General features: G+C 36.3%; 1 protein-coding gene across 1 annotated transcript; it reads right to left on the bottom strand.

The window, feature by feature from the left end:
- Positions 1 to 36,312: 36,312 nt before the first annotated feature.
- LOC145683759 (uncharacterized) lies at positions 36,313 to 63,074 on the bottom strand. The gene is made up of 2 exons (XM_081755316.1): positions 62,926 to 63,074; positions 36,313 to 40,893 (listed from the first exon to the last, which is right to left on the bottom strand). The coding sequence occupies exon 2, from the start codon at positions 40,864 to 40,866 to the stop codon at positions 38,869 to 38,871; it is 1,998 nt and encodes a 665-aa protein (XP_081611442.1). The 5' UTR covers positions 40,867 to 40,893; positions 62,926 to 63,074; the 3' UTR covers positions 36,313 to 38,868.
- Positions 63,075 to 72,089: the final 9,015 nt, after the last annotated feature.

The following is a 72,089-nucleotide window of genomic DNA, read 5'->3' as shown; positions in this document are numbered from 1 at the left end:
TAGAAGCAGTTGTCGTAGGGAAAGTCTCTATACTGTCCTGGTGAGTGCTGCCATCTAGGTACGTTCTACGTGTTTTGATAACCAATGAGCTCATCAACAGAAACAGTAGATAGGAGTATTTATTTGCACGAATAGTTTAATTAAACAGCATGGAGAATGTTTAGTTATATGAAGATTTTATTAAATATATGTTATATGTCAAAAATATTTTCTATACTGTGTTACAGTAATTTTGCTTGTGTGAAATTTGATAATTTTCGAAGTATACAGTTTAACAAGTTTAATATAAATTAACAGTGAATCCTATGTTTTATATATATAAAATTTTGGCTATCAAAATCAGAATATTTAATTTCTGTGGAACGGAATAAAAGTGGTGAAGGAAAAACGTTATAGTGAATTGTGCTCAGAGGCGGATCCAGGGGGGCGATCTGGGTGATCTCCCCCCCCCAGAAGAGGAAACTTCTTACAACCCATCCCAAAGTTTGGAGCCCTTAAAAGTAGCAGCATGACAACCAACCCCCCCCCCAGAAGTCGGTCCTGGATCCGTCCCTGATTGTGCTTATATACAAAAATTATGGTGTTGAATTGACTAACAGTAAAAAGTGAAATTGGTTCGTTATCTTCATGCTTACTACATTTAGTTATTTGACACTCGTTTATAGTTTAGTAGCTATATTTTGAATGAAATATTGGTATTTTGTGGTTTCAGAAACTTAAATTCGATTATCAAATTATAATTATGTAATATTATCTTGAATCACAACTTTGATCAGGCGGATTTCATTTAAGTTTTTTTTTTTCTTCTTCTTTAAGAAGGTTATTAAATACATTCAGTTATTTCTTTAGTTTTGCATTCTTAAAACTAAAAAGTAATTGGTTAACTTCCATAAATGACAACGAGAATAACAAAACATCAATACCCTTGGACTTTCCCAATACTGTTAAGTAGGCAGGTATGCAACTTTAAAAATATCTGCTGGTTCCATATCGGTGATTGTCAAGTTGGCCAGGAACTGAACTTACAAGGAACTTACATGAACCTGTCATCCTGATAGAATAAGTATGAGGGGAAAAAGTGTATTGGTATACAAGAGTTTCCCTCATATCTATTTCGTCTATCAATACGAAACTTGGCACATATATTTCTTATACAATATAGTATTTTCCGAGATATATTTGGATTATGTGCTTTTACCCGTGGCCACTCCAAGGAGGTTTAAAGTTGATGGGAGGGATTTCTGAAGGTAATTTTTCCGACATTCTATCAATTTTCCCTGTTCAAGTACGTTATAAGTCTTATGGTACATAGCACCTCTGGAAAGCTTGTTTCATGCTGAAGAGAATAAACTATCAGCTATGAGTTTCCAATCAACAGTGTTGATGCAATAGCTACTTCACTGCGAGTCTACGATTTTCTTTATACTAACAGAGTTAATGGGCTCCAGAGACTTACTCCGTTGTTCATGGTACCTTTTTGTGAATGAACATATCCTTTTTATGTTTATCGAATGGACTAGGTTTGATTTGGATGTCCTGATGACAGGATTCGTGTCCGTTTCTTGTTAGTTCATAATAGAAATTGTCATTTTGGTCTTATAAACCTTTTAGTAGAAGCTTAACTTGTCCAAATTTAACCTACTTGAAATTTATATTGGGTGAAATAGAAGCAGAAGAACCTAACGGCTATTAATATATATTCTTAAAATGTCAGCTGATAATAGTAATCAGAATAGGAGGATTATTAATCCTAACCACTTAATATTTTCAGGTGAGATTTCCAGGTGTGGAAGCACCATCCTGTCAAACCATGATAAGCTTGAAGCAACGATTCGAGGCTACAAGTTCTGTTTGTGATCTAACGCGAAGCCAACGACCATGAAGTATACGTAATGAACAAAACATTGGACATGTTGCTTAGAGTTGTGCATATAGCCCGCTGCCCGAATTCGAGCACAAGGCGTTCATGTGGCACGGAAATTACACATATCTCTTTAAGATGCGCGTTCAAGGATTTCAAGATGGAAACTTACCGGTCAAAGCTTCTGCACATGTTGCGCGAATCTCATCCGTACCGGCATTTTGAGTTCTCTGAGTGGTTTCTCATTCGAAACGAAGCTGATAGCGATTCCTGGAAACGAATTTTGTGGACAGATGAGGTCTTATTCAAAGTGAACTGTCACGTAAACAGACCGAACTGTTTATTGAACTGATTCAAATTCGGTTTGGGTACAAAACTCCGCGGACCAAAACCTCGCCTGGCCAGAATCTCGCTGCCCGAAACCTCGGGCACAAAATCTCGTGGGGCGAAAACCTCACCTGGCCAAAACCTTGCCCCCCAAAATCTCGAAAGCCGAACTCTTACCGGGCCAATATCTCGCCTGACAAAATAAACATTTCCGCCGGAAAACTCGCGTTCAAAAATCTCGCCTTGCCAAAACCTCACCGTCCAAAATCTCGTGTCCAAAAATCTACCTTATCTAAAATCTCACCTGGCCAAAACCTCACGGTCCTAACTTTCCCGACCTGAAGCAACCTCACCTAAATAAGCCTCACCTCGCCTAAATAAGCCTTTTCGACCAAAGCCAAAGATAATTGTTTTTCTTGTATTGAGGTCCTGAACACTTATGTGAAGTTTAACGGTTGTTTGGTTTAATGTACGTACCCTATGACCAACTTCACTAATTACCTTTTATTAATCTTATGATCATAATTAAGCGTTTCCAATCAAAGTCAAAGATAAATTTTGCTCTTGTATTGAGGTCCTGAACACGTATCTGAAGTTTGTGGGTTGTTTTATTCAGTGTAGTTAGCCAGTACCCAGTATAGTTAACCATCAAATTCAAGTATTCGAGATCATGGGTTTATTTTACATGTATATATGTCCATTCATTTTAAACCCTTCTATATTTTTACCCTTCTAACCTCTAAAGTAAACATGTTACTTAAGTTTCTTCTGTTCTCCTTCTTCTTCTTCTTCTTCTTCTTCTTCTTCTTATTATTATTATTATTATTATTATTATTATTATTATTATTATTATTATTATTATTATTATTATTATTATTATTATTATTGAATTAAATATTAAGAAACATATTGGGTAAATTTTATGGAGAGATTTCATCCTGCAAGGTTTCGGCCAAGCGAGATTTTGGTCCGGGAGGTTTTGGGCAGAGAGCGTTTGAACACAGAAAGTTTTGGACGGTAAGGTTTTGGGTCAGGATCTTTCGACCTGGCAAGAGTTTGGCCCATGAGGTTTTGGCCAGGCGAGATTTTGTCCTTACCCGATACAAATCCACAAGGAGTTAAACTGGATCACTGTTCCTGGTGACACTGTTTAGGGTGGTATTTGGAGTGGTGATGGTGACATAGGATCATGTTTTTTTTTTTTTTTTTTTTTTTTTTTTTTTAGAAGAAACTGTTAGTAGTGATGCATACCTTGAGATGTTGCAGAAACTTATCATTTCTAAATTTGAAAATAACTCTTGTTACGAAATCATTCAGTTCATGCGGGAACACTTTAGTCTTGTTGGCAGGGTTTTCCTGGATCAACATTGTGATGAATGGATTGGTCATCGTGGTACAAATTAGCAACCCCCGTACATGTGTCCTTGTAGTGCCCTTAGTAATTGTGTTATTTTATAATGGTAATATTTTTAAGTAGTATTGTTAACTCTCTTTTGTAAGATCTGGCAACATTGATACTTCCGCTTCTGTGGAGGGAAGACGAGGGGGTGACTTCCGCTGTACTAGGAAGAAAGAGATTGTGTACCGCATGGCTTCTCGATATCTGTAAAAATGAAGCCTAAAATTATAGTTAATCTAGGCCTCTCGTAGCCATCCTCCTTTTATTAGTAAGCAACAGTTTTGACAGAGCAACATTGAGTGTAAGTGAAGCTTTACGGTTACTTTTTCATCATAATTTTGGTGTGCAATTTCCAAGAGGAATTTATAAAGAAGAGAAAGTGGTCTCCCACGTGTTTTGTTAGTTACAAGTTTTTGTCTGTCAGTGTGTGCCTCTCCATTAATTATATTTCAAGTTTCTGTGTTCGTCCTAGTGACATTCTCCATTTAATACGATAATGGCAATTTTCGTGAAGTTTTTCTTAGTTGTGATAATGTATGAAATCATAATGAAGCACTAAAAACTTCTGTGGGAACCCGCCCCATGCACGCTCTGGCTGGTATCATATCAGTGAAGGAAGCAATGTATTCAACCTCTAGCACAGAATCATCAAGAGTCCAGATCTTTACAAGGATTGTAACGAATCAGCAATGTACCTTCCCAGGAAGTAACTTGGTTTTCACGTACAAACGACTTAAATGATGATTCCCATTCATATATTTGCTACAACACTACTTCCTTGAACTTAAACATGTACTTCAACAAAATGTGTCTTCTTTACATTCTAGTGTACTTGTTACTGTACCAAGTATTGGATTCTATAGCTACTTATGGCATTTTAGTAGCAAGTAGCATGTTTATTCCAAATCAATATCCTTTCATATGTGTTGTTGTGAACCAGTGCAGTTTCTTAAGTGAGCAGTATTAGTCTATTAACAAGCAGCTTGTAGAGTGGTGCAGGATTTATGTCAAACGCATATTCAGTTGGAATAATTTAGAGGCATTTTAGTGGCCCATAGCCCAGGTGAATGAGCAGCATGAAGAATCCGCCCGTTATTTTCGCCGCCGCTCGCTCAGTGTTTAGTCGAGCGACAATGCAGTTCTGGGACATGTTATTTTACACCACAATACATTTCTCTGGAGTTTTTCATACTTTTTTCCATTATTAAGGAGTTACCTTGGAGCCCCCTTTGGTTTAGCTCCACCCCAGCCTTGGCTCAGGATCAACGGGTAGTGAGATGAGATGCTGTTGTGTTAGTGTTTCTTATATGAAGATGGGCAGTTTAAAGGTGTTTTCCTGATAAAGGTTGCCTTCGTAGCAACCATATTCGTCATTTTTGATGAGTATGTTGTTTTAGTTATGTTCAATTATGTTGGAGCATGTTTGTGCGTATTAAAGCTCATCTTTGATATAGCCTGTTAATTGATCAGGCCCAGTTAAGCTCTTCGAAAGCTTACTTTTTCTAAGCCCTCTTTAGTGTTTATAATGTTCAGTGCTCTCTGAGTTGAGTGAAAGTGGCATATTAGCCAGTGCTTTCTCATAATAATAGTGAATCCTCCAGCTATCTCTCCAAGCTCATTTCAATGGTGTTCTTTGAAGAACTGTGTTTACAAGTGTGGTGCACTACTTAATTATCTTGTTTTTTATGTTGCTTCATAGCTGCAGTAAGCTGTATCCTCTCCTATTTGTCAGTGCTACTTCACGAACAGCTGTTTTCTGTTCTCACCGGTGCTAGGTGTCCCTTATAATCTCCATATAATGTTGGCCACTCGCATTTTAGTGCATTTGTGTTGTTTACACAAAAGTGTCTTTATCTTATTTTATTTTATTGAGCATCAATCCGGAATACATGCATCATTCATTAGTAAGTATGCTTTGTGCATATTCTCAGGTAAGAATCACAATTTTGAATAAACAAGCTTAACGCTACATGTGTTCATGGCAGCTTCACTCTCACCGGGGTGGAGCATAATGTTGCCAGTTCAATCAAGAAAAGGGCACAGAATGCCCATATGTGGAATGTAAATCTCATAGTAACAGGTAATCAGTCTCAATGGGTTATTAGATGAATGTGTATAATTTTATTGCATACCTTTTCTTAGTGGTAACAATTTTAATACTGAGTTTTGCACTTATGTTTGGATGGTGCACATGTAGGCGCGCACCCGATGGTGGGTATACGCTGGCTAGTACCTTATAGCTATATTATTATCCTTGAAGTCTAGTTGCAGTGTACAACAATTAACAATTTCGATACGATATTATCTTTTGCATAATAAATTTAAACTATTTCTTTCATTATCTTCAGAAGTGACAATTCTTCTGGAATTTGGTAAGAATCTAACTTGCATATTATTATGAAGTGTGTTAATGTTTCAATCATTATACAAGGGAGGTGAAGATGGTTGTCCCTCCTCAATTGTTTATAGCTGCAAGAATTTTGATGTAATCATGCATCAGTAACTGAATGCTTTCACGCATGACTTTTTTTTATTGTTTTTTATAAATATACGAATATATGTTCTCGTGCATGATAGTATATGTACCTGTTATAAAGTACCTGTTCTATATCAAGCTTCCATGGCCCTAATACCGACTTTTGATCAAATAATAAATAATCTTTTCCATTTTAAGTGTTGTTGTTCAAGTGCAAGTCCCTAGTAGCTGGATAAGTTTAATTTAAGGTTAGCTATTTCTAAATTATGGTATACGCAGGAGCAAGAAGAGGAAGGGGGGTTTGTTCATGCCTTCTCGTAGAGCTGGTGTGGGCAAGCCTCGTGTTGTCGGACGTTGTCTGTGCGCCCTATACTTCATTGCCATATCATCTTTCACAGACTGGCGACCCCTTGATACTCAGTTTTCTGGATTTTCTTTAGTCTGCGTTCTAGGTACGTTAGACGCCTGCCGCTCTGTAGCACTCAGAAGTTCCGGGCCATCCTCTGGGGCGCTACATCCTCATATCATGCAACTTCTCCATTGGATTGGATTGGATTAGGCTTGGATCAGAGCCTAACGAGACGAGAAATGAGTTTTTTCTTTTTTTTAATCTGGGTTCTCAGAGAATTCTTTTTCTTCTCGTCTCAGCTCTCGAAGCACTTTTCTTCTCTCGGCTTGTTTTGTAAATTTATGTACAGAAATTATACCATTTCATCTTTAAGTAATCAGAATCCTTCCTCGTGACAAGAGATCGACAAAAGAAGTGAATGATATAGCAATGCTTAAACCATTGTGTAATGACTCCCGTATCTTTCAACTAGAGATGCAAAAAAGCCGGTTTTTTGCACATAAAAAGCCGGCTTTTTGGAAAAAAACGAGAATTTTGGAAATTTTGTTTTTTTTTCATTTCGACGATTTTTCTGTTTAAATAGCTTTCTTATAGTATACTCTAAAGTTAAGTAAGATTCCATGACCTGAATGCCACATTTCGCTCTGGAATTCACCATCATGATGGATGGAGCACATGGTTTATGAATTAAAGTAAAAATAAAATACGTACTATTTGAGGGCAATTTTAAGAAGCTATTTAACTTGATTTTAACTTCTGAATTATCGACATTTTTTTCTTCTCTAGATCATTTCTTTTTAGTCATCCGTGTTTCACTTCTTAGAGCTTAGTACTCTAGCTTCTAGCACATAATTAAATTTATGTTTCTTAATATATCCATCAGAGCGAACGTTTTTCAATATATTCGTAAAGGCGTACTTCCACATTTCCGTTATACTGTAGCTGTGCAAAGATTTAACAATAATCTTCCTGACACAAGCTTTAATACCATTTGATAGAAATAATCAGTATCGGATTTAGAAAAATATTTGGGAGGGTTTTTTCTAAAAATTGTTTGGTTTTTCTAAAAATTCCTTTTATTTAAGAGGAGCTTAAGTTTATGAGTACAGGCATAACAAATATTTCGTTTCGTTTGTATATTCAGCTATAATCTTCCAGATGCAACCTTGAAGACCATTTTATACTGATAATCAGTGGCGGATTTAGAAAAGTATTTTGGGAGGGGCTTTTCTTATTAATGCTAAGTTTTTCTAAAAATTCCTAATTTTTTATTAGGAAGCGCGAAAGCTAACTACTCACTCATGTTTGTTGTGCAGTTGTGCTTAACTTAAATGTATTCTCTCTCTCTCTCTCTGTCTCTCTCTCTCTCTCTCTCTCTCTCTAGGACAAAAGCTCTCCATTGACTTCTGTCCTTATCCAGGTTTGGGTACAAAACCTCGCGGTCCAAAATCTTGCCGGCCAAAACCTCGCGTCCCAAAGTCTTGTCATACCCAAAATCTCGCCTGGCCAAAACCTCGCGGTCCTGATCTCGGGACACAGAATCTCGCCTGGTCTAAACTACGCAGGACGTAATCTCGCCTGGAGAAAACGCCATCAGTATAAAACGTCGTCACGACGATTTCTTTGATGTTGAATGCTCTATTGCTGTTTGTATGTATATATTTTGCAATAACACATAATTGCATTTTAAATAATGAGAAGGAAAATTCTAACGCGTGCTTTGAAAATCTATCCTATATAAAAATGAAAATGACTTTTTTGACATCATATCTCTTGAGCCACTCGACCGATCTCGATGAAATTTTCAACATAGATGAGGTTTGTGCCTGGGATGTATTTTAGAATTTCATTTTGGCTGCACAACGAAGATGAGGGGGATATATTTAAATATAAATAAAACTTAATAACTCTTGAACCACGAGACCAATCTCGATCTAATTTGCCACACAGATCAGGTTTGAGCTTGGGATGGTTTTTATCATTTCACTTTAACGGTAAGAGGGAGGGGAAAGTGGAGACATATAGAAATACATAAAAATGAAAGTGGCTGCGTTTGTGACATAATAACTCTTGAACCACTCGATTGGTCTCGATCAAACTTGCAACATATATAGGGTTTGAACCTGGGATGGTTTTTACTTCACTTTGACGCTGACCTTAGGAAATTCTAACAAAATCTAATAATATTTATGAAAGTATGAAATAATATCTGAATTTTTGCATCCCTCGATTATGTTTTGTAGGTAAAAGGAGAGGTAGATGATCAGGATGAAGGAAATGATCAAACGAAGAAAGTAGGATGAAACGGGTACTCAGATTTCAGATCAGAGTTGTACGTTAAATAAATTGTAAGCAACAAGTTCAAAATCTTGGGGGGGGGAAGGTTGAAAAATAATTTTAAAAAACTTGAAGAAGTAAAGACAGAGAGAGATATAGAGAAGAAGGAAGACGAAGAATAGGGGCGCCAAAGACTTAAGTGAGAAATAACTAACGCTACAAAGATGGAAGTCGAATTTCTCTCTCAACAAATCCATAGCCAAAATATTCTTAACATGCCAAAAGGGTGGTCTACTCAAATACGTAGACTCAAGGGGCGCCCTGCTGCCAAGGATGCAAGTCTGTGTCCATCAGATCCCAATTCCACAAGAGTTTGGTTGTAAGATTGAAATCCGAGCCCCGTATCCGGCCCAAACCAGCAGGATAAAAGGAGAGGGGGAAGGGACCAGGTAACTGCGTCCCCAATTTTGAAATCTCTAAGTAAAAAAAAATATTCGACCCCTTAGAAGAACGAAAAAGGTTCAAGGACAGTAATGAAACTAGAGTAAAGTATTAGCTAAGATATCCCTAACTAATGATTTGCCAAAATAATAAAAAAATTAAATAAACTGAATTTTGGATCGGTGATTTCTATTGCCAAACTTCATCGATAGCTCCCCTTCGCAGAATGCACTAAATTCTGAGGCATCGATTAATTTCCATCACTATCTAGTTTGGAAACTGAGGAAAGAAAACGAAAATATTAAAGGTGGGAGGGGTCGATGCCCGGGTACGGAACAATAAATTTCAATAACTAATTGTTTTGATTCTGTAACCCTGTCAGAGCTGTCGCCTCCATGAACATTGTAATCTAGCCCGAGTAGGTAACGTGAAGAAAAAAAATCTCATGGAGCAGGATATTCTATTTTTAAAACCGACCAGAAAATATAATTCACTACAGCCCTGTTGTATAACTACTACTGTCTTTTCATAATTTATTATTCAATATGTATAGTCAGCGATTATATGATGCTACCCATTCTATCAGATGGTATTACTATGGTTGATTATTACTATAACCCATTAAACTACAAGGTATTACCATAGTCCGACTACATCTTGCCCTCCGGTCCGCGTGATGCTATGGTGCAGGGGTCAGAACCTGAGATGTTTGTAGCTACACGTATCTATTCAATATCTATATATCAACACGTGGCGAAGTACTCACTGGGCTACTATATATTTAACTATATGGGTGTTCTATCTTCTATATTCATTTACTACAATATTCATACACTTTCATATTCATATTCGTATTAATATTCATATTATATTCATATCATCATTCTTTTCATTCACTACGACGCTAAATTTTACAAACACCCTGTCTCCTCTATCTACGCCCAGCCTATATACACATTTCATCATAACACTTCAAAATCTATAATCACTACAAACATTTCCCATTCCGATCACCGCACGACAACCTCACTCGAACTCAAGACTCTTTCACCACACACACAATACTATGTAATACCTGGTAGCTTTATTAAGAACGAAAAAAAAATCCTACGTATGTTCACTGAAAATAGAATTATCTGCGATAATATTTAATGTTTATGAAATTCTGCAACAACAATGAAATTATTCTGCAGCCACAAAGAAAGAAATGAACATTTAATATAATTTCAAAGCGAAGAACTAGCATCATATCGCCCGACTTCTGTTAAAAAATTACGTACTGTTTATTTACTTAAATATTTCGATTTCTAGTCTAAGCAGAATGTTGAAATTTTTAGGATATATTAATTTTGGGTCACTTGACCTAACTGTACATCCATATAGGCTGTGAATTATACCTTCTAGGTTTTATTTCGAAAAGAAAGGTCAATTTCACGGAAACTATTTGGTCTAGGAATTAATTCGTGCGGGTGGACAAGAGATGGCGCAACGAACGAAGCGTCCCACAGTTCCGTGTATCCACACATGTGTTGCAAACCCCTGTCATCGCGTATCGTTCGTAGTATAGGGCAGTGGATTAAAGCGTCAACAACACCAGTTTGTAGTTAAGTGAACATGGCGCAATTTGTGCCTGATAAAGTGTTTTTGCGGGGTGTCCTGCTGCATTACTTTAACATGCAGAAAAGTGCGACTGAAAGTCATCGTATTTTGGTGGAAGTGTATGGTGACCATGCTCTAGCTGAGCGAACGTGTCAGAAGTGGTTTGCACGGTTTAGAAGTGGTGATTTCGGTTTGGCAGACCAAGAGCGAGCTGGACAGCCAAAAAAATTTCAAGACGAAGAATTGACAGCATTGCTCGAGCAGGATTCGTGTCAAACGCAGGAACAACTTGCAGCAGCATTAGGCGTTGATCAAACAACAGTCTCCAAACGCTTGAAAGCCATGGGAATGATTCAAAAGATGTCACATTGGGTTCCACATGAATTGAAAGACAGAGACGTTGAAAGACGAAAAACCATTTGCGAATTGCTGCTTCAACGACAGAGCAGAAAGGGGTTTCTGCATCGAATTATTACGGGTGATGTGAAGTGGATCCATTACGAGAACCCTAAACGAAAAAAGGCCTGGGTGAAACCAGGTGAACCAGGTCCATCACAACCAAAACGAGATATTCACTGTGCAAAGGTTATGCTGTGCATATGGTGAGATATGAAAGGTGTGGTGTACTATGAGCTGCTGCAACCGGGTGAAACTATGAATGGAGAACGTTATCGACGACAATTAATGCGTTTGAAGCAAGCTCTGGCCAGAACACGACCAGAATGGGAGAACAGACATGATAAACTTATTGTTCAACATGATAACGCTCGCCCACATGTCGCAAAACCGGTGAAAACCTATTTAGAAAATGTCGGATGGGAAGTTTTACCCCACCCGCCGTATTCATCAGACGTTGCTCCTTCGGACTACTACTTGTTCGATTGCATGAACAACGATTTGATTGGACAGCGGTTTACTTCTTCAGAAGATATCGAAACATGGGTCTCTGACTGATCGCTTCCAAGGATGAGGACCTTTCGCCACGGAATCCGTACATTGCCTGACAGATGGGCGAAAGTGGTGGCTAGCGATGGACAATATTTTTCTTAAGGTATTTATGTATTTTGTGTTTGTACTACAGCTTCAATGTGTGCGTACCAACCGCACGAATTAATTCCTAGACCAAATAAATCACTAAGAACATCGACATGCGAATGGCGGTTAGTACTGACTTTTGACACTAGGGGCTAGCGACGATATAATCAACCCTTGAACAACTGAATGTGACCTTGTACACGGAATTATTGTACTACATTACGTTCACTTTTAAATATTGTGTATGAGTTCACTTAATGACGGAATAATAAACAATTTATCGCATAGTAAATACTACACTGTCCACATTTAATTATCTCACACACTCTTTCATCGCTTAACTACCACTACCACTGATACTACATTACAAATATACACATACTACTCAAACTACAAGACACATCATGCCAATACACACCAATCATCACTATCATTAATACATGTTATACTAATAAATATACACAGAAAACATTCATATTTTACCATTTTAAATCGGCTCGAAAGGAAAAGGAAAGAAAGGGATAGGGCCAACTGGCCCTTGTATTCACTAAATCACATTCTTAAGAGTTTGATCAATGCCCCGAGGGGACGTATCGAAGTATTAGCTAACAATAGGACCCCTGCCCTGAAGGGGCAGGAACCCAGAACAAACTACATGTTCAACTCATCTCGCTGGAAGCCGTACTCCCAATTTGGGAGTCAGATAGGAGCCCTTACTGTAAATTTACACGTGCATTGTGATTACTATACTAACTACAACAAAATTAAATGCCGCCATGTATGTTAAAAAAAAGAAAGAAATCACTCGCTACCTACATAAACAAATCTATAATGGACAGGTCTTGTAACCCTCAATTAGCAGGAAAATTGGAAGGTGAAAAATATCAGGGGAAAACACTGATCTTCAGAACCGGTTTTAGGAAAAGGAAAACGGAATTCACACTACTTCGGAATCCTGTCCATAGCGATCGGTGGATGCAATCATGGCGTCACTATATTGCACTTACTATTTCAGTTTTTTTAGTCCAGTTTTACTATGAAATTTAATAGTTCATGGCTCCTCAAGACTTCCAGTGATTGTACATGTTAATAAAATCCCAAATATTACCTTGTTTGCAGCTTTTCTAGCTCCTTTTCGACTTTTTAAGCTAGACGATCAAAATCTAGTGTCTTCAGTAACACTTCCCGGCATGGAAATGGAAATAATTGCGCCCTAATATCATAGCGTGGGTTTATCATCCAATCAAAACAAAGCATTTTTGGCGGTGGGGCTTTGAAACAAATAAAATTTGGTAAAATCTGGATTAAACTAGTTTTTAGAGGGACCTAGGTATCTAAAGAGAGGTGAAGGGTGGTCCTGAAAATTCTGTCGAATTTTAGATTGGTTATTTAATCTGAAGAGTTCCGTCCAATAGTGGATCTATATTTTCAGATAGCACTGACACCGTAAGAATTGTAATAATCCATTTACATATCCATATACAAGACTTATAACTAATTTAATATATAAGTAAAGATATTGATTCCCAAAACTATAGCTCCCGCCAAGTGAACTTTGTGGTGGACAAACACCGTGTGCGTGGGTTTTCTCGGGGTTCTCCCGTTTCCTCCCACTTTCTTCATTCCACCATTTCATTCATTACTCATCATCACCGTCTCCTTTAGCCTAACCGGCATAACCGTGGGACATAAAACTCAAAAATTTCATTTCATTTTTTTTCCCAAAACTATAATCCGTAATGAATTTTTTTTACAGTTTTCCATGTTAATTTGAAATAGAATAACGAACAATATTATGAATTATATGAACAGCCAGAAATTTTTTGTTGAACGTCAAGTACAGTCGGTGCAAAAAATTTCGGGCACCCTCCTATTAAAAACATAATCTCATTAGACTTAGAACCCCAAGAAAGCCCACGCTCACGATATTTTATATCTTCTTCTTCTTTTTATTATTATTATTATTATTATTATTATTATTATTATTATTATTAGTAGTAGTAGTAGTAGTAGTAGTAGTAGTAGTAGTAGTAGTAGTAGTAGTAGTAATAACAATAATAATAATAATAACAATAATAATAACAATAATAATAATAATAATAATAATAATAATAATAATAATATTAATAATAATAATATAGAATTCCATATTAACAAACTCATTGGGTAAATTTTAAGGAAAGGTTTCATTCCGCAAAGTTTTGGCCACGCGAGATTTTGGCCCACGAGATTTTGGGCGGCGAGTGTTTGGCCCACGAGGTTTTGGGCGGCGAGGTTTCGGCTGCGAGATTTTGTCCGTATCCCCCTTATCCAACTCAATCCAGTTTCTACTCTATATTCCTATTTCTGCTAGATCCATCTTAATATTGTCCTCCCATCTGGACCTAGGTTTTCCTAATGGACGTTTCCCGATTGGATTTCCAGTTAAAACTTTGAAAGCGTTTCTACTTTCTTCCATTCTGGCTACATGACCTGCCCACCTGAGCCTTCTAGACTTGATGACTCTAACGATGTTTGTTAAGCTGTATAAATTATGTATTTGTTCCTAATGAAGTTTCCGCCATTCCCCATTCCCGTTCCTCTTGGGTCCAAATATTCGTCCCAGAATTTTATTGTCAAATAATTTCAGTCTGCGTTCCTCCCTCAGCGTAAGCGACCATGTTTCACAACCATAAAGCATAACAGGCATGATTATCATTTTATATATTTCAAGCTTTAAATTCCTTGACAGAATTCGCGACGAAAAAATATTTGGAACTGAATAATAACATTGAATTTCCTGATTTCAGTCGACATGTGATTTCTTTGTGGGTATGATTTGGTCTGGTAATACTGATCCAAGATAATTGAAAGTATCCACTGTGTCGAAAGTATTAATTGATATTTTAACGCATTCATAATTTGTCGTATTACGATCCTTGTGAACTTCATTGTATTTAGACTTCTCTGCATTTACTCATGTCCCTGCAAGCGTTTGATAAGGCCTCTGCATTTCTTTCGATTGTTCTTCTATCAGATTTACATCATCAGCATACACCATAACCTGGTGAATACCAGTCAACTCTAGGCCCTGGTTCCTATCTTTTATTTTTCTTATAGCGCACTCCGGAACAAAGCTGAATAATAACTGCGATAACGCATATAATTGTTTCAGGCCAATCTCGACGTGGAAGCTCGTATTTTTCTACTCGGACTTTATTCTGGGATTCATTTAAACACTTAATAAATCTAGCTTTTTCGGTATTCCAAATTCTGTAAGAATATTGTACAATGTTTCCCTCCTAACTGAGTTGTAAGCGTTTCTAAAATCAATAAACAGTTGATGTACTGGGTTATATTCCCATTTCTTTTCGAGTATTTGTCGAATGGTAAATATCTGGTCGATTTCGACTAAATCTACACTCACAATCTCCAATAATTTCATCTGCGTATGGGGTCAATCTTATTAATAGAATGTTAAGAGAAATACCTCGAAAATTATTACAATCATTTTTTCTTCTTTCTTGTGAACTGGAACAGTGACTGATTCTAGTGACTGATTCTTCCACTCTTTTTAAATATATTCCATAGTTTTTCTTTTCTGTAAAAATAAAATAAAATAAAATAAATAAATAATAAATAAAAGTTTCGTAACGATATGTTGAATTTTCTTGTTAAAAATTCGGAAACCTTCAGGACTGGGTGAACCGTGATGGTGGTTATATATTCTACAGCCTAGGAAACCATAAGCTCAGATGAACTGTCTATTACGTATATGATTCATGAACATAAAATTCGATACTTTCCCGATTCTGAACAAGCTTAAGGAGCAGTCAGTGCATTCCAGAATTTGGAGCTTTACCGATTTTGCAGATCCAAAGCAATAGGTGGTAACAGATTATTACGTATGTAATCAATCAGTGAAAAATTTGTTCGAATTATCCATACAATGTATATGAAAGTTAAAACTTAACTGAAAAATTTCAAGAATATAGGGAACCACCCGAAACGAAGCTCTTGATGTGCAGATTTCTCTCATGTTTTTCTTTATTTTGCTTCAAAAAGAGGGTGTGTGATATTTTTAAGTAAAAATACTACATAAAATTTTGGTAGTTGTTTGTGTATCATTTTTTAAAGTACTTATTGCATATAAGAGGTTAAAATAGTATTGGTTAATCCTTTGGAATTCAATAATGTAAATATGTTAAGAATTAAAAAAAATCTTTTTGTAATTCATGGTTTATTTTCGAGGTTTCATATTATTATTTGCATCAACCACTAATTAAACTAGTTTTTTTTGTTGTTGTTGTTGTTGTAGAGAAGCGAAACAAAGTCTGCTTTATCAGTTTAAAGCAAAATTTTCAAAAAAACCAAAAATTTCCCAAGCAAAAAAGCGAAGCAGAAAAAACCGAGTTTTTTTCCAAAAAGCCGGGTTTTTTTTCGAGCCCTTGCATCTCTACTTTCAACGTAGATAAATATTTCCCATTGTATTCGTAATCACTTCAGAGCTCCTTCGTGGCTAAGCGGTTAGCGTACGTGTCCTTGGCATGGGAGACCCGGGCTCGATTCCCAGTGGGAGATCATGTGGTTTCAATTCTATGCCAATCAGTAGGTCCCGTCTCATATAGCCTCGCTAGTAGTAGAAAATGGATCGATCTGGGCCAGCGTTTAACAACTCACGAGCCCCTGGGAAAATGACCACCGTGCACCGTGAGCCCACGGTCTTTTACGACCTCCATTTTAGGGGTGAATTCGTTCTCTTTTATGACCACTTTTTAGGGGTGAACTCGTTCTCTTTTACGAGCACATTTTAGGGGGTGAACTCATTCCCTTTTATGAGCATATTTTTCAACCCCTACGAACACAGAGAAGAGAAGATAACACATAACACTACGTAACACACAGCAGAACAGATAACACATAAGAGTACGTAACATAACAAGGGTGTATTCGTTTACAACCCCTATTTTAACACATAACATAGCAGGGGTGAATTCGTTCCCTTTTATGATTACTTTTTCAACCTGGGTTCTATAGTTTATGTGGCATACGCCCTTTCTATGACACTTAAAACCCAATAACTCAAAAACGAAGCAACGTATTGAGATGGTATTTCCACATTTAGCAATAGGTCATCAGGTACTACAAGTTCCAAAATTAGTGGTCATCGAGGTCAAAGGTCAAAATACTTAAAACCCAATAACTTGAAAACGAAACCACATATTGAGATGTTGTTTCCAAATCTAGTAATTGGTCATCAGGTACTACAAGTTCTAAAATACTGGTCATCGAGGTCAAAGGTTAAAGTACTTAAAACCTAATAACACGAAAGCTGAGCCACATATTGAGGTGCTGAGATTCGGATATTATATTAAATCGCTCCATTTTGCTGTTTATCTAACTTTTAGAATATTGTAAAATCGTTAATGCTGGCTTCCAACTATAGAACACCAATTAGTTTTTTTTTACAATAACGTATTCTTTCTAAACCTGAAAATAGAAAAAAGCAAATTATTACATTTCTTACATTACAAAATCGCATATTAGGCGTATCCCACATAACTGGCTCAGCATTGGCCAACTCAGGAGCCCCTGGGAAATTGAGCACCTTACGACCTCCATTTTAGGGGTGTATTCGTTTTTCAACCCCTATTTGAACTTAGCAGAGAATACTTAAAACTACTCCAACCCCTATTTTAACATCTTACATAGCAAAGACTACTAAGACAATAATGAGGGTGTACTCGTTTGTATTCGTTCCACCCCTATTTTAACATAGCACTGATTTCGTTTCCCAACCCTTAATTGAACATAGCGCATCAGACAGAGACTACGAAACAGTGAACTCGTTTCCAACCCCTATTTGAACATAACGAACATAGCAGAGAATAGGGGTGGTGAACACACAGCAGAGCGGAGAATACATAAGATTCATTCCCTTTTCCAACCCCTATTTTAATTACGAAACATAGCAAGGGTGTGTTCGTTTTCAACCCCTTAGCATAAGACTATGTAACATAGCAGAACTAGTAGAAGAGTATGGCTCATTTTTCAACCCTTATTTGAACATAACAGATAATACAATCGAACTCTATATCAAAGATTCTTTTAAGGAGTGAACTTGTTTTAACCTATATTTGAACATAGCAGAGATGATTATTTAAAGATTGTACAGGAATGCGAAACTTCCGTGTTTTGTTATCAGTTTCATAATAACTTCCGCCATATGTAGATAATTCTCATTACGTCATTCATCCGGATTTTAAAAAACATTGACCTAGTTTTCTCTTTAACAGACAATAACTTGTCATTCAACGATAGGAATCCCTGAACGTAATGTAATCAATCACAAAGGTATAAAAAAGAGGGGAATTCCCGAGGATGACTCATACTATTGCGCAATATGACGTAATGCGGTCAGACAGGTATAAAAGACTGACCGACATGTTTTTTGTAATCACTTCATGTTTACCGTGTGAAGCGTAAAGTTCAGATATTTTTTGTGTGTGTGTGCGTTTATATTATTAGTGTGGTTGATTAATAGTGTGGTTTTGTTTTCTTTTGTAAGTAAGACATTTTATAATAATAATAATAATAATATTATATTATAAAAACTCAGTTCAGAATTATTATAGTAACTTTGAAGAGTTAGTTTTTTTAAAAAAATGGCAACAAAAAAGGTAAAATCAAATATTATCAATTCTGATACTCTATTTAATAATAATTTAAAAAATTTTATTTTAAAATGTGATACTGATTTAAATGAGGATAGTGGATGTTTTTAAAGAATAAAAGAAAAGACTGTTTAGATATATTAAAACAGGAACAAGATAATTCAGCATTTAAAGTAAATTTTTCTTTGGCTACAACTTTTGTAAAACCAGTAGATTTAGAAACATGTCGATTCTTTGTAAATAGTGGTAACGAAATTATTTTACCGAGTACAGATGTGAATTCTGTAATAGAAAAACTATTTAATAAAATTTTAGTTGAACAAGAAAATAGTGCAATTAAGAAATCAGGGTGGTCTTTATGTTCTGAACCAAACCATCACTTAGAAATTAAAATCAGTAAATATGATCCTCTTTCCGCTTCTTCTTTTATAAAATTACCTCAATGGATTTTATCCAAAAAGAATTGTGTTTTAAATATTCAAAATAACGATAATAGATGTTTTATGTACTGCATTCTAGCTGCGTTGCATCCCGCAAAAGATAATCCATATCGTGTAAATAATTACATACAATATATTAATACTTTATTACCATTATTTGAAAAAACCAATATAAAGTTTCCCGTTGAAATAGAACACATAAGCAAATTTGAACATATGTATAATTCTGTATTTCCTAAGGAACAAATTTCCATTAATATATATGGCATTAATTATGATCATGAAACTATTTTCCCGTTACGTATAAGCGAAAACACAGCTGTAGATAAACGTATAGATTTACTGTATTGTGAAGAAAAGTGCAACAGTCATTATTGTCTTATAAAAAATCTCAATGCGTTATTGAAGAGTCATAAAGAGAAAACTTATGTAAAATTGCCTCAATGGATTTTATCCACAAAATGTGTTTTAAATATTGAAAATAACGATAATAGATGTTTTATGTACTGCATTCTAGCTGCGTTGCATCCCACAAAAGAACATCCACATCGTGTTAATAATTACATACAATATATTAATACTTTATTACCATTATTTGAAAAAACCAATATAAAGTTTCCCGTTGAAATAGAACACATAAGCAAATTTGAACATATGTATAATTCCGTATTTCCTAAGGAACAAATTTCCATTAATATATATGGCATTAATTATGATCATGAAACTATTTTCCCGTTACGTATAAGCGAAAACACAGCTGTAGGTAAACATATTGATTTATTATATTTAAACTCTCATTATTGTTTAATTACAAATTTAAATGGTTTAGTTAGACATCAGTTAGGTAGTCATCAAACATTTATTTGTAGACGATGTTTAATATCTTTTTATAACAAATTAAAATTAGATGAACATGACAAATTATGTAAAGAACACACTCCGCCCAAAATTAACATGCCGAAACAAGGAGAAGTTTTAAAATTTCGAAAATTGAAATTGTTATTACAGAATGATGTAATAATAATTGCAGATATGGAAAGTTTATTAAAACCTATAAATAAACAAAGTGGATCTCATACAATACAAATTCACCAACATATACCATGCAGTTTTGGTTATATTGTATGTTGGAGTAACAACTATATGAAATCAGATTTAGTTATTTATCGGGGAGAAAATGTATCGATGAAGTTTATGTCTGCTATGGAGAATGAATTAAGAAAAATCATAAACATATTAGATCAAGAAAAACCATTAATACCATTAAATAGTTCTCAGTTACAGGAGTTTAACCTATCCACTGAATGCTCAGTTTGTGATAATAAATATACGAGTAACAATAGAAAAGTTAAACATCATAAGCATTTAACTGGTCAATTTATTGCCACGGTGTGCAACAAGTGTAATTTACAAATTAAACGTCAAAGTAATTTTATCCCTGTCTTCTTCCATAATTTGTCTGGGTATGATGCACATTTATTTGTGAAAGAATTAGGTTGCACCCCTAGAAATATTTTTGTAATTGCTGAAAGCACTGAGAAATACATAACATTCTCTAAGCACTTTAATTTTAATGGTAGAGCTATCGAGTTACGTTTTGTAGACTTATTTAAATTCCTACCGTATAGTCTCGAAAATTTGGTGTCAAAATTAAAACCTGAGCAATTTGTCTATACAAAGCAATATTTTTCTGATGAAAAGTTTCCTTTAATTCTCCGTAAGGGAATTTATTTTTATGAATACATAACAAATTTAGATACATTTAAAGAAACTGAATTTCCTGGAAGAGAGGCGTTTAGTAGCAAATTGAATGGAACACAAATTTCCGAGACTGATTATCAATATGCAAAACTGATTTGGCGTGTGTTTAAATGTGAAAATTTAGGGGACTACCACGATCTATATTTAAAATGTGATGTACTTCTCACAGCAGATGTGTTGGAGAATTTTAGAAAGACATGTTTAAATGCTTCTTGTATTGATCCGATTAATTGTTTTACTGCACCTGGGTTGGCATGGCAAGCCATGTTATATAGAACAAAAATTGAACTTGAACTTTTATCAGATATCAATATGTATGTTTGTAGAAAAATCGATTCGCGGAGGTATTACTCAAGCTGTGTTAAGATATGCCAAAGCTAATAATCCTTACGTACATGATTTTGATGCGGAAAAAGAAAAATCTTATTTACTGTATATTGACATGAACAATCCGTACGGACTATCAATGATTGACTATTTACCATATGGTGGTTTTCGGTGGGAGGATAAAATTGACAATTGGCAAGACAAACATAAAATTATCAATTGGCCCACGGATAGTGAATGGGGATTTTTTCTAGAAGTGGACTTAGAGTATCCAAATTATTTACACGAATACCATTCTGATTTTCCGTGTGCTCCAACTAATGAAGTTCCACCGAATGGTAAATATTCAAAATTACTATTGACACTTAAATCGAAATCGAATTATATCTTGCATTATAGAGTATTACAATTTTATCTAAAACAAGGTTTAATATTGGTAAAAGTACATAAAATATTATGGTTTCGTCAATCTAAATGGCTTGCATCTTATATTCAAGAAAATACTCAACGCCGTGCACATGCTACAATTGAATTTGAAAAAGATTTCTATAAGTTATTAAATAATTCTGTATACGGAAAGACAATGGAGAATGTACGAAAACGAATTGATATAAAATTAATTAACAATGAAAAAATTAGTAAAAAATTAGTAGCGCAAAATCAGTTTCAAAATTGGGTAAAATTGGCTGATAATTTGGCATTGTTTCATATGGTAAAAAAATCGGAAACCCTTAATAAACCAATTTACGTAGGAGCGACAGTTTTAGAATTATCAAAATTAGCTATATATAACTTCCATTATAATATAATGAAACCGCGATATGGAGATAAAATTAGAATTGAATATATGGATACTGACTCTTTCATTTACCAAATTAAAACTAACAATATTTATAACGATATAAAAGATATGATTGAGTATTTTGACACCTTAAATTATCCTGAAAATAATTCTTTATATAGCACAAAAAATAAACACGTTTTGGGTAAAATGAAAGACGAATTAGGTGGAGTTCCTATGATTGAATATGTTGGGTTACGAGCAAAAAATTATGCAATAAAAACTGGTGAAAATAAAGAATTGAAAAAATGTAAAGGGATCAAGAAAAATATAGTTAAAGAACAAATTACGTTTGACGATTATAAATCATGTATATTTAAAAACGAAACGATCTATAAAACACAATTTGAAATTAAAAGTAAATACCATAATTTAACAACAAATCAGGTAAGAAAATTAGCATTAGATCCGTATGATGACAAAAGAAAAATTTTAAATTGTAATATACACACTGTTCCTTGGGGGTATTATAATAATAAAGATGTAAAATGTACGATTTGTATATTGTAAATACGATATATATATTTTTTTGGATATATTAGTATTAAAAAAATATGTCACAATCAGTTCGAGAACAAATAGTTGCAGAATTACATAAAAGTGCAAGACGAAACTATCCTCGAATACCCGTTATAACGAAAGGGATTCATGATTTATGGCAAGCTGATTTAGTTGAAATGAATAGTGGAAAATTGAAAGGTCTAGCAAAAATTAATCGAAATTACAAATATTTATTAACTGTGATAGATACATTCTCTAAATATGCTTGGGCTATTCCTGTGAAAAATAAAACTGGGAAAGAAATTACACAAGCATTTATAACAGTACTGAGAAAAGCAAACAAAAACCCTAAATTTTTACAAACTGACAGGGGTCGAGAATTTTATAACTCAGAGTTTCAGAAGGCGATGAACCAAAATAACATTAAACATTATTCCACGTACAGTGATGTGAAAGCAAGTATTATTAAAAGATTTAATAGATCATTACGTAATTTAATGTGGAAAAAATTTACACTGCAGGGAAATTATAAATGGATTGGCATTCTGCCGGAATTACTACAAAATTATAATAATACTATTCATTCCACTATTAAAATGAAACCTATCGACGCTATTAAAAAAGAAAATGAAAAACATCTATTGACAAACATCTATTGCAAAAAGTTTTCTGTGATAAAAAGAAAAAGTAAATTTAAGATAGGTGAATATGTAAGAATTAGTAAACTTAAGCGTCCTGGCTTTGATAGAGGTTTTACACGCAATTGGAGTACAGAAATTTTTCGAATTGCTAAAGTTTTCTTCACTAATCCTCCGACATATCACTTAGTAGACTCAAATAATAAACCTATTGAAGGAAGATTTTACGGACACGAATTACAATTAACGAAATTTCCAAAAACATATTTAATTGAAAAAGTTTTGCGAAAGAAAAATAATAAGGCCTATGTGAAATGGTTAGGTCTGCCAAAAAGTGAAAATTCTTGGATCGATTTAAAACATACTATATTGTAAAAAAAGAGAAGTCAAGAATTTATAGGTGAAGCATGTCGTCACAAGTATTTTAAATTCTAGCAATGGAATGGAAAATTCCTTTTACATGTATGGTAGCAGGTCCTACAGGTTGTGGAAAATCATATTTTGTTAAAACATTTCTTGACCATTATAGTAAGTTATTTAAAAATATTGTATGGAGTTATGGTGAATGGCAACCGTTGTATGATACTCTTTCAAACTGTACGTTTAAAGAAGGTTTACCTCAAAATAATGAATTTCAAGCACATGAGGGTCCACATCTTGTCATTATAGATGATTTAATGCGTGAGTGTGACCATCGGATTGTAGATATATTTACTAAGGGTAGCCATCATAGAAATATAAGAGTAATATTTATCACACAGAATATTTTTCATCAAAAAAAGGAATGCGGGATATTTCGTTAAATTGTCATTATATTGTTTGTTTTAAAAATCCTAGAGACCAAGCTCAAATTAATTATCTCGCACGACAATTGTATCCAGGTAATACAAAATTTATTCAAGAAGCATATCGAGATGCAACTCGAATTGCACATGGTTATTTACTCTTTGATTTAAAACAAAATACTCCTGATGAGCAGCGAGTTCGAACAAATATCTTTTCAACAGATTCTTTTAATTATGTTTATGTACCTGTAAAAAATTGTAATTGTAATATGGTTTATATTCTAACAACTATTTGTGCTTTAATAGCCGTAAAAAATGATTAGTAAGGAAAATGCACATATGTTAAAACTTTTAGCAAAGTCAAAACCGAAAGCACGTAAGGCAATTTTACAAAATGCAGATCCTGATTTAATTCGCTCTATTTGTGAATGTTCCTATAACGTATTACAGGGAAATGTTCCATTAAATAAAACAGAGATAAATAAGCTAAAAAATATAAAAAGGAACTGAGATATTTGGTGAAAAAAGGTCCGTCATTAAAACAAAAGAAAAAACGAATAATTATACAAAAAGGTGGTTTTCTTACTGCTTTGCTTGCACCTATTATTGGAGGTATACTATCTAGTTTAATTAAATAATTATGCAAAACGCACAAAAACTTATTTTAATCTCACCAGAAAAATTACATCATTATCAAACGATATCTAATCTTGATGATGAAATGAAAGAAATTTTAAATAATAAAAGTTTAAATGCAGAAGAAAAATGGACGAAATATAGAAAAGTCTTACAAAAATATTTAAATATAATTCAAAAACCGGCAGCAGTTACAACAACAGCAACAACTACTACGGAGGAAGAAGAACAAGAGGACGAGGAGGAGGAGGAGGAGGAGGAGGATGAAATAATATCTACTCTCCCTGAAATTTGTAAACGTAAAGCGAGACCTTTATTACGTAAATTGAAACAAAATCCAAATATTCAATGGGACGATAATGGAAATGTGAATATTAATAATAAATTAATTCCAGGTGCAAATATAGTGGATTTGATATCCGATTTTGTTAGATGTCGTAAGAAAAATATTTCAGTTGCCGGCTGGAAACCTTTTGCTACATTATTAGCAAAAGCCAATATACCCTTAGAGTACATTGGTAATCCTCAACGAATAGATTATATTAGAAAACTAACAGAAGACGAAGAAGACGAAGAGGATGGTCCTCCACCCCGTAAACGCAAATGGTGTACTTATAAGCAATAATAATAATATTCTATTGTAATCTATTGATATTTTTAAGTATATAGAAAGATGAATGAACCATACCATAATTATTACATACATCAAGCAGGAGGTAATTATAACGTGTATAGAGGTACAGCATATCAAGAAGGTTATGACATTGGTAGTTCTCTAGGAGGTTTATTTCGTACTGTATTTCCTTTATTAAAACAAGGTGCAAAAACTGTTGGTAAAGAATTGATACGTACAGGAATTAATGTAGCAGGAGATGTACTAGATAATAATAGACCTATTGAAGAGTCTTTGCATGATCGATGGCAAGAAGCTAAAACAAATTTAAAAAATAAAGCTCAAAATAAATTAAATCAGGTGTTGGAAGGATCTGGAAGAAGAAAAAGAAAGAAAGTTCATTTTAGTGGTGCTGGTGTGAAACGGATAAAAAGATCCAAAGATATCTTTGATTGACTATGGAGCAAAGTTTTTATCTCACACTTCCTAGCAATAGTTCTATGGAATATTTTCCTCAAAATACTCTTGCTTGTTATACTACTAAATTATATCAACCTATTGTACTGGAGAAGGGAGTGTGGGAAACAGCTGTTGTTGAAGTGCATTATACAAGTTCATTTCAGAATGTTTCCAAATATACAAATAATATTTATTATCGTCTCATGAATACAAAAAACTGGAAAATAACTCAAATCTTACCAGGCCACTATTATCATGTTGATGATATTCTATCTCAAATTAATCATAAAAGTGATATATTAAATTTACAATTAAAAGTCAAAGCATCAGTGAAACGAATTGAGGTTAATAGAGTAATAAAAGATCAAGAGAAGCATATACAAGTACGCCTATCTCCTGAACTAGCCAGAATACTAGGCTTTGATCACATACAAAAAGAAGATATTGCAGTTGTTCATCATGCTCGTTATCCACCTGATTTCCAAAAAGCGCTACCTACACTTATGTATATTTACAGTGATATTGTAGAACCACAAATGGTGGGTGACACCGTAGCTCCATTGTTACGTATTATAAATACAAATATTACAGAGCATGGTATTAATAATGTACATATTTTTGATAATCCTCATTATGTCACCGTGCAACGTAAACAATTTGATCAAATTATTATTGATTTAAGAGATAGTACAGGTAATCCACTTCCTTTCCAATATGGCAGTGTATGTGTAAAATTACATTTTCGTAGACGTAATATGGTATTGTAAATTTTACCATGTGTGAATATTAATAGTAAGAAAAATGCAGTGTGAGTGTATGAAATCAGAATTAGATTTATTTGCTGGTTTACCCACTCAAACCAGTATTATAGGTAATAAAATAGTTCCATATAAACCTGTGGCTTCAATAGCTGATAATGCACCAATAGAATTTGTAGTCCCCGGTCATGGGGATGACTATATTGACTTACCGCACACAATGTTATATGTTAAAGGTAAAATTACTAAATCAGATGGTTCTAATTTAACTTCTGCCGATAAGAAAATCGGCCCTGTAAATGATTTTCTCAATGCAATGTTCAGTGAAGTGCAATTATATTTAAATAATCAAATTATTTCCTACTCTTCACATACATATCCATATCGATCGTATATTGAAAAACTACTAAATTATAATGCTGAAGCTAAAACAACGCATCTTCAAACATCAATGTGGTTTAAAGATACTGCAGGACATATGGACAGTGTGGCCGATGCTAATGTAGGATTTAAACAACGTTTTCTTCTCACTGCTTTAAGTCAGTCATTTGAATTATTGGGTTATATTCATGCTGATATTTTCAATCAGGAGAAATTTTTACTGAATGGTGTACAATTGCGTATTAAACTAATTCCAGCTAAACCTACATTTTGTCTAATGGGTGACGCAGATGCTGATGGAAAAGTTGTAATTACAGATGCAACATTGCTTGTGAAAAAGGTTGATGTATCACCAGCAGTTAAAATAGCACAAAATAAAGTATTACAAAATCCTAAATTTAGAATAAAATATCCTATAACAAAAGTGCAGGTGAAGACAGAAACTCTGCCACAAGGAATTATGGATAGTACACTTCCAGATCTGTTTTCAGGCATAGTGCCTAAACGTATTATTATTGGTTTTGTTACTAATACTGCTTTCAATGGTACTTATCAAACAAATCCATTCAATTTTCAACATTTTAGTATGTCATTTTTTACATTGTATGTTGATGGAAATCCAATGCCCTTCAAACCTTTACAACCAGATTTTGATAATAAGCTATATGTACAAGCATATTCTACGTTATTTACAGGTTCAGGTATTTATTATTCTAATCAAGGTAATAATATTTCACTCGCTGAATATCCTAATGGTTATACTCTACTGGTGTTTGATTTAACTCCTGATTCAAATGCAAGTGCAGCATTTCATACTAGTCCGCAACGGCAAGGAAGTGTACGTTTAGAGGTTCATTTTAAAGAAGCACTGCCATCTCCTGTAACAACAATTATTTATGGTGAATTCTCTTCAGAATTAGAAATTAATTTCCAGAGAAAAATATATATTAATTAAAGATGTTAAATACAATTGAGCTTTATGAAGCATTACAACAAAATTTGCCTAAAGATCATTTTATTGGTGTATATGCTGCTGATGAGTTACCTTTGTTTATTCATACATTTCCAGCCGCCATAATTATAAACACTGATTCTAGTGATAAGCCTGGTGAACATTGGGTTGCTGTTTATATATCTAATATGTGTGTGGGAGAGTATTTCGATAGCTATGGTATACCTCCCTATATACAACATCATATAAGGTTTTTAAAACGAAACTGTCTGTTTTATACATGGAATAATAGACGTATTCAAGGTGATTTATCTCAATTTTGTGGACATTACTGTTTCCTATATTTAGCATGTCGTGCATCTGGTTATTCGATGCAGGATTTTTTAAACAAATTCTCACTCACTACTATTGATGCTAATGATATTATGCTTTATTCATTTATGAGAGTATGATTATGTTATTTTTTTAAACTCCGCCATTGCCGGTCCCAAGCACTGGATGAGAAAGGAGGAGGGTTGGGGGTGTTGCTACCTCGTAAAAGAAAATAATGTTACATTAAAATAGGGGTTGGAAACGAGTACACTTCTATTCTCTGCTATGTTAAAATAAGGGTTGGAAAACGAGTACACCCCTAAACAGTGCTCATAAAAGGGAACGAGTTCACCCTGCTATGTTACGTATTCTTATGTCATTTCTGTTATGTTAAAATAGGGGTTGAAAAATATGCTCATAAAAGAGAACGAGTTCACCCTTAAAATGGAGGCCTGCTATGTTAAAATAAGGGTTGAAAAATAAGCCATGCTCTTTTATTAGCTGTGCTATCTGCTATGTTAAAATAGGGGTTGGAAAAGGGAACGAGTTCACCCTTGAAATGTTACGTAGTCTTATGTATTATCTAATCTTCTGTGTGTTCGTAATTTCTGCTATGTGTTCGTAAGGGTTGGAGAATGAATACACCCCTTAAAATGGAGGTTGTAGTTTTATGTGCTCTTCTATCTGTTCGTAATTAACACAGGGGTTGGAAAATATATACACCCTTGCTATGTTACGTATTCTTATGTATTATCTGTTCATAGTCTCAGTGTACTTTCTGCTATGTTAAAATAGGGGTTGAAAACGAATACACCCTTGTTATGTTATGTGTTAAAATAGGGGTTGTAAACGAATACACCCTTGTTATGTTACGTACTCTTATGTGTTATCTGTTCTGCTGTGTGTTACGTAGTGTTATGTGTTATCTTCTCTTCTCTGTGTTCGTAGGGGTTGAAAAATATGCTCATAAAAGGGAATGAGTTCACCCCCTAAAATGTGCTCGTAAAAGAGAACGAGTTCACCCCTAAAAAGTGGTCATAAAAGAGAACGAATTCACCCCTAAAATAGAGGTCGTAAAAGACCGTGGGCTCACGGTGCACGGTGGTCATTTTCCCAGGGGCTTGTGAGTTGTTAAACGCTGGCCCAGATCGATCCATTTTCTACTACTCTCGCTGAATATTAAAATCGGCTCAAATCGTAATCACTTTATTAATTTATTAATTTTTATATCATCAATCATGTAACACTAAAAAGTATTTGGGATCCAAGACAGGAGTAAACTAGTGTTTCCCACGAAACTCGTAAAACTCTTATCACTATTGGGACATCGTTATTTTGTATCTAATATGAGTGTTACTTTTCAAACTGTCATTACTCAAACTCTAATAGAAATAAAAAGAAAAGTAAAAAGTGAGTCTAGTTGGGGTTTCGAAGAAATACGTCCCACCAAAATATCCCAGTTTGGAAGATTTACTTCCCATCAAAGTGTTTTCTACCATCTACCAAAGTGTCCTGGTTTTGAAGATTTACCTCCCACCAAAGCGTTTTGATCTCAAAGATTTGCTTCCCACCAAAGTGTCCCGGTTTGCAGCATATACTCACCACCAAAGCATCTTAGTTTTGAAGATATACCCCTACCAAAGCGTCTTAGTTTGGAAGGTTTATCTCCCACCAAATTATGTCGCTTATGCTACAAATTTCAAAGTGAAATAACTTAGTATTTTAGAAGTTTTTTTATGCTTCGGGGCAGAGCGTAGCTCATCTGAAATTTGTATTAAGACACTTCAAGGGTGAATTTTATGAATCTTCTTAGGACAAGAAATAAAGTAATCAATTTCTTTTGAATATTTTCGACATCACACGACAAGCTATCAGGACTCGAAATGCTCTTAATTATAAAAACCTACAAAATCATAATGGCACAGAAACTTAACAATTATGACTATCCAACACCGTAAATTGATGTAATACTTACTGGTTAATTCAGCTTTGATGGTTTCCAATTGATGTCTTTCCACTATGACATCCTAATTCCAACTCTGCAGTACACTCTCCGTACTCAACCAGCAGAACCCCTTTCCGGGATTCAGATGCTTCCTGGATGTAGCCTTAGAGCTTGGCTCAGGTCTGCCTATGAAATGACTTTCTTTGTTATTTCCTTATAGAAAAACTTCCTATAATTGTGGTGTGATGCCTGCGTTATATGGATTTATTTTCTTAAACAAATAGTTTGATTATCGCTTCCTTGTTTTACAATAAACAAAATAAATTACCAAAATACATGTTTGAATTTTGGATACTTTACAACATTTACAATGATATTCTTTCACTGCAACAAAAATACTTTATTTTAAATATCTTCTTTCCACTAGACAAACTTGTTTCTTGTTCTATTTTTTTTTTTTTTAATTTTAGATTTTCAAAATTGATTTCAAATGTGAGCTGGTACCTGAAATGAGTTGTGGTATTATTACTGACAGTTCTCCTTTTGAAAACGTTTTCTTAAATTACACACAGATCCCATTGTTTCTACCATTACGCAAAGCGGTAAAAGAAAAATGGACTTTACCCAAGGTGACTAGAACTTTTACTTTCACAAACGGGACGCATACGAATCGGCGACCAGTAAGGGAAGGGTATTTATCTAACTTCCACATTGCATTTTGGGACTCAGCAGTGTATTCAATTTACAAAATATACAAGTAAGAATGATAACATACCGTTTCTAACTTAAGTACAACCCAGCAATACTTTTAACTACTTGAACACTCAGAATTCCAACTCAATTTCCACTTGAAGCACGGAACACTCAATTCCCATTTGAACATTCAGAAGTTCCAGAGACGGCTCCTTCCCAATGAATGCTGGTACTGAAGAGTGTAGAATTTGCATTGATCATTTATATTTTGAATAATAATTACTGGACACCTGGGTCATTTTTGCTTAAAAACGGGACGTTTAAGCGTCCCGTTTGAGAATCAGATAAAAACGGGACAACGGTGGAAAAAAAGGGACTGTCCCGGCTAAAACGGGGCGTCTGGTCACCTTGACTTTTCCATTTCAAGAAGAACTCTACGAGTCAATACAGCTAGATGTACGTAATTTTACTGTAACTGTTTAGATTATTGACCTAATGTTTCTTAATTACAGAAATGGCGTTGTAATGAATTCTAATGTCAAAAAAGATTGTACAATTGTGTTTTCTAGGTTCCCAGTGTGTGTGGGGAGAGGTGTCAATGACAATGATTACTATTAGATAGTTCAAGTTTAGATTGAAATACCCGCCGCCCCCAAGATACAACTTTTCAAGATGGCACCTACGCAACAACAAAAGCATTTTTTGCTTAGGAATACCCAAGCAGAGCGTCCGTTATCACACAATTCGAAACAACTTTTAGAATTTGAATTATTATTGTTTGAAATCTTTTGAAAAGTATGAAGTTACAACATACAATCCTACAATTACGAAATAGAGTAGATCTATAAAAAGTAATAAATTGAATCAACTTACCTCTATTTATTTAAAGTAGAAATGTCCTTAGTTCACACACAGCTATGCGTAATCCAGCATGTAATGTAATTACTGACACAGGCATGGACTGTGATGGTTTTCAATACACTTGTCACTGCTTTCTGAATGAAGGAAACATCGTGGAAAAACAACTCTTCAGTGTTGTGTTTGATTTGCGGAAAAATAATGAATTTACAGGAGCATGTTGTGATTATGTGAGATATGGTAATACAAAACATTTTTTAAGCCAAAATCTCACAAACAATCAGTGCATTGTGTGCTGAGGCATTTATTTATATAATTCGTTAGTTTTTAGCAAACAATCTCCTTATTCACCCTCATAAGGTCATATATTACCTGAGACTTACATTTCGGTTATTCAAAATGATTTTCCGAACATTGCCAAACATTTCAGTTTTTCTGGCGGACCTGGGCGCCTTTCACAGACTCCCTCCAGCACTAAACGTGTTATGCCATTCAGAAACATAGCAACGGGGAAGGTAAATGACCTCATTAAAACCATTTTCATCACCTCAAATATTTCCATTGAAACATCTCAACAAGCACAGAACTTGATATTCACTTTTCGAACCACTGTTGAAACAGTGATTATCAAAACACCAGCAAATACGCTCCACACCGGCGTCTCATCGAGCTGGAAATCCTGGCGTCTGTTCCCAAGACTACACAAGATTACACAGTATCACAAAAAATCTTCCGTACCAGAACTAACTTTGCAGCAGGGCCGTAAATTGCGGGAGCAAGGGCAACTGCCTCCCAGGAAGCTCCCCACCGTTCGAGAGTGGCCCATTTTAAGAAAAATTTTTCTTACTCCGTGTACGATACGAACATGAAATTATAAATGAAGCATCAAACAGGTTCACTACATTACACTAACAAAACAGTACACTAAAGGCAAATAAAACAAAAATGAGTCATGGGCCCACTTCAGTAAAAAAAAAGTCTACTATTAGGGGTCCTAGAAATAATATTTATTCGTATGGCTTGGAGATTTGTCAATATTGTCCCCTTAATTAATTTGTCACGTGTAGAACGGGCCCAGAGGCGTACTAACGGCTCCACAGACCTTGCCATGCGGGAGGGCCCACAGGCTCCGAAAGGTCCAGATGGAGTAAAAGAAAAATGGGAAGAAGGGGCCAAAGAATTAGAAAAATAACTTTTCTAGGGGGCCCAAGTATTAGAAAAATAGCATTTTGTACAGGCCCAAAAACGCATATTAATGCTTGCCGTCCCCAAGAAAAAATCTGTTTAAGTTACGGCGCTGCTTTGCAGAGAAACAATCAATCTCATTTCCAAATTGTTGCATTATATTCGTTTAATTCATCTGAGTAAGATACTCGTATCCTTTTGCTTGTATGTAAAATATTTTAAGCGTCGTGAGATAAAATGTTTGCCGCATTAGTATTCTGATTTGTTACTTCTTTCTATGTGATGTGGAGGAGTGCTCGAGTAAAAATTTTGAAATTCGAAATAATAATAATAATAATAATAATAATAATAATAATAATAATAATACAGTATTCGAAGTGGACAAAAAGCACAGACGGTATGTTTTATTACGATTTTGACTCGACATACCGGCTATCTAAATGTTGAAATGCAGTGAGGATATGTTGCCTAAAATATTGCATTTCTATTTACATAATGACTGAAAACCAATGGAGATTATTATCTCTGAAGTAACGCGGGTGGAATATGGAGAGACTTTGATCCCGTTCAACAACTTTCTGAAAAAATAATTAGAAAAAAATATCCTTTATGTTGTATTATACACAAAAATGGTGAAAAACCGAATGAGAATATTAACAATTTCATGCGGGAAAACTTCCGGTCCCCCACTTAACTGTAGGGTATTCCAAACACCTGGAAGCCCTCCCCCTGAGCAGACAACCCCTAAATCCTCCCATGCTCAGAACATGGCATTTACATGTATTAAGACAAGAAAATACACACACTTACATAACAAAGAAACAATTCAATATTGCACATCAAAATATAAACTAGGTGAACTTCTTTGAAGACATCTCATTTTAAAAGCAAAGAGTAGGAAAAATTTAAGATAAATGTCGGTCTTGTCAGGTTAGAAATTATTTTTACATAGGAAATAAAATCGTTGTACGAGCAAAGCTATTCGTCTATTTCTGTGTATAAAAATGGATTCATTAAAGGTATTTAGCGTCTACATTCCAGTGACGGTATGTTTAATCATTGAAAAACCAGAGGCGGTATGCCTTCATCACTGAAAAACCAGAGGCGGTACGGCATACCACCACATACCGTCTCACTTCGACCTCTGAATACAGAACTTTGAAACCTAAGGTTACCGTTGTTGATCATCAACAATTTCGTTCGCTTGGTCCATAACAACAAACACGTAAAGTAAAAGTTCCAACATACTTACTCACAATCTCTGTCTCTTTGTATATATGTGTTTGTAGTGTTCGTTGGTATCCTTAAGAAAATTTCCCTCGATTGACACAAAATTTTCCCTTTCCTTATCAATTTTTCCCTAGTTTCTCTACTGTCCAATTTCTATGGCAAAAAATGAAATGAAATCTTTGAGTTTTACGTCCCACGGTTATGCCGGTTAGGCTAAAGGAGACGGTGATTATGAGAAATGAATGAAATGGTAGAATGAAGAAAGTGGGAGGAAACGGGAGAACTATGAGGAAACCCTAGCACACGGTGTTTGTTCACCAGAAAGTTAAATTGGCGCAAGCTGGGATCGAACCAGGGACCCCAAGTACCAGAAGTGAACACTCTACTATGGCAGAAGTTATGGGATAAGGAAGTGCCAACCATATTTACAATATTTATTCATTTGCTTTTTGTTTTTTGTTTTTTTACTTTTTACTTCAATTGTTTTTTTTTAAAACAAAATTACACACAAATACAAATAGCCAACAATCGGTACAAATTGTTACTTTGAACACACACACAAATATTATCGTACTGGTTTATTTCTGAATAAGAAATATAAATTTAAGTATTTATATTGGCCAATCAGAGATTTCGAGAATTTCCTTGCATTTTGACATTTTATGGAAAAAAATTCCCTTTTTCTCTTTTTGCTAAATTTACGTATGAAATTTCAATAGATTAGGGAAATTTCCCTCAAACTACGAACACTGTATTGTTTGTCTTGTTCTTCAACGACATGAGTTCATCCGCTAATGTAGTTACTTCAGGTTAACTGCACCTTTTGGATGTATTTTGTTTTTATCGAAAAACATATTAAGCTATTGTGGTTTACCCAGAGCTGGATTTAGATTTGGCGGGGCACTAAGCTAATGAAGATAATGCGGCCCTTTATGTGTCCAGATGAACATTAAATCGTACATAGGCCCTACAGAAATGATGAAACTAGTGATATTTTAGAAGGCAGACTAGCAGAAGGGGCCCCATTACTTACATCATAGGGTTTACACAAACGAAGCACTGTATCTATATAGATTTTACTTTATTGTTTTTCTTATATTTCGAAAATGTACATTCAATTTTTTATTTAATTTTTTGGGCCCCCAAGAACGTGGGGCCCTAAGCTATAGTTTGTTTAGCTTATACGTAGGGATGGGCACGAGTCGAGCTAAAACTCGACTCGACTCAAAACTCGAAGTTAATTTGAGGCTAGTCAAAGGTAATTTTCTCGAGTCGAGTTCCGAGCCGAGTCACTGTTTTGAGGTCGAGTTTCGAGTCGAGTCGAGTTTGAAAAATGTCTCGCTCGTTTAGCTCGTTTTAACTCGTTTTGAAATCATTGCCTGATTAGACTGGAAAGCGAAAGCTATGACAAATGTAAGCAGTAATGTGGAATATTTTTAGTGTTGCTCACGAGGTGAGACACTGATCGCATTTCGCCTCGTGTCGATTAACAAGACGACAATGGATTTTTATAACTAGACAGCCTCAAATTCATGAGCACTAACATAAGTATATGCTGTAGTTCTCACCACCAAGGCTGAGACCTGCACGATGAAAGTTTTGAGCCAAAGCAGAAGCCCAATCCGTGTAGGGATGTTAACCGGCTTAGCTCGATTCAACTGAACGAACAGCTCAAGCCGGCTTGGTTGAAATGAGGCACCGACTCGGCTCAGGTGAGTCATTGTCTCGAGCCAGCTCGGTTGGGGTGAGCCATCAGCTCGGTTTGTTTCGGATCGTGTCGGTTTGGATGGGTGAGCTATTGGCTTGGCTCGATAGGGAATGAGCTGTGAACCGAGCCGCTCGAGCCGTTGAAAACCCTAAACCCGAACCAAGCAGTTTTGTCATGTGTGGCCGGCACCCTCTAACTTTTAACGATTTTTGGTTCGAGCCCGGATACTTGCTTCTCCGGAACTCAAACCCAAGACATCGTTTCTTGCCTCCAAGTCTTCACGACTACCTAGGTCAGCAGTCAACTAGTTTTTAGTATTCAGATACAAACCACCTATCTTTCATGTTTATACACGGTGCTCTTGTAATAATAATAATAATAATAATAATAATAATAATAATAATAATAATAATAATAATAATAATAATAATAATAATAATAATAATAATGTTATAGTAGTAGTAGTATCATTGATAATAATTATATTGTCTATGTAGGATACTTGAAGAAAGTACTTGAAACTACACACAGCATTTGGCTCGAGTTGGCTCTTTTTGGCTCGACTCGACTCGAAAGTCGAGTCAAATTCGAGTGGAGTTTCGAGTCGAGTTGGAGGAAATTTTTCGAGTCGAGCTCAAAGATGTCTGTTTCAAGTCGAGTCGAGTTTCAATGAAAACTCACTCGAACTCGCTCGTGCCCATCCTTACTTATACGTAAATCCGGCACTGGGTTTACCACATAAATTACTACATTACATACTACAACATTAAGTGGGTGAAACAAATCATTTTGTAATATCGGTCTCAGCAACAATGTATGCTTCGTAAATGATATTAAAGGTTCCAAACAATATGACTGGTAGATAAATAACATTTTGAGATATGACATAAGGTTTTATATTTATTTTCAAATACGTTGCTATACCATCTTTCACTCAATTATTATTTTGTTTCTTCTTAGAAATTTCAACCAATCATACATTTCTGTCTTTCACTATAAACAAGTAAATTAGCTCAAAACATAAACATGTAAACTCCCTTTGTACACATTATTTTGAAACCCATAAGAAACAAAGATTTGCAAAATATGTCTTGATCCAATGCTTTCTGTGTTTGCACTTATTACAAAGTTTGATTTACATATAACGGACTTTCTTGCTCACACTTAGCTAGCCTTCACACTAGGATCCTATGAGCCGCTCGCGTGAACTGCAACTGGAAGCTTTAAATTGTGTTAAATGTACGCCTTCACACACACACGCTTCGGTGCAAATGAGCTGCGGCTCTGAGCTGCTATGAAGATCACCCCACCAGTAGCTGGCTCGAGAGGTCTGCTGGCGGAGAAGAAAATGACACACAGTCTTATGAGAGCCCTTCACACGTGAGTTTGAACTGAGTTGGAAGGGAGAAAAGTGTAGGAATATTTGATGTTGAAACTTTTCTCATTTCGGTGTTACTTTGATGAAACGCACACTTTATACTCCTTCAGTTCTTCAAATGAAGATGTAGACATCTTGAAGTAATTGAAAAATGTTCTTTCATCTTCTCTCAGTTTAGGAAATAGACTATAAAATGAATATTCTTCCAGTCTTGATCGACTTATAGGATGAATTCACATTGTTCTATATTTTCTTTTCCTTTTTCTTTTGTGGTTGTCGCTAAGATTAAAACTGCAGTTTCTTCTGGCTCTATTATGGCTGCCATTTTGGTATCACGATCTTTTGAGCAACTCAGAAGTATTCAATGCCTTTACACTATAGGTTCACACGAGTGGCTCAAGAGAGTGGCTCATTAAATTCTAGTGTAAAGATAGCCTTAATTTTATCTTAATGCAAATAGACACAATATTAGACGGTAGAAAACAAGCTGACTTGAAATTCTGATGGTTTGTGATTTTTCAGAAAAGTTTTATTTCATTCTAGTAATAAACTAACGACTTCACATAAAAAAGATAAGCTTATTTTATGATATCAGAGCTACTTGTGCAATGTTTATTCGGCCAAAAATAACAACAGTACAATCAGTAAACTAGTTTTGTTTACAACTACACACACACCATTCAATTGATCTTGCTTTACGGTAAAATACGAGTTAAAATACGAGGTTTCACACTTTTTCTAGTTATATAAACACACTTTTCTTGAGAGCACATAAATGTCGCCGAAATTACAAATAAATTAATGAGTGAATGATTCCAACTTGAAAGCCATTTGTGGAATTAAACTTAATTTTTAGCCTTATGAATACCAGTTCGACTATGCATTAAGATATACACAGGGTGTTTCAAAACAACACCAACAACGTTTGCGAGGTGATTCCTGATACCAAAATAAGACAAAAGGTATAGACTATCCTGGGTGCACAAATGCTTCTTTTTGAAGTTCTAGGCAGTCCAAAACACAATAAAATAAACTTTAAAGTTAGATAGCTTCAAAATTATAGGACCTATTGTAGTCGGGTCAAGACTTCACTTTGGAACTAGCATGTGCCTTATTCAACTATCCAAATTTCAGAATCCTGCGACACTTCCACAGCAATTTTTATAGAGATAGTTGGAGGGTATTTCAAATTATAAGCCCGTAGTCAAACTCCCCCTATAAAAATTGTTGTGGAACTACCTGAGGATTCTGAAACATGGATATTTGGATAGTGCACATATTAGTTCCTAAGTGAAGTCTAGACCTGACTACTGTAGGTCCCATAGTTTCGGAGCTAAGGACCTTTAAAGTTTATTTTTTCATGTTTTCGGCAGCCTATAACTCCGAAAAGAAGCATTTATGTGTTGGTCTACTTTTTGTCTTATTTTAGTATCAGGAATCGCCCCCAAACGTTGTCGGTGTTGTTTTGAAACGTCCTGTATATAAAATAACAGGTAACCCCAGTTCGCGTTTAGCCTTCTGTTCGGCTCCCTGTCAGTGACATCATGTGGAGGAACTTTTGCATGTCTTGAAATAGTAGCCCTATACCAACTAGTGTAACTGGGTTTGCAATATTTCACTTGTTCTCTTGAACTACTTCGCGATACCCAAGGATGCTATAAAATAGAGGATGTGCCCATATGTATCTTCAGCCTATTAGGTAACTGAATGACCGCCATATATGTTGGTTCAAAATATTGCGATCGTCACACTAGACATGTAGTGTATTTGTCGTTTATTTTTAAGTTTTAGCTTCAGATTTATATTATACAATGGCTACATGCTGCACGTATGGGTGTACAAATAGAAGTCAGAAGAAAATATCCGAAATAACCTTTCACAGTTAAGAAAATCACCAATCATAGGATATATATGGCTGTTACGTATGGCTTCACGATTTTGTGATACGGACAGATCCTCTATTTTATAATATCCTTGGCGATACGCCCACGTGAGTCACCGACCGCAAAGTATCCTGGGAAAAATGAGAGGCTGAATCAAAAGTCCCCTGCTATGCATGTTCTGATCCTGAGTTTTCTGATTGTCCATTTTCTGCTAAGACACTGTTGTCAGGTAATGGACATTTTGTTGAAATTCTAGGCGTGGGAGGCTCAGAAGGGAATACATCATTCAATGGTCTATATGTAGGACGTACGGAGTATGATCTAATCACATGCCTTTTCAAGAACAAGATACCTAACCCTAAGAGAATAAGAATCACCATTATCACTCCAAAAATTGATAACACGATTAAACTATAATATTTCAAATTACTTTTGCGAAAGCTGTTTGTCTTAACTTCAACTATATCTGCCATAGGCATTTTATTATTTGGTTCGTAGTAATCGTCTTCTTCAGTAATATTTAGGAACGATTTGCCACAAGTGTCATCCTCAAATTTCTTCCACAATTTATTAATTATTTTTGCACTATTTTCGTTTATGTCAACACCACTTGGATATACTGCATTCTCAGAAAGCCATTCTATTAAATCTTTGAAATAGAAATCACAATTCCAAGGATTTCCTTCAAGATTTATAACTGTGATCATTGGCATTTTCTTCACTGTATTTACATCAAGAGTCTGCAAATTATTACCAGCTAAATCTAGTGCATTCAGTGCTGGCAAGTCATGATCAATTTCAAGCTCAAAGGTTTCAAGTTTACAATAACTAACATCTAGAATCCTTAGTGTAGGAGCGCCTGTAGCAATGTTTGTAACTGACAAAGAAGTCAAAGGATTGTTACTTAAGTAGAGTTTTCTTAGCTTTTTATTATTATGGAAGAGATTACTGTCAATAAATGCCAAATAATTATAGGACAAATCTAGAACGACTAAATTTTCAAGAGGTGCAAATGTTTCTGAGTCAAATTCCTTCAAATCATTATGACTGATATTGAGAATTGAAAGCTGATTGGTAGAACAGAAGGCACAACTTTCTAGATGTGTAATTCCATTTCCGGATATATCCAGTTTGTACATAGACTGAAAATTACCAATAAAACCCCCGGAAGGAAATGCTGCATAAATTGCATTATCTCGTAGGGACAACGTTTCGAGTTCCGCATTCATGGAAAAAGCATGCTGGTCCATTTCAAATAACGTATTATTGGATAAATCTAAATAAGCTAATTTCGTGAGTAACAAGAAAGTCTCTTTATGCAATGTCATCTCCCAGTTACCACTAAGATTCAAGTTCACTAGACCTTCCATATTCTCAAAGCTAGTTCCATTCAAATACTGAAGGTTGCAATTGCTAATATCTAACTCCTTAAGATTTGGCAATATATCCTTCGGTAACATTGTCAAAGAATTACCTCTTACACTAAGTTTAGCTAAATAAGAATTCTGATCAAAAGTACCATCAGGCAAAGCTACTAGTAAGTTTCTGGAGAAGTCAACTTCCTCCAAAAAGACCATAGTTGAAAATGTTTCTGATGCAATTTGTTTTAAATTATTTCCAGATAAGTCTATATAAACTAAATTCGGTAAATGGAACAGAGCTTGAGGGGGCAAATCAGACAATTGGCAATCTGCTAACACTATTTCAACTAGCGAGTCGGACCTTAAGAAAGGCCCGTGTTGTGGCATGACTAATTGTTTGTTCCCCTTTAGGTACAACAATGACAGGTAAGTATTGTCCTGGAATACATCAGGTGGAAGGGAATGAAACACATTTTCTGATAAATCTACTTCACTCAGGGAAGTAAGCCCTACAAAAGCTTCAGGTTCAATTTCTTCAATACTATCGTTTGATAGTCTTATAGTACGTAAATGTGAAAGACTATTATTAAAGAAGATTCGATTCTTCAATGTGGGTATTTGGCTGTTAGCTATAGTAAAGTAATGAGTTTCTTCATCCAGATCTTGAGGAATATCATTTAGTCCTCCGCTCAAACAGTGCACCACATCACCTTCACAGGAACAATGAAATAAGCAACTCTGAAGAGTTGTGGTCAACTTTATTGTGATGAGCAGAACAATCAGGGACATCCAGTTACCAGTCATGGCTTTTCCAAGGCTTTGGAATTGTTTCTGTAAATAAGAAAACAAAGAAAACTGTCAACAGAAGAGTTTTCTTATGCTTAGAGTTTTAATTTAATGCACTAGTTTATTGTAAAAGATGTATTGTTTGTTGTACGGTATAAAACTTAAATGTGTATCCTTTACACAAATTCACACCATGAATCTAAGTAAGTGTAGGTAAAAGACTGTAGGCTATTTAGAATTTTATCCAGGTATCGTATTTGGCACAGATTAAAAATAGGTGTCCCAATACAAAATTAAACCAAGGAGAATTGCCTTCGTGACGATGCAATACTTTGAGAGAACAATTTCGAACAAGGACAAAAGTATCCTTCTGAATAGGGATAGGGAGTATCCCTGTTAACTTATCCTTTTGAACACTAAGTGAATTACAAATGCAGGCTTGCCAACCATACAATAATTTATCATGATATAGGATAATTTAAACCTTAATGTTATGTAGGATAATGCCCTTGCGTTAATAGGCGAAAATACGAAAACTTCAGAACGCATACTTTTTTCTTTTGCAATTTTGGCAGTTTTTGAATCTGTAAATAAATTGTAGATATGCATTAAATAATTATAAAACACATATACAACGATGTTCTTGACAGTCATTCCCGCTAAAAATAAATCAATAACAATTTGAGAATTCTCAAATGGCAACCCTGCATCTATTATTAAAATGCAATTAACGTTTACAGGGGAATGGAAGTATTGTTGTTGTTCAAAGTAATGTTAATAAGAACTTTTAAAAAATGGTGAGGAAGAGGTCTGCACAGGTTCAGATCGAGCCCGCGGACCGGACTCAGGCCACATAACTCACAAGGAAAGGACATGAACATGTCATCCGAACATCTGAATCGAACCTAGTCCATTAGATAAACTTAACAAAGATATGTTCATGCACAAAAAATTAGGTGCCATGAACAACGGAGTAAGTCCCTGGGGCCCATTAACCCTGTTAGTATAAAGAAAATCGTAGACTCACAGTGAAATAGGTATTGCATCAATATTGTTCATTGGAAAGTCATGGTTTATAGTTCATTCTCTTCAGCATGAGACAAGCTTTCCAGAGCTGCTATGTATTGTGGTCCATAATGTACTTGAACAGGGAAAATTGGGAGAAAATCGAGAAATTTCCCTCCAGAAATCCCTACCATCAACTTTGGCCCCCTCTGGAGTGGTCCGGGGTAAAAGCGCACAATCTAAATGTATCTCTAAAAATACTATAGGAAAGTAGGAAATGTGTATACGAAGTTTTGTATTGATTGACGGAATAGATACAAGGGAAAAATGTGTATTGTTGTACAAGCTTTGTTATGTTTATCGAATGCACTAGGTTTGATTCGGATGTCCGGATAACATGTTCGTGTCAGTTCCTTGTCAGATCACTTCGGACCTGGTCCGTAAATTTTTAAATATACAACTATATTCCTCGGGTCTTTTCGGGCCTAGCTTAGTAATAGTTATATATACTGTAAATACTGTAAAACAATATTTATCGGAAAATTCTTTCTGGAGAACTTTTAAAGCACAACTGCAAAATTAACCCTCTAATTGATGAAAATAAAAAAATACAATTTTGCATTAATTATTAAGTTTCTGTAATTCGGTCTTATTTCGGGCACATTTGGTTATTACACGGACTCGGGCCTGAAGGCTAAAATATATTTCGGACTCGGGTTGGGCTTCACATTATGAATTCACGGGCCGGATCCTCGCTAAAAATTCCATCCCTTGCAGACCTCTATGTTAAGGACAGTGACGTGGATTTGGAGTCCGAAACTGAAGATTACTAGATAAGTTTATTATATATTATTGCTATTATTTATTTATTTATCAACACAATAGGCATTACTGCCCAATTACAGTGTCTACATATGAACTTAAATACATAATGTTAGAGTATAACGTAAAACTTTAATACAAAATAATAATAATAATAATAATAATAATAATAATAATAATAATAATAATAATAATAATAATAATAATAATAATAATAATAATAATAATAACAATAATAATAATAAATTATAATGAACCTGATGCTTGAATAGAATATTAAATTAAAATAATACAATTTACTTTTTTTTTCTTTTTTACAGAACACTCAATATTAGGTTTTTGAATGAGTTTTCTGAACAATGAAATATATCTACATCTTCATAAACTTCAATTATTTTGTTGTATGTAGCACAAATTCTCCATGTGTGTCATGCAGTCCCTAAGCAGTGTTTCAGAAAAGTGTTCCGGGGGACACACTTACTATTCAGAGGGACACATATTTTCAGACGGTACTATTCTATTTATTATTATATTATAGACGTATTATTTTGGTTTCCTCCGGGGGATTACTCTCAGAGTTCCGGGTGGGGCAGTGCACCTTACAAAACATGTCTGCAAGAAGCACTGTCCCAAAGATGTATCGCGAAATTTTTTGAATTTAAAAATCGTGAAAAATTTAATAATAGTTAGTTAAAATCGAGACAAATTGTACCTGCCAACACCTCGAGTGTTAGCAATAATGCTCAGTGCTATTGTTTCACTATTATAAAAGATATTATTATTATTATTATTATTATTATTATTATTATTATTATTATTATTATTATTATTATTATTATTATTATTATTATTATTATTATATAAGGTATCCATCGATAATAAAAGTTTAGTGATGGCAACAACGTATCACTTCGACACCGAACACGTGCCGTGTATGGCTTATTTGCAGTGTTATTTACGAGGGCGGTTAGGGTAAATCTTCTGCTTGAGTACAAAAGAAGCCGGTTGGGGACCAATAGAACGTCTCGAGTATATATAGAATCATTATAAAAACTAATTTATTTCACTATTATAATAGATATTATTATTATTATTATTATTATTATTATTATTATTATTTATGATACAATAATAATAATATCATCAAACAAGTGTGTCGTGTCGTTCAGTAAAGTGTGTGGTCAGTCAAAAAAAAAAAAACGTTGAGAACTACTGCTCTAGTCAAACGAAAACATAGAAATTAACGATTTCCGGTTTGAACGTTGGTCGCTATAGGACAAAAATGGTAAGACATAACGAGAATCGTTTTTGTTGGAATTGATTCACGGTCCGAGAATGGGTTTAATTTTCTTCATTAACTCTTAATTCAAACTGCAAGTGATAAAAGTTAAAATACATTGAACAAGTAAGGTAATAGGTAGCAACAAATTATATTTTAATCAATTGAGCATCTGAATTCATCGATTGAACGATTTTCATATAACAAAAACTGTAAGAAATCCATGAAATGCAACATTTGCATCAATGGCTTTCTGATATTGCAAAGGTTGTTATACGTCACGGAATTTCCAGGATCGTAATGGAATCGAGATCTCTGTTCCGGCTTCTCTAAAATCAACATCTCTCTTGTCCCAATTTTCAGCGAGTAGAACAACAATAGCTTTTTCTCAGCATTCAAAAAAAAAAAAAAAAAGAAAAAGAAAAAAGAAAGAAAGAAAGAAAAAAGAAAGAAAGAAAGAAAAAAGAAAGAAAAAGAAAACGGTTTATGGATACTTAATTTGATTTTTAGTTTAGCGTTCCTCTCAGCACCACGGCTATATAAGACGTAGACCTACAGCTTGAAGTGGAATCCGAACCACATACGCTCCCACCGGGAATCGAACCCGAGTTTCCCTCGCCAAAGGTGCGTACGCTAACGGCTTAGTCACGGGAAACTCAGTTTATGGCTGTAAGTAGCAGCTCAAAGCACAGAGAGATTAAACATGAACTGAGAAAACCAACATGTCGATATTTTTCTTTTCATCCGTGGGAAAAAAATAGAATAAAGCTTGTTTTATGTTGCAATATTGTAGTAGAACCTATCAATACTCAAGGGGTTTGTTCACTGTTCCATTGCGAAGGACCCCAGAGACTAGACTTTGGCCAATAGATGTAATAAGAAGTACTAGTCTAGTCCTATCTAGAGGTTCTGTTTTTGGCCCTGGAGCTTGAGGAACTTGATCACAAAGGACAGCAAAGGAAAGTGGATCATAGGTGATTTAGAGAAACTGAGATGTTTTAGGAATGAAATCAATATAGGTATAAGCTCAGCATGCAACCACATTTAACATATGTGAGAAACATCCATAGAGGATAGCACTAAGGTGAGATATCGGCATAGGTGATTGGTCGAAATGTTTTTAAAACTAGATATCTCGAAACAAAACAAGGATAGAGGAAAGAAAAAGTGTCTAGTACAGCTCATAGGTGACGAGAAGAACCCTAGCAGAAGTAGTGTGACGTAGGTATGGGCTCGCCCACTTTTTGCACGGGGGTTTCAAATGACACCACGGAATAACACACAGATAACTACCGGAGTAGCAGACGATATCTAAGTATAGACCACGCCTCAAAAACCGAAAATGGACTCGACCGTGTCGTTGACCTTTCCCCAGTACCCTGTTTTAGAGTTCTTCTCGTCATCTGTGAGCTGTACAGAATCTAAAAACTTGCATATGACATGCTTCAAGGAAACTTCAGGAACACAGTGAAACTAGTGAGAGATCATTCTTCGCTACTGATTACATTTTGACTAATTGAAAAGCTTGCCCAATTAAAAAAAAAAAACTATCAAACGAAGACTTGGTCAGTGGATTCTTCAAAGAAACTTGACCCTATAATAACCTATGCAAATAAATGTAAACAACCTCTAAAACAACAAAATAATTCAGACTAAAGCGGAAACTCATCAAACAAGTTTATTCGTTTCTAGATTGATTTCTTTTCTTTCCTTTCTCTTGTACCTTGTATGTTAGAAGAAAATAAAGTAACACATGAGATTTTTAACAATCTATACGAGCAGGTCCATATCCAGGGGGTCTAGGGGGACGCCCCCCTAAATTTTTGCTGGAACCAGTAAAATTTTACCGGTAGGCTTGAAAATAACTATGATACGGTGATGAACTATCACATGGTTGGATCGCCCCCCCCCCCCAACATTTTTGGCTGGCTACTGGCCTGTATACCAGCGTTTCTCAACTTTTTTTTTTTTTTTTTTTGGCAGACACCAAAGTATGTTACGAACTTTCGTGATACCCTTGCATATGATTTTTTTTTCTAGATGCACAAAGGCAAACATACACCGTGTATAAAAACACATAAGTTACAATACATTTTTAAAAAAATATGGAACGACTATGAGATGCAAATCTCACAAGCAAATTACGTAAAATTCTTGAATTGAAACGTATTAACACAAAAGAAACCTATGACTCTTAAGCAGAAATACGAGAAAGAAATATTACCATGAGAAATATAAGAAGATATCAAACTTAAAACTAGTCCCTGGCGATTTTTCAAAAATTATGTCTATGCGTGGACGAACTCTTGACAGACACACGGGAGAACCGGGTTCGATTACCGGCGGGAGCTCATGTGGTTCGGATTCCACGTTTATCAGTAGGTCCACGTCTCACATAGCCTCGCTGCTGAAAGGGATGCTAAACTGAAACTCAACTCTTGACAGACACACTCTCATGTCCAGTGTGTCTTTCCAAAGAAAAGCAAACAGCGTAAAAAAAAATCCAGCTTTAAATTTGAAACACAAATGTGAAATCAAGTTGATTGGCGATGATTCTTTTTATTGTCTTCTAAAGACAATTTCTTTGCGGAAGATCTTAGAAGACATTAAAAAAATCTCGCTATACACCTGACATGTATACGTGGCACAGCGGTTGAGAAACGCTTATCTATACGACAAATGAAAATTATTCGTAATTACAATTCCCACAATCGATTTGTTTTCCACATTCCTAAAACATTCGATAATTCTGATCTGAGGAGTAAAAGCTCTGAATAGACATACTGCACATATATTCAGAAAAATAAAAAGAGAAATGAAAGAGAGAAAAACGTAACCCCTAAATATGAGTTGTTTTACGTATCTATTATTATTATTATTATTATTATTATTATTATTATTATTATTATTATTATTATTATTATTATTATTATTATTATTATTATTATTATTAATAATAATAATAATAATAATATTATTAATAATAATAATAATGTATGAACATTTCAATTGATTGTAGTTGCACTCATACGAATAAATTTAACTCAATTTGACAACTGCTACCACTATCTTTTGCGTTACATACAGGTATTTACTCTTTCATAGACAGTGCTGCCACGCCTTGGAAAGTCTGCTGAAACTAAACGTGAGATATGCATTGAATATACAGTAGTCATCTTTAAATAGATTTAAATTGCGTTTTAAACATGTATGTTACAACGAGGCATTACGGTAAAATACCTTCTTCAGTTTCAAGGTTACTTTCTACCATATCCTTGGGATTCAATGATTTTTCATTTGCAGACGAGGTGCTAGTTAACTTCTTCATAAAATCCCCCTTTAGCTTTTTTTTTTTCTCCTCTATTATTAGGCTGTTATTTTCGGTGTTTACAAGGACGTAATACATTACACTGCGAACATTAGCACATTTTCACCAGTTCTTTTTTTCTTTCTTTTCTTCCTTTCTCTTTTCTTCAACATCTAAATGGAAAGTATTACAATGAAATACTCGTGGAAATGTATTTGGTCCCTTTGTGAAAACATAGCCATTTTAGAAGCAGGCCCGTATCCATGAGGTCTAGGGGGGCCGCCCCCCCCTAAAATTTCCACGGTAGGCTTGCAAATAAACTATAATATGGTGATGAATTAAAATATGGTTGGATCTCCCCCCCTAACTTAAGCCTGGCCCCCTGTACATTTTTGGGCTGGCTACCGGCCAGTTTAGAAGTCAGCATTAAGATTCTATAAATGCGTAGTATTACTACTAATCATATGAAGTGCGAACGTGAAATAAAAGCAAGGATAGGAATCATGGGCGCCCGGAGTATTTTTTTCTAACGGAGGGCTTCTCCCTTGTTGCTTTATTAGATCTGGCATTTAATATACGTGGTTTGCTATTTTACGTATGCATTTTCCTGAGCCAGGGAGCGGGCCCCTCCCTGCTTCCCTTCGGGCGCCCATGATAGGAATGGTGAAAGAAGCCTTTAGGAGTCTGTTTTATGGGACCTTGAATAAAGAGTTGAGATAATACTTATAAAATGCTTCCTAACTAAATTAATATTACTTGGTGTAGTTTCTATTTAAACACATGTTCTTTATTATTATTATTATTTTCAACGAACTTAAAAAACTACTAAAATCTATGTCTGTCTGTCTGTTCTTTGAGAATTTTTGAATTTTGAGCTCTCCATTAGATAGAATATCGAAAATTATCTGAGAAAGTAATGGAATTTTTCGCGTCAGTCTTCCCGTTCTCAAGATATTGCCCCCCCCCCAAAAAAAAATGCCCAATTTCGGGAGATTTAAGCACCCGTATCTCGGAAACCATAAGCAATAGAGAGAGATGATATTGGCGTTGATTATTGTCCAAGAGGATGGTGAACATTTTGGTAAAAAATAGTACCTGGTGGCCACTATCGAACTGGCCACTAGTTTGGCCAATGGCCTCCAGTTAATATTGGTATCAAAATGTTTACCATCCTCTTAGGTATTCATCAACACCAATATCACCTCTCTATGACTTATCGTTCCCGAGATTTCGCGAGATTTAAGAAGGCATATCTCGGGAACCGTAAGCCATGTGGAGATTATATTGGTATTGATCGATACCCAAGAGGATGGTGAACATTTTGGTACCAAATAGTAACCTATAACTACTGACCAATTGGCCCCCGTTTCCTAGATATTGGCCAAAAATGTTCGAATTTCGGGAGATTTATGGAGCCATATCTCGGAAACTGTAAATCAAAGAGAGGTGATATTTTTTGCGAAGTTTTGCGAGAAACAGAAGAACGTGCAGATAGAAAGATTTGCTTTTTACATGTAGGAAAATCCCGTTATCCTTCCCACTCCATCTCTCCATTCTTTTTAAGTTAGTTCTGGCAATGGCTCTTAGAACATTCTCAACTGGTTTTATTTTGTATTTTTAAATTATTTTATTTTAAATATGTTCTCTTTTCAATGTTGTTGCCATGCTTGATATTTCTTCTTTTTTCTTTTTTATTTGTTATTGTTTGACAATGTAATTATGCAGTAGACCGAGTGGAAGATAAGGCACAAGCCTTAACTCAACCTTTAATAAATTAAAATTGAAATTGAAACATGGACATTACGCAAAAATAATGAAAACCGATTGGAAGTTTTCGGAATGTGATGTGGAGAACCAGGTCGGTAGCCAGCCCAAAAATAAAAGGGGGGCCGGTTCAAGTTAGGGGGGGCGATCCAACCATATTATAGTTCATCACCATATTATGCTTCATTTGCAAGCCTACCGTGAAAATTTTAGGAGAGGCCAGCAAAAATTTGGGGGGGGCGGCTCCCTACATTCCCCTGGATGCGGGTCTGTGGAGAACTAGTTGGATCGAGCGGAAAACTAATGAGAGAGAGGGTGTTAGGAATGGTAGAGGAGAAAAGAACAATTTTAAATATTATTGAGAAGAGGCGGAGAAACTGAATGGGACATTGGCAAAGAAGGAACTGTATCATGAGGGACGTCCTAGAGGATATGGTGGCAGAAAAGAGAGGGAGGGGCGAGAAAGGGTACAATTGATGGATGATATCGAAACAGAAAAATCATGCTTGAATACGAAAAGGTTACTCACAAGGGAACCTTCCGAAAATGATAGTTGCAGTGAAAGACGTGACCTATGCCAATTGAAAGAGCTGTAACAGAGATGAACATTCCCAAAAAAATAGCTGCCCATAGCAATAGGTTCAAGAAATATAAGGGGTGGAAGTTCGGGAAACAGCAAGATTGGACAAGGGGGAAAAGTGCAAATTCCACAAAAAAGGGGGGCACGGCAAAATACAATGCTGACAAGTGATGTATAGAAAGAGACTTGCCACAATAGGGAACAAATGAAGGCCACCAGTGGGGTTAACAGTGTTGCCAACTGCAAGGAAAAGTACATGTTTTGCAAAGAGCACTATATGTAGTGAGTGCAATATTCACTGTCAACCTGTCATGTAGAACATAAGATATGACGTGTATAATCAGTGGTACAATCTAATAAAAGAGAATAGAAAAAACAGAAGTACGAAAAATACGGAAAAGACGGAGTTGGCCATAATGCGCCACATTTGATCACGAGTTGTGCATATTAGAATGAACAAAACAAGAAGCACCGACTATGCAGAAAACCGACGTACCTAGAATCGAAGAGAAAAACGAGTTCCAAAGTTGGCAACACTGGCCATGAACATCCAGACAATTCTAATATAGTTAGGCCACCCGCTCCACAAAAAGAAAATTCCGGCAACAGGCATCACTCGGAATGCATCAATGCTAGAGTGATTGAGGCAATGCCAAGTAGGGGAACATGAAATGGTAGGGTTGAGCCAACAACCTATAATAGAAGTAAGCATTATGTCATAGTTGGGTCGTATGTGAGAATATACAGGGTGTCTCACCAAACTTTGTGACCTGAAAGATTTGCGAAACGAACAAAAGTGTGACGGATCCAGTTGTGCAGGAATGTACCAATGTCAGGGGTGATAAAAGTCTGTGAGAAGCAAGTGCCCCCAGGATCCCCATCATAGGGCCCCAGGAGCCAACTTCAAACTTTCAAATGGCAACAGGGACCGAGTGGTACCTCCCTCGATAGATCATGGAATATGCAACAACACCTATAGGAAACATTTGCTATATGAAGCATGTTTTTCAAAATGGCCGCCACAAATATATGTTGTGTCTTAACATGGCATCGAACATTGTGATCTCAAATTGCTGCGAAGCGAAAAGAGATGTTGCAAATCCAATTTCACAGGAATGTACTCACGTCGAGGGCCAAGAAAACTTTGTAAGAAGCAAGTCCCCCAGGGCCCCCATCATAAGGCTCGAGGGGTCAACCGCAACATTTCAAATGGGAACAGGGGGCGGATGATATTTCTCTGGATTGATACAACACCGCCTATAAGAAACATTTGCTATATGAAGCACGGGTTTCAAAATGGCCGCCAAAAATGCACGTTGTTCTTGTCACCGAGCAGATATTTTTGGCTGCCATTTTGAAATCCCATATAGTAAATATTTCTGATATGCGTTATTGCATATTCCAAGATTTATCGAAAGAAACATAACTCGACCGATGGTGCTACTTGAAATTTTGAAGTTGGGCCCTGGGACCCTATGATGGGGGGCTTGGGGGCACTTGCGTCTCACAGAAGTTTGTCGCCCGCTGACATGGGTACATTCCTGTCCAATTGGATGTGTCACATTTTTTTCGCTTTGAATCTATTTCAGTCGCAGAGTTAGGTGGGACACTCTGGATATGTCATATAGACGGTGATAGTACTGCAGACAGCAACACACAGCAGATCAAGCCTTTGATTTTGTTTGCTTTCTACAGGTGTGGATATGTGATAGAAAGACCACCAAAGGTTCCGACACCTCTAGAGTACAGTTTCGATACATTCACAGGCATCATTGTACCATGTGTGACGGATTGGCGGTATTCCACTGTGCTCACTGCAAATGTATCTTCTGTTTGGACCATTGTCTCATCGAACAATTGCACGTACAATGTGGACGAGCATGTACAAATGATGCGAAGGCTAATGCCTGTTTCCGAAATTTTCTTTTTGTGAAGCGAGTGGCCTAACTATATTAGAATTGTCTGGATTTTCATGGCCAGTGCTGCCAACTTTGGAACTCGTTTTTCTTTTCAACTCTAGGTACGTCGGTTTCCTGCATAGTTGGTGCTTTCTTGTTTTGTTCATTCTAATATGCACAGCTCGTGATCAAATGTGGCGCATTATGGCCAACTCCGTCTTTTCCGTATTTTTCGTACTTCTGTTTTTTCTATTCTCTTTTGTTAGATTGTACCACTGATTATACACGTCATATCTTATGTTCTACATGACAGATTGACACTGAATATTGCACTCACTTCATATAGTGCTCTTTGCAAAACATGTACTTTTCGTCGCAGTTGGCAACACTGTTAACCCCACTGGTGGCCTTCATTTGTTCCCTATTGTGGTAAGTCTCTTTCTATACATCACTTGTCAGCATTGTATTTTGCCGTGCCTCCCTTTTTTTGTGGAATTTGCACTTTCCCCCCTTGCCCAACCTTGCTGTTTCCCGAACTTCCACCCCTTATATTTCTTGAAGCTATTGCTATGGGCAGCTAATTTTTTGGGAATGCTCATCTCTGTTACAGCTCTTTCAATTGGCATAGGTCACGTCTTTCACTGCAACTATCATTTTCGGAAGGTTCCCTTGTCAGGTCCGAAAAGTGACCTGTCAATAATGGCATTATATCTATGATGATAATGTTTGATAATTATAGCTCAGAGTAATAGATAATATCAGAATATCTATGATGATAATGTTTGATAATTACATATAGCTCAGAGTAATTGATAATGGTAGAATATCTATGATGATAATGTTTGATAATTACATATAGCTCAGAGTAATTGATAATGGCAGAATATCTATCATGATAATGTTTGATAATTATAGCTCAAAGTAATTGATAATGGCAGAATATCTATCATGATAATGTTTGATAATTATAGCTCAGAGTAATAGATAATGGCAGAATATCTATCATGATAATGTTTAATAATTATAGCTCAGAGTAATAGATAATGGCAGAATATCTATGATGAAAAAGTTTGATAATTATAGCTCAGAGTAATAGATAATGGCAGAATATCTATGATGATAATGTTTGATAATTATAGCTCCCAGTAGTTGATAATGGCGGAATATCTATGGTGATAATGTTTGATAATTATAGCTCAGAGTAATATATAATGGCAGAATATCTATGGTGATAATGTTTGATAATTATAGCTCAGAATAATTGATAATGGCAGAATATCTATGGTGATAATGTTTGATAATTATAGCTCCCAGTAGTTGATAATGGCAGAATATCTATGATGATAATGTTTGATAATTATAGCTCAGAGTAATTGATGATGTCGAAGGGAGATTAGGAATTCCGTAACCTTTTGATCAAAGCAGGATCATAATCTGCCCCATTTAAGATCCCTGTCGTTTGTAATCCGACTTCAAACAAATTGACTTACTCCGTGTGGTAGGATGCAAACATGAATTACTATTTGAAATGTTGAATTGGTCCAGCACATTCCCTCTAAAATAAATAAATGTAAAAAAAATCTTAAATGAAACAAAAATATGATCTTAGTTTATTTCATAAATTATTATTTGGATCTTAGAAATAATACATATTTCTTAAGGTTTTAAGTTGTATCAGGGACGGATCCAGGACCGACTTCTGGGGGGGTTATCATACTGTTACTTAGAGCTACTTTTAACAGCTTCAAACTCTGGAATGAGTTATAAGAAAGTTTCCTCTTCTGGGAGGGGCAACCGGCCCGATCTTCTCCCCCCCCCCCGGGGGATCCGCCACTGAGTTGTATTAAATGTTATCCTCTCAATGTAGTAGGTAGTGAAGCATGGATAAAAAGAACTGAAAATAATTTATGATGCTGGTGCTGTCACCATTATCTGAACAAAATGTACTTCCCTAAGATGAAGAATAACAGTAATCTGAGCTCTAATTTGGAAACGTTATCTGGATTCGTAGAACTTAGCAAAACAACCTATTATAGTTTTAAATTGTAGAGAAACTCGAATGTCATACTATTTTAGGATGGCCCAAATATTATTACTTATTTCTTCCACGAAAAGTTCCAAGTGAAGGTGCTGGGGATAAGCATCTCCTCGACTGTTCCCTTCCCAATATATGTAGTCTTGAAATAAAGGTCAATCAACATAAAATTATCGTTTCTGGTAAACAAAAATCATCTGCCTTTCTCCCAAAATTTCACTGCTCCTCCGTTTATCCCCAAGAAATCAAAGGTGGTATTGGTATTAGCGTAGAGCCTCCAAATTCGAGATATCGAAACGAAAAAAAAACTCCATCATCATATCACTAATTACGACATATAACATAACCAATTTATTCTGTATATTTTCTTTATAACAAACAATCGTAATTTGAGTGTTTATCAATTATACAGCTTACTTACAACTCGATATTTAGACAACTTAAAAATTTTCTTCCAAAAATTGTCACTATAATACACTAAAGATCAGCGCCGTAACTTAGTTTTTTTCTGGGAGGTCAAGCATTAATACTTATTTTTTGCCCCCCTTGAAAAAGTTGTTTTCTTAATTCTTGGGTCCCCTCTTTCCATCTTTCTCTTACTCTTTATGGATTCCCCGGAGCCCGTGGGTCCTTCCACACGGCAAGGTCCGCGGGACCGTTAGTTATGTCCCTGGGCCCGTTCCATACATGACAAATTAATTAAGAAGACAATATTGATAAATCTCAAAGCCATGCGAATTATTTTGGGCCCCTAATAGTAGACATTTTTTTTGGGCCCTGACTCATTTTTGTTTTATTTCCTGTTGGTGCTGTTTTGTTTATGTAATGTAGTGAACCTGTTTGATGCTTCATTTCTAATTTCATGTTAGTATAATATAGTATCGTGTTAGTATCGTTAGTAAGAAAATTGTGTCTTAAAATGTCCCTCCCTCCAACAGCGAGGAGCTTCCCTGGGGGCCAGTTGCCCCTCTCCACAAGTTACGGCCCTGCTAAAGACCTATGATTTCCTATCTGGGCTTGTTCATCTACAAAACACTCCAGACCAACTCGTAACAGCGTTTTTCAATACATACAACTCTGACCATAGTATATACACTTGTTTATTAAAAACTAAATTACAGTGTAACGGTTTCGACAACTTAACGTTGTCTTCATCAGACACTAACTATTAGTGTCTGATGAAGACAACGTTAAGTTGTCGAAACCGTTACACTGTAATTTAGTTTTTAATAAACAAGTGTGTGTATATACTCTGATAAGAAGTGTTTATTACTTCTTTAGTGAGTTCCAGAGCCCTGATGGATAGAGTTACATACAACTCGCATGCATGATGTTGGGTTGACGACGTGAGTGTGAAACCGAGTGAGCGTGAGGTTGAAATGGTACTATGTGCGTGAGGTTGAGTAAGGTTAGTCCAAAGTGGACACCTTTTTCCACATGTCGACAACCATATTTAGATTTCAGTATTATATTTGTGTAACCGCAGGTTCGTTGAGAAATTTAGAAAAATGTTGTTGAGTTTTTAAGGCGATTTTTTTTGTAGTTGGATTGTAGATATCTGCACTCCGTACAATTAATTAAGGGAACGAAAAGTGAAAAGTAGCTGCAGCTTAGGGAAGTTCCGCTGATTATACTATTATTCATAACTAGCGCTAGAGTTCATTAGATTATGTTAGAAATTTCGGACAGGGGAGGGGGGATCAAAGGTGTCCCGTATTCTCATAAAGAAAATATGACAGGTTTAATTTCCTTTCATTTTTCGGTACAACGAGGACTTAAGTCACTGGCACATAGAGACATATTGCAAACCCTCCATACACGAACAGGAAAACATAATTTAAACAAACTTATATTATATAGCAAAATACATCATGAAAGGCCAGTCACAGAATGTTTGCTGTATCAACAGCATTCAGTCATTTGATACTTTATACGTAAGAAGATACGGGTAATAACCATTGCGAGAGAAGCGTTCTGCAAGTCATTATATAGTACGAAACATGACAGCGAATGCAAAAGAGATTTATGCAGATTTAATTTTTAATACTGACGCAGGAAAAAACGGCAGAATTGTGTAATATTTGCTTATTCTCAGCTTTCCGTTTGCCAAGAACATTTGGTCACACATAGCATACAGTACTTTTACACGCCAGGTGGACGACAAGGCACAAAATAAAAGAATAGCAAATGAATGTCGCTCATTACAGTGTTGTGTGATTAGTCATTCGTCTTTTTTTTTTCTGTGAATTGAATGATTTGTCGGAAGTTCAGGTGCAGTGTGGTTCAAGTTACTTACAGCTTGCAACGTATCATTTAGTATTTATTGCTTCTTTTACTCGGGTAAGTGAATATTAATGCTTATTCGTTTCATAACATAATTTTAGTTCATTTCAGTGTATGGTTTCTCAATTGATAAATACTATTAACCTTGGCTCAGTGCGAAAATCCTTTGAGCAGAGTATATTTATGTTTCGGGGAACGTAATGTTGAAGCTATGTCACCCAGTTTCCCTTGTTCGTTTCTTTATATATTGAACTTTATCGTCACTCTTATGGCATTGAGTCTGTGTGAAACAACCAGCAGTTTGAGGTCGAATTCGAAACTCCGTAGAGGCTAGGGATGCACACGAGACGAGTCAAGACAGGATTTCCCTGACAAAATTCGAGTCGAGACACGGCTCTTCCAATAAACACATTTTTCGAGTCGAGACATTACTTTTACAGCACATTTTCGAGACGAGACAGCCACAAATCTTGTCTCGTGCGCATCCCTAGTAGAGGCCGCTGTAGCTCAGTTGTAGAGCGTTCACCTATAGTGGATGAGGTTCTTGGTTCGATCGCACCTCGCGCCAAGTGAAATTTCTGGTGGACAAACACCGTATGCGTAGGTTTTCTCGGGATTCTCCCTTTTTCTTCATTCCACCATTTCATTCATTTCACATCATCTCTGCCCCTTTAACCTAGCCGCCAATTAACTCTTCTTGCCCCCCAAAGGCTGATCCAGGACGGACTTCTGGGGGGGGCGGTGCGTTGTAATACTGCTACTTAGAGCTATTTTTAAGGGCTCCAAACTCTGGGATGGATTTTATTTATATATAAAATTTAAAAAGTTTCCTCTTCCGGGGGGGGGACAATCGCCCCGATCGCCCCTTGGATCCACCACTGTTGCCCCCACTGTAAGCACCTGTGTTAGGACCGTATATTAGACTCTTTCTCCGTTGCCTTATATATTCGAGAATAAATTAATTTATTATGTTAGAAATTTCTCGTGTGGGCGTTTACTGTATTAACGATTATAATATGCTTTCCCCTAGTTGGAAGGGGTCACGGTAGCTCAGTAATAGAGTACTTAGCTCTGGTTCGTGAAGTCCTTGGTTCGATCCCCGTGCAGGGTAACATTGTGTCCGTAAATTTTTCTCGGGGTACTCATACTTCTTCCTACATTCTCATTCCACCATCAACATTCACTTGCTGTAATCATCATCTCCCTTACCCTAACGGGCATAAAATTAATTCGTAGGACGTTAAATTGAAAGGTTTCATTTCTTTTCTCTCCCCTAGATGTCGCCTAAATGCATTGTCCACGATAATTTATTCGTCGTAATTTGCAACACTAGAACTGATTTTTTTTTCGGACAGGATGAGGGCAATTCTGGAAATAAAGCCTAGGGAGCAGCGGCGGATCTAGAAGTTAAAAACTGGGGAGGAACAGCCAGAACCCAGACTATAAAAGATATATCATGACTTTACAATTTTTGATGGGCCTGCAGAAGTTTCCAACTTATCCCACTCCCGATACAGATTATGGCTAGATTGGAGGTTGACATTGTGGACCTCACATGTTTTACACATCGCATAACAGAAAAACTGCTTCTGATACTATATTTAATCAGTAGGGCAACCCAAAAGCATAAAAAGCATAATAGCAATTTAGACATATGGTTGGTACCTTGAACATGGTTGTGGTGGTCTAAGGCAGGCCCGTAGCCAGCCCAAAAATGTAGGGGGGGGTCGGCTGAAGTTGGGGGGCCTGATCCAGCCATATGATAGTTCATCACCATATTATAGTTCATTTGCAACCCTACCGTGTAAATTTTAGGGGGGGCAGCAAAAATTTAGGGGGGGGCGGCCCCCTAGATCCCACCTGGATACGGGCCTTGTCTAAGGGTTCAGAAGAAACAAATTTTAAAAGCATAATAAAGCATAATTTTAAAAAATAAAGTATAAAGCATAATTTAAAATATATAGCATAATTCTTGGATAATTCTATTTAACTGCAAGTTTAACATACTGTATTAATTTTTTTAAAACTAATATTTACAGTGCGAAATCATTGAGAACTTAACAATACAACAATGAAAAGCTTATTTTTATTTCTGTAAATTTTTCGATGTAATACTTTGATGTAGAGAAAAGAAAAAAGGAAAAGAAGAAAACTTTCCGCCAACAATAAATGGTACACAAGAATTCCACACTATATTGTTATGTGTACCTCTGGATCTTGAGCACTTTCTGTACTTTTTGGTGGCATCTTTTACTTTCCCTTTCAGTATATATGCACCTCTAAGGCGCACACAAGTGATAGGAAAAACTGACTCGAGAAAGCATATTTCTTTACAGTGCGTTAAGTAGAAAGTTCATTAATTATGAAAGAGACTGGTTGCATTAAATATTAATAAATAGATCAAGATATTTAGAATATATTAATGCATAGTAAATATTATACATTATACACGACTAGCAGCGTTCACCCCGCTTCGCTGCGGTCACCCCGGAACGCAATAAACTTTGTTACTTAGATAATTTTTACTTTTTCGCTTTCAAGTGATATGATAAAAACCATAGTAGATTGCAGTAAATGTTAACATTATATCGCCTGTCATTTATGTTAACCCGCCCCGCTTCGCTGCGGTCACCCCGGAACGCAATAAACTTTGTTACTTAGATAATTTTTACTTTTTCGCTTTCAAATTGCAGTAAATGTTAACATTATAGCGCCTGTCATTTATGTTAACCCGCCGAGTGACACGGTCATGCGGGTTGCATATAAATACGTTTATTTTTATACCTATGATGAACTAACAAAGGATTTGTACGTTATGGACACTTGAATGGTCAATTATCTCAAGACACTGGTAATTAAAAATTAAAGTGATATGATAAAAACCATCTAGGGTCCAAATCCTAATAACCCCCCAAAAATGAAAGAAATTGGTTCAGCCGTATTAGCGTGATGAGCTAACAAAGGATTTGTGCGTTCTCTTTTATATAATAGATTAATATAAAACAATAATTGGAATTAACAATAAAGCATAATATGGAAAAAATTAAGCATAATTAAACAAAAAATAAAGCATAATGTGGGGTGCTCTATTAACCACTAAGGAATAAAAGGCAACGCTTACTGTATATTTTCAAAAATATATAAATAATACTTCAATTATTTTTGTCACTCAAAAAACCGGGGGGGAGGTGAGGGTAGGATGCATCCGCCTCTGCTAGGGAGTCACAATATGTTCATTCAGATCTGGCTTGTTCTAAATGCAAAACCACGCAATGCCATTGATTCATACGTGTTATAAACTTCGGTTATGAACAATGTTTTAGATAGACCGAAACTAATAACCAACCATACTAAAGCCTGTGACAAACATCTTGGCATTTCAGCGAAACGAATAAAATGCAAGGTCTGACGCGATGTTGCCGAGTGTTAAGGGGTGTGGCTATGGCTAAGCAGACGAACTACAATGCGATCAGGTGGCGGAGGATAGACGTGGATGTGTACGAAATAAACGTGGCAATATCGCTAGACTTTCATTTGCTAGCAGCATTTAAAGGGAATTTGGAGCGCCGCCTTCAAATGGCAAGACGTTTGTCACGTCGTCTAGTTATATCGAAACCAATATCAAAACTACTAGCTTTGCTACTACGTGGAGTTTCCTCTGTTTCGCTCCAAATGTTTTCCTCGGCAAGTTCACTTTGCACTGAAAGACTTCACTAAAATCGCAAATTCAAGTCTTCAACATTGGGAGGTACGGGTAAGGCCGTTCCCATATTTTTTTAAAGCGATGTTCAAAATATTTATAAAGTAGAAAAACAATGCTGTGGGGGAGATTTGAGGCTTATTCTGGGGGAACATTAATTATTCATCTCACTTTCCTTTGTGGCAATCAGACACAAATCATCACATTTCTCCCCAAAAAAACACATTTCAAATAGGATTATTGGAGTACACAGTCCCTCCCAGTTCCAAGATTAGAGGGGACACAGGCCTGTAGCAAGCCCAAAAATGTAGGGGAGCCCGGCTGAAGTTAAGGGGACCGATGCAACCATATTATAGTTCATTTGCCAGTCTACCGTGAAAATTCAGGGCGGCGGCCCCCTAGATCCCCTGGATACGGGATTGAGGGGACATGTTCCCCTCACCCTCCCGGATTGGCGCCAGTGGACTTCACTACAGTCCGGCTCAAACTTCCTGACGTTTAAGGAATGTCTTTCTTTTCATAATATCCAACGCAAGTTGGGTGACGTTGTCCTATAGCTTTGTTCCTGCATTAAGAGAAAGCAATTTTAAAGGTATGTCCTTATGATATAGCTATGTCATTATTACATTAATAAATTTGTAAGAATGAATTTGTTTTTCCCAATATCTTTATTTTTCCCGTTAATGTTTCACGTTATGCCGGTACACGAAAGGACACAAGTATTTAGTTACAAAACTCAGCTCCTTCAAAGTTCGTAGCTTATGAGTGCTTTCGCACTCCTCTCACCAGTGGCGGATCAGCTAGAAGGTAAAAACTGGGGGGGGGGGCAGCCAGAACCCAGACTGTGATACGTGTATAATCAGTTTACTATAAACTTTAAAATATATATAAATAATAGCTTAAATTATTTTTGTCACTCAAATAACTGGGAGCTACGCCCCCGGTCCAGGTCTAGATCCGCTATTGCAACTCACCCTTTAGTGTACACTTTGACAATAGGTTGTCATACAAATGTAGTGAATATCCCATTTAAAATATTAGCGTTATAAGTATACGTTGCTAATGAGTTCAAAACTCGTATTCTATAATGGAATGCATTTTACCCTCATTCATTATCAAGGCGCCGATTTCTCTGTAAATTTAAGGGGACCCATTGAGATGCAGAAGGTATATATATGAGGATTTTAAGAGAAATTGCATTCAAATTATGCCAAATATTGTATATTCATGAATACAATAAAGGGCCTACATTATCTTTAGTGGGCCCGGCTCCCCCGGCCCCCAGGATCTTCGCCGTTGCTCATTATCTACACTGACAACAGGACTGGATACATAACTTATTATGGCTTTAAGTATAGTTTATTTCTTCTTAAAATTCGTCCCGTAATGTTTTAACCGTTGTGTATTACGTGAAAAATATAACAGGAAATACCGTGGGGTCCCTCAGAGACCCCAATTAAAAATAAGTAATTATTGGTGTTTCGTTACGGAAATTTTATACAGATACACTTTAAAACACTACGTCATTACACTCTGAGACTGTCATCTTGGACAGGGCCGTGCCGTGGAAAATCAGCGCCCTGGGTGAGAGTATACGACGGCGCCCCCATACATATATTCCAAGCATTTTTCCTATCTTTTTTCCTTTTTCCTCCCGAATTTTCGACCCTTACTTCGGCGCCCGGGGCCGTCGACCCGCTCGCCCCCCCCCCTTCCACGACACGGCCCTGATCTTGGATATCACTGACATCATCGTGATCCAAAATAGAAAAGAAGTACTTGTTTACCTCGTCACCAGGTGACAGGCGCAACAACAGCCCAGAATATTCGAGTCATGTCATCTTGGGATTGTTGTTTGAAGTATCAGGAGGATTTAGCATTTTAAAACTAGTTTCTTTTTTAAAGTGCAACTTCATTCCCATCCGAAGATGGGCGGGCACAGAACTTAACACCTTCTCTGGGGGCCATGAGCATTCATTTATTGCTAATTTCATCGGGATATGGGTATCAGGATTTATTTACTTTTCAGCAGATTTTGTTATTTGTTATTCCCAAGCTGTTCAAAAATGTAAGCAGGTCTCAAGTTATCTATTGCTTCAAATAGTAATAGGAAAAAAGAGAAAGCAATGTAGCCTAATGTTAAAAAAAAAAAAAAAAAAAAAAAACCTCTTTTGTTACGAAGTAATTTTCGGCAAAATATATATTGGTAATTCCTGCCATCTATTGAGCATTATGTAAACTACTAATTATGCTCGTTTTGTAAGAAACAAAAAGGAGAAAAATAATTGATTACTCACATGGGTATTACCTTGGGGTCTTTTACGACCCCAGTGCTAAACAGTTATATTTTTCATAAAAGCAAAACAAGTATAAACGTTATTTTGCGTTCAATATATTAAACATACACTGGGGAGAAAATACAAGACCAGACTTTTGAGAAACGTTCATTTAACAGGTATACTGCATTAAATAGCTCTGGATTCAAGAGCGCCGATCCTGGGGGGCCGTAGATGCCCGGGGCCACCCAATGCTCATGCGGGACCCTTATGAATATACCTAGGTACAATATTTGTGGGCCCCTTGTTGTATTTATGAATATACAAAATTTGGCATAATTTGAGTGCATTTTGTCTTAAAATCTTCATATATATACCTTCTGCATCTGAATGGGCCCTCCCAAATTTACAGAGAAATCGGTACCCTTGTGTGGGGTCTCAAAAAAAAACCACTGTGCCACGGTTGTACAAAACTTATATTCTACTGACGGATCTACACTTTTACTACGCACCCTTGCATGAGATTGCTCTCGTGACCTGCTGGAAAGAGTAGCGCAAACGGCTAGGCTGCCAAGATATGGCAAGGACCAGGTCCGTAACTAGACGGGGGCCTTCCCCCCTAAACTTTTCATGGCCCCTCCAGACTTCAATACAAAATGCTTAATACAATAATCACAATTTAGATATTTGTAAGAGCATTTTTAATGACTTGCGCCTCCCTATCTTATTCATGGCCCCCCCAAACTTCTGTGTCTGGTTGCGGACCCGGCAAGGAATAATGTCATATATTCTTCAGAATTTTCTATTATTTACTGTGCAGAATTTCGATTTTGCCGTATTTTGATCTTTTATTTCTGGCCTGAATAGTCCCAATCTGCACCAAAATATTATAGCTACTGAAACTGTATTATGGCAAACCCAGTGCAATGCGATACAAAACAAATCAAATACCAATTTAGAAAGCAAATTAGCATCTAAAACATAAGCATTTTACTACTATCTAGTGCTTAGAATGTAAACTGTGATATAATATCTAGAGCTATGCAAAATAATAGCTATTTACTTCTTAATCTTTAGAATATCAGAAATAATTATTAAGCAAAATTAACCTATTAAATCAATACTTACACTGTGAATTGCTGTACTGTTTCCACAACAAGAAAAGAGATTTATAAAAATATTTCTTATAACATCCACTGAAATATTCCGATGTCACATTCACTGCAATGTTTTTGTAACAAAGCACTGTACAGTTGTTCTTCCCAGAGTCAGTTTAAGTCACAGGTGAGAGATAAGGGTTCACAGATAACTCTGTGTAATAAAGAATTATCTCATGAAACAACAATTTCATTTTTATCTTCAGAAGTCCTTTTATTGATACATACAGGCAGCCATTTTGAAATCTCTTAGCTAAACATAGTCATTTTATTTCTCAGTCTAAATATTCGTTATCTTTAAGTTTTAATAATTAGAAAGTGCCTAGAAAGGCGACTTACTATAGATTAGATATGGCCTATGATCACATCCGGAATTTTTATTTTCCGGAATCGGGAAAGTTAAACCTGAAAAGTCCGGAATTTAGAAAAAAAATCCGCAATTTGCAAAAAAATGTTTACTTTGAGAAGATTTTAGAATTCAGAAAGGTGCTGCAACAAACTAGGATCATGGCTTGAAACACTGACTGAATCTTAATGGGTTAAGGGAGAGGGTTTAGTTGCTGAGTTCTTTCTCCGCCTTTAGGTGCTACTAAGAAATTTACTAGTAAATTTCAACCACTGTGGTTTCGATAGAGTATTGCAGGTTGTGATTATTTTCCCTCGAGACCCTGAATCGATTGCAGACAACAACTTATTTCTATCAAATGCCATCTTCGTTATATGGCGTTAAATGTTGAAACCGGAAATTGTTAATCTGAACCACTTCCGGTTTGAATAGAGATTAATGGAGGAGACGAAACTTACACCTGGGAAGCTGAATCGATTACAAAAGTCGCTTCTTGATATATCTTAACATTTTTGGTCTGTGGAAATCAGTATTGAAACTGTAAATTTAAACCACTTTTGCTTTTGGTAGAGTGTTACGGATAGTAACGATACGTTATTTTGAGACAATGAATCGTTTGCGAAAAAAAACTTCTCGCTATCTATTACCGTTTTGGTTCTTTAGCGATAAACGTTGAAATTGTAAATGATTAATTTGAACAACTTTCGGTTTGAATAGAGCTTCAACAGAGGCGATAGAAGCTATTGTTGGGACGCTAAATCGATTGCTAGAAATCGTATCTCGATATCTCTTACCGTGTTTGCTCTGATACCTGTCCACAGACGGACGGACAAAGTCGTTCTATGAGAATATTTATGCATAGGTAAAGTCTAAAAAGTTATTTTATATTTTACAAAGATCAAAATGTGTGAATACCTGAAGTCAAAACAATAAAAAGCAAAAGTCTCAATCAATGTGGGACGAAATTGGCTTAAGGCCTTTTGAAAATAGGATTTTTAATTTTTTTATTAAAAGTATCTCTGAGAACATAGTAGTTTATTTGATTAATTGATTGATTTTTATATACGTTTTTTTTTTTTTTTTTTTGGCAAGAGTTAGGCTATATGAGACTACAGTTTAAAATTACATCCCAACCACTTCCTAATAGCATTCCAGACTTGTAGTAGCCTTACTGAATCCTTCAAGGCCAAATCTACATTCTTGCACAAGCTTACATTTACACCGTTGCAAACCTAACCAAGACTAAATCAAACTTCATAGTTCCTCGATTGCAAACTTGCTTCAGACTTCCCAATAATATGTGATATAAGGCTAATCTTAAAATTTCGTGTTCATAAAGAACCCGAAATTTTGCCATTACATTTTTATTGCTCATGGCACAACATTTTAAGCACTATCCCCCTTAAAGTAGTCCTCTGTACTGCAATACCCTGTTCCCAACGTTTCTGTCACTTTTGGGAAGCCTTCTGGAACGCACTTTCTGGGATGGCGCGGAAGTCTCTTTTCGCATTGTCCTGAATCTCCTCTATCATTTGGAAACGAAGTCTTTTCAAAGAGATTTTATGTTCAGGGAAATAGGAAAACCAATTTTAAGTCCGGATCTGCTGGGGATAGGACCGAAGAATATGGTGGGTTGGGCACAACGGGAGTCTAGTGTTTTGCCAGATAACTCCGGATGAGGAGCAAAGCGTGAATAGGCGCATTAGCGTGGTGCTCCATCCAAGTCTAGTTTTCCCATAATTCAGGCTTCTTCCTGCGAACAACATCCTTCAACCGCGCTAAAATGTTCTACTACAAATGTTTATTTACCATTTAACTACGTGATAAAAATTAATGATGGACAATGAGTTTTCAATTAAAAAACACATCCCAGAACTTTGATCTTTGACCGAGACATTCGTGCTATTTTGGATGAGGAAACTCTGAATGACTTGAAAAGCAGCTGAAATGTTTATGTAAATGTATGGCCAAGTTTGTAGCAAAATTTCCCCCCACCCCCACCCACCCACATACACACAAGTTGTCCTTCAAGCTCTTTCATTGTCACGGGGGGAGGGGCAGGGATGAATTCATTAATCCCACGAACAGCTTGTGCACGTGCTCATTTCAGTGGCTGTAGCTCGGTGACTAATGGTCATACCGAAACGAGGCAAATGGCAGTTTGCTGCAGAGATGGTCATTTTTCCTAACCCTCCCTTATCCTCACCCTCAATTGACGCCCCTCACCCTCCATCACACTCACCCTCCATTGACGGAATCCCCTCATCCTCCCTCACACTCACCCTCCATTGACTCCCTCACCCTCACCCTCAATTACTTTATCGCCCTCACCCTCAACTACTAAAATGAGGGTGAGGTGAGGGTGAGGGCAGCCCTCATGAGGGCAAAATGAGGAAGGATGACCATCTCTGGTTTGCTGTCCAATTCTGCCGTTAAGTGCGCTCAGTACACTCAGCGCGCTCCCTCTGCTGTTTGGCGTACTATGTCAAAAGTTTAGTTTCTTTTTGAACACACCTTGTATATGTCGAAACGTATTAGATTTGATTACCTGCACACTATACTATTTAATGTGCAGCAGGGGCGGATCCAGGACCGACTTCTGAGGGGGGCGGTGGGTTGTCATACTGCTTCTTTTAAGGGCTCCAAACTTTGGGATGGGTTTTATTTATGTATATAAAATAAGAAAACTTCCCCTCTGGATCCGCCCCTGATGTGCAGTAGGCTCTAACATTACGGCCTAATATGGTGGACGGGCAGGCCTTATAACAAAAATGTAGATAATGTTCAACTTAACTGCAGAAAAAATGTCCAACTTAACATCGTACTTGTGAACGTCACATTATCTGTGTTATAAGATGATTTGCATATTTAAATTTTTCGTGAAATTATGAATAATATTTCAATTTAATTAGGAATTTGCATATAAAGAATGTTGAGATTTAAATAATTACCAGCGGGAGCATATAACTTTTATTAATATTTCTATGTATAGTTATGGTCTATTGTGTTATGTAAATGAATAGTAATGAACAACAGGGCAGGACTTAAGTGAGAAGCAATGAGAATTTGATATTACTTAATATTAACGTATAAGAAGATAGCGAATTTTGTATTTTGATATGCTAGTTTGCATGGATAGAGGCAGAGAAAGCTTCGCAGAAAAAAAAAACTCAAAGAAAGCAGGTGTACTTAACGGAGCGTAGGACACCCAAGTTGAGAAGATTTTTGAAATCAATATAACCATCCGAATAAGGATAGAAAACCTATGAGATTCAGATTTTGCTTAGAGGTATTGCTAGTTGAATTTCTTAGTGTTGTTATAGGGAGTAGCATACACTATCACTACCGAGACACAAATCCTGCAGATACAATACTTGAAAAAATCATAAAATTTTTAGCATGTCTACGAGAGAAATCCGAATACAAAGAGGTGTTATTTTTTTTAAACACGCCCATTTTTAGCGTGTTCGACTTGTGAAGCGTCGTTTTGCCAACGGAACTTTCTCAGAGAAAGAAAAGTTGACTATTTTAAAATTATTGACAAGTCCACTTGAACTAGAGGGGAAGCCGTCTAGAACGTTGTTTGTAATGGTTCCATGACATCCGCTAGATGTCTCTGTAAAAATATAGTTATCGTCTGCACCGCTGATATGATTTGAATGATAATATGTGTTATGTTATGTAAATAAACTTTCTGGGTGTTCCCGTAGTATTAGACATATGTAGTTCGATATATATATTTTGTTTTGTCTAATTGGCTTGTACTAATACCAGTTTAGGCCTAGTTTGTGGTTGTGGAAGGTATGCAGGGAGACGAACACATACCGTTTTTTTTTTTTTAAATATAACCGAGAAGGCAATACTGTTGCAAAGGAAAAGCGACCTTCCAATCAGTAATATTATGTTGTTTATCATGTGTCAGGCTACTTCAGCCTTATCTAAAGTCATTTTAATTTGTTTGCATTCTACATAGTTCATTTAATTTGTTTAATTAACACCATTAATTTGTTCAGAAACCAAATCCTTCAATGCATCCGTTTTTTGTAATTCATCATATTCAATGTCACTTGTTCAAGCAGCTCCTGGTGTCGCCGATAGATGGTGTCACCTGACAAAGGTGTTTAAGTAAACATGTCAAGTGACAGAGTTTAAATAATGTTGGTGTTTGTGTTAATATTTCTCGTAATTACGGCACAGTGTGTGTGCATAACAGATACTAAATTGAAGCTTGATTATTAAGCAAGTTAACAAACATAGTGACAGACAACGATGCCATTGAGGTGATAGACAAAGTGGAAAAGAACATGAACAAGTGTGTTTTTTTTTAAAGTTATCTAGGTCACTGGAAACTCGCAGGTGAGGGATGCACCTTCACCCCTATTCCAGTGGAGCGGGCTACTTTGGTTCGGCCCAACCCAGCAGTTGAAAGAAACAAGGAAACTGCAAAGGAATATAACAGTACTCGGGACAACCAAAGAGTTAGTTATTGCTAAATAGCGAGACAGTGCAGATCAAAGTACTGCAAGTCGTAATAGTGTTGACCGTCAGCTATTTGGTACTCTTACCTTTCAGAGAGGTGTGTACAAGAATAGTGCGTGAGTTACACACTGATATTCTGTGCGTGTGTGCTGTAGAATGGGAAATCATAGCTAGTTTACTTTCAGTATTTCCTCGTTTTCTCCGGACTAACATTCTCGTGGTGGAATGGGAGAGTGGGAGATACCGATTATATATATATTTAAAAGTGTGTTTTCTCAAAAGTGATATGAGAACAAGTGCCACATATATCACCATTTACTAGTGAGAAGAGACAAAGCTTTACATCATATTTCGTAAAGTGCTTCGCACCGGTATCAATTTTGTGCCATGTTTACGTCACACGCTATATCACTTGTTCACGCTACTAACAGTGAAATCGAAAGCGAGTAACTTTCTTAGTGAAGAAAAAGCATTGCCTTGTTCAGTAGGAAATCTCCAATGCTATCGTATAGTATAGTTTAATTAAAACCCATTAAATACAAGAACTGAGCTATTTTTGCTTGTATTAAGTAGGCGGGTTTTGTGCAAGAGAACGTCATGAGAACTTTCGTCAAATAACTAATGTATTTTATAGTTGTATCACACCAAGGACTACCCAGTTGAACCGACTCTGGTGTTTACTGGAATTCCATGGCAGAGGAAACCTGACGGTTAGCAGAACCTAGGAAGAGGATGGTCCACAACTTTGGAAGAAACTCGACCCAGAAGCGCATTCAATCGTGAAACTAGAGACACTTCAAGAAAGAAGAGTGCGGCGTGATGAAAACAAAAGTGCACAAACAGTAATAATTGCGAGCTCAAAGTGTGAGAAAGAAATATTAAAAGAAATATTATTATTTTTTTTCTTTTGCTCAGGTCTCTTAGCAAGACCACGCGCGCGAGTGCTTTTTGTAAATATAATTTCTGTGTGCTCTGGAATTACGGAAGTGGTGCATTAAATCAGGATTACCACTGGAATGTCGACTTCTTTTATTGTTGCAGTTGGCCGCAAGGTAATGTGTTACCCTTTTTGTCTTTCTTGTTTGCTTTTCAGGCCAGAAGCTGGGTCTATTAGTGGATCGTAATTGCGATGAACATATTGTGGGTATCTTTCGCATACAGGATGGGTGTTAAAACCATATTAACCTGTAAATTAGAGTGTCATGCCTAACAGGAATCTTATTTTTTTTCTTTTCAAAATTTTAACTTTTATTCATTCTAAGACTCTACCGACTGACTAAATTCACTAAATTAACTTTGTGGCAGGAGGTTACAGTAATTTAAAGTAAATATCAGTTTAAATATTAAGATTCCTCCCACATTTGCATTTTTGCATATTAATGATTTTAGTAATTTATTCAGATTATGCAAACTCACAGTCCTCCGCTCACAAAGAACTTGGCTGCCTTACGCGTGGGGCACGACACACACACCATCCTGGATGTATGTTTTGTTTTTAGAAATGTCCTTTGCTAAATTTTGCTTTTGATAGTAAATCTTGTGGCAAGAGAAATAAAGTAAAGTCTTGTTTTCTTTTTCATTTTCTGGTCAGTAAAGAATGTTGCCACAAGAAATGAAAGATACCCAACGTTTTTACGATATTTAGTGCAAGCCAGACGCGGGTAGCAGTAGATGTGTTTTTCTTTCAGGTTGTCGCGCCGCCATCCAGAAAGTTTATTATTTCTGTGTGTATTATTGTTGTGTTATATGCATTTATTTTGTTGAAGTGTATTGCCAAATTTTAAACCTTTTTGGAGGGGAATAACATTTAGCGAATCAAGTTTAGGCATATTAGAGAACCTAGTTACTTATTTAGAGTTCATAATCACTTGATGGTAGTAACGCGAAGTCAAGCTAGAGCGATGGAAGGCTTTGTAGGCGACAACATTATTGACGATCAGTTTGCGCAAATAATGGAATTTCCATCGGAGTCTCAGGACACCGGAAGCGATTCAGTAGGAAACGTAAACACCTCTCTCCAGGAAGTAGTTCCGCCTGGAGAAGGTACAGTTAGTAATGAGAGGGCTAATGAATCGGAGCAGGTTAGGGAACCGGTTCCTAGCACCTCAGCGCAAGTCACATCTGTATCTGACCCGTGTCTCGCGTCATTATTTAGCATGTTGAGAGAAATAGCAGGCAAGTTAGAAAATCAAGAAAAGAAGCAGGATAAATCACTTCTAGAGATTGCGAATAAGCTTGAGAACCAAGAAAAGATTCATGAAAAGTCACTTTCGGAAATTTCAAGTAAATTAGAAACCCAAGAAAAGACGCATCAGAGAACCTTTTCGGAATTAGCAAGTAGGCAGGAGAACGCTAGCAGAACCATGCTAGATAAGTTGGAGGCTGTTGAAAAACAGATCACTGACAGTTTCCGGCGTGAAATGATGCAAAACGTGACAGAGCTAGAAGCAAGGATCGATTCCTCAGCGGAAGCTCTGGAATCCAAGATAACAGCATCCTGCCAGGAACTAAAATCATCAGTTGAGGCAACAGAGAATAAAATTAGTGAATTAGAGGCTCACACTGAAAGCAGGATAGGCGAGATATCTGAGGTCCTTGGTTCAGACCTCGCTCAGGTCTCTCGAGATGTCAACCATTTACGTGGTGACATGGAGAGAGTGGGGGAAAATGTAGCCGCCGTTTCTACAGAGATTGACAGAGTAAAAGCTACAGTAGATAGTTCGGTGGGCCACTTACAATCTAAGTTGCGTAGAGCAGAACTGAGATGGGAGGAACAGCTGGAACTGTTAAAGGAGTCGGTGCGGGAGAACAGTTCCAGTTGTCAAAACACAGCCTCTGTCTCGCATGAGAGAATCGAAACGCCGGTCGCTGGACCGAGCCATGCGGGACAGTTCCCTGAGCTTCCCAGGCGTGAGAACTCAGACGAGCAGGCTGCCCCTCCCCCTCCAAACATAAACAACGTCAGCAGTAGCAATAGTAGTGTTGCGAATTGCCAGGTAGCGTCAGCCTTAGGGCTGTTACATCGAGATTTGTCACTTCCTGTTTTTACAGGAGTTGAATCAGAAATACAGGCCCATAATTTTCTAGTAGAGCTAGATAATTATTTCGATTTAACGGGTGTACCAGAAGAGAGACGGTTGGCCTTCTCCTCCCACTGCTTCCGTGGCATCTCACGCCAGTGGATGCAGGTGACTTTGAAGAAATGCGCTAATTACCAAGATCTCGTTAGACATTTCAAGAACGCCTATCTTAGCGAGGAGAAACTTGCTAATCTCCGTGCCTCTATTTTGACGTCACGCTTCGAGACACGGGGAAGCAAGAAGCCGACAGAATACTTGTTGGAATTACTGCATACCAACAGTATTCTCGACCCCCCGTTACCGCCCCAGGTACTTTTGCGAGTTCTTCCACGGCAATTGCCATTCTCCATCTATAGATGTATTGTGTCATCTAAACCACGATCTATAGATGAATTGTTGAACATTGTTGGTGAGCTGCAGTCCACCTATCAGCCACCAAGTAACAACAACAGTAGGAGGGGAATAAATTCACTTACTGTAGAGGAAGAAGAAGAAGATGTAGGACGATCTTCCCCCCCCACGAAACAGTAGGCCGAGTAACCCCACTAGAGACAGGAGGTTCCACAGGGACAATGGGCCTTATTATAATAGGGGTTCACGAAGAGGCAATGTAAACAGAAATGGAAATAATAATGGCAATTGGCGTGCGAGAAATTCCAGTGGTCAGGAGCGTGACACTGGAGATTCTCGAACGAGAAATCAGGGAAATCGAGGACAACGACGTGGAAGGAATAGGGGTCGTGCACAAACTCGTAATAATAATAATAATAGAAATAGTGACTATGCTGCGGAGGTTAATGAGCTCCGAGTTCATAACGATAGGACTGAACAGTCCACGAGACAAGTCTCGTCTCGTGGGAATTCACGTTCGAATAGCCCTGGAACTAGTCAACGCCACTGAGAACTGTCCGCATGTTCTCAGAGCGGTGACTTGAATACTGGAGTACTGAATATTCAGGATAAACCGGCGAAATGTATTTCTGAGGATATGCGTAATTGTGTTATTGCATGCAACAATGTATTAGAAGAAGAAAAAGAAGAAAGTAGTGAGACATTTGTAAAGACTTTAGAGACACTTGAGAATGGGGATTGTGAAACCTGTAGACGTATAATTAGCACGACACATTTCGATCGTGAAGGAAATAACGACATTCGTCAGCCCGAAATTATGCTTTTACAGAGAAATGGGGACAAAATTAAAATAAACAAAGAGTTGTTTGACGAGACGAA

Source organism: Thermobia domestica, chromosome 4 (genome assembly GCF_964235325.1).
Source record: "Thermobia domestica chromosome 4, izTheDome1.hap1.1, whole genome shotgun sequence".
Classification (NCBI taxonomy): Eukaryota; Metazoa; Arthropoda; class Insecta; order Zygentoma; family Lepismatidae; genus Thermobia; species Thermobia domestica.
This window is presented reverse-complemented; position numbering and strand designations above follow the sequence as displayed.

Coding starts and splice junctions, on each gene's coding strand:
- LOC145683759 (XM_081755316.1), bottom strand. CDS start 40,866: ATGACTGGTAACTGGATGTCCCTGATTGTTCTGCTCATCACAATAAAG.